At 42.5% G+C, this 72,089-nt stretch overlaps 2 protein-coding genes across 2 annotated transcripts; both read left to right on the forward strand.

The window, feature by feature from the left end:
- The first annotated feature begins 8,518 nt into the window (after positions 1-8,518).
- LOC106597451 (myosin heavy chain, fast skeletal muscle) lies at positions 8,519-30,666 on the forward strand. Its single transcript, XM_045714455.1, has 41 exons — positions 8,519-8,623; positions 9,069-9,111; positions 9,239-9,466; positions 9,827-9,970; positions 10,207-10,363; positions 10,569-10,596; positions 10,868-10,976; positions 11,086-11,178; positions 12,056-12,116; positions 12,262-12,360; positions 12,707-12,810; positions 13,211-13,349; positions 16,184-16,302; positions 16,464-16,613; positions 16,707-16,877; positions 17,558-17,861; positions 19,080-19,144; positions 19,238-19,325; positions 19,442-19,559; positions 19,732-19,855; positions 20,651-20,787; positions 21,199-21,454; positions 21,651-21,893; positions 22,248-22,424; positions 22,518-22,663; positions 22,819-22,909; positions 23,181-23,570; positions 23,690-23,816; positions 24,447-24,565; positions 24,719-24,915; positions 25,038-25,221; positions 25,353-25,518; positions 26,292-26,416; positions 26,730-27,038; positions 27,234-27,437; positions 27,545-27,670; positions 27,819-27,989; positions 28,282-28,386; positions 28,482-28,577; positions 30,104-30,235; positions 30,551-30,666. Exons 3-41 carry the CDS (start codon positions 9,251-9,253, stop codon positions 30,569-30,571), a joined length of 5,811 nt encoding a protein of 1,936 aa, XP_045570411.1. The 5' UTR covers positions 8,519-8,623; positions 9,069-9,111; positions 9,239-9,250; the 3' UTR covers positions 30,572-30,666.
- A 21,433-nt stretch (positions 30,667-52,099) lies between these two features.
- Positions 52,100-63,920, forward strand: inhbab (inhibin subunit beta Ab). Its single transcript, XM_014188642.2, has 2 exons — positions 52,100-53,203; positions 62,395-63,920. Exons 1-2 carry the CDS (start codon positions 52,684-52,686, stop codon positions 63,228-63,230), a joined length of 1,356 nt encoding a protein of 451 aa, XP_014044117.1. The 5' UTR covers positions 52,100-52,683; the 3' UTR covers positions 63,231-63,920.
- The last annotated feature ends 8,169 nt before the right edge of the window (positions 63,921-72,089 follow it).

A 72,089-nucleotide genomic window follows, 5' to 3' on the forward strand; every position in this document is an offset into this window, starting at 1 on the left:
CCGCCCACCAGTCCGGAGCAGCCAGAGCCGCCCGCCAGTCCGGAGCCGCCAGAGACGCCCGCCTGTCCGGAGCCGCCAGAGACGCCCGCCTGTCCGGAGCCGCCAGAGCCGCCCGCCTGTCCGGAGCCGCCAGAGCCGCCCGCCTGTCCGGAGCCGCCAGAGCCGCCCGCCTGTCCGGAGCCGCCAGAGCCGCCCGCCAGTCCGGAGCCGCCAGAGCCGCCCGCCTGTCCGGAGCCGCCAGAGCCGCCCGCCTGTCCGGAGCCGCCAGAGCCGCCCGCCTGTCTGGAGCAGTCAGAGGTGCCCGCCAGCCCAGTGAGTCCTGTGCCTACGCCTAGGGCCAGGCCTCCTTCATATCTCCCCAGCCTGGTGAATCCTGGGTCAGTGCCACCGGAGCCGCCAGGGACGCCCGCCAGCCGGGCGTAGCCATCGCTGCCCGCCAGCCGGGCGCAACCAGGGTCGCCCGCCAGCCAGGCGCAACCATCACCGCCCACCAGCCGGGCGCAACCAGGGTCGCCCGCCAGCCGGGCGAAGCCATCACTGCCCGCCAGCCGGGCGTAGTCAGGGTCGCCCACCAGACCTTCGGCGCGGCCAGGTGCGCCACCTAAGAGGGCGACGCCAAGGGTCGAGCAGAGGCCACGTCCCGCACCTGAGCCGCCGCCGTAAGAAGGCCCACCCGGACCCTCCCCTTCAGAGTCAGGTTTTGCGGCCGGAGTCCGCACCTTTGGGGGGGGTACTGTAACGCCCTGGCCATAGAGAGGGGTTTTTTGTTCTTTATTTTGGTTAGGCCAGGTTGTTACATTGGGTGGGCATTCTATGTTCCTTTCTCTATGTTTTTGTATTTCTTTGTTTTGGGCCGTGTGTGGCTCCCAATCAGGCACAGCTGAAGCTCGTTGTTGCTGATTGGGAGTCACACATAAGGAGCATGTTTTTCCTTTGGGTTTTGTGGGTAATTGTTTCTGTTAGTGTTTGCACCTGACAGGACTGTTTGGCTGTCAGTTTTCTCGTTTTGTATAGTGTTCTCTCTGCTATTAAATATTCTATGATGAACACTAACTCCGCTGCACCTTGGTCCACTCTCTCTCACGACAGCCCTTACACTGAGCTTTCTTATATCTCCCTAGATATAGGACAGACACTTCTTCACTGTCTTTTTTTCAATTTATGAATATTATTCAATGCATTTCTCTGGGCTATAGTAGTAAAGGACAAATGCAAATATGTATTTTTTTTATTCCTAAATGGTTCCTAAAATTCTGAATCAAATAGCTAAATTATTCATGGCATGACCATCGTAAAACAATTCCATATGTTATCTTAGTAGAATCAAACCTACATTGCAAGCTCCATGCTCTACCAACCATCTGAGCTACAGAGGACGTACGCTATTATAGTATTTTACATACACGTTATAATACATTATTATAGACATTATATATGCAATACCTGTCGAAAGTTTGGACACACCTACTCATTCAAGGGTTTTTCTTTATTCTTTACTATTTTCTACATTGTAGAATGGTGAATACATCAGAACTATGAAATAACACATAAGAAATCATGTAGTAACCAAAAAGAAGTGTTAAACAAATTCTTCAAAGTAGCCAACCTTTGTCTTGATTTCTGAATTACCCTAGAGGCACCAACTCCACCAACTTTTAGGACTTTTGGAGATCATTCCACATGAGAAGCGCAAAAAAAACTAACATCAGATTTACCTGGCACGGTGGAGATTGAAGGGATTTATCTCCAGGGTTAGCCATCCCTGAGTCCAGGTCTGGTAATTTACCTGTCTGAAGGTTAATAATGAGGTAAGGTATGGCGTACGTTTATGCAAGAGGGCTTCAAAGACAAAAAGAGCGCAATGCATCGATCTACGCGACTTAAAGGAGGGCCAGCCTACTTGCTGATACGAAAGGCAATGATGTTTACTGGACCTATCATCTGTAATAAACTGCGTCCAATGGCTTCAATACAGTGGCATCTTCATTCATATAGACTACATTGCCATAGACAATAACGGGAATGAATGTGGACTAGAGTATTTGTTTTCTGCTATAAAGGCAGGTGCTGATCCCATAGAAGAGGCCTATTTGAATGAGTAATGTCCAGTGGTGAAAAAATAACCCAATTGTCAAACTTGAGTAAAAGTAAAGATACCTTAATAGAAAATGACTCAAGTAAAAGTGAAAGTCACCCAGTAAAATACTACTTGAGTAAAACTCTAAAAGTATTTGGTTATCAATATACTTAAGTATCAAAAGTACTTAAGTACTTTACACCACTGGTCATTTCTTAACTGAGTTGGAAGTTGTCCCTGAGTGCTTGGTGTGTTCAGTAATAGTTTTATAGCCTTGACCTCTATGGCAGCTGTTGTTTCTGTTGGACACTGAGGATACCAGTTTGACTGAAGATGTGATGAAAGGATCTATTTTGTCCTGAAATCCACCCCACGAACAGAGCCATATTCTGAGGGACTGACTGTAATTAACTGTCAAAACTGTGATAATAACTGTCAACGTAATTCAACGACCGTCTTAATAATGTTGTATGGAATAGATCGTGAAGATGAAGTGAGGTTCATTTGTTGGATCGGAATCAGATTTGCTGCATTCATTAGTCTGGCATCTCTGTAAGTTTGTCCTAGTGTAGTGGCTATAATAATGTGGGATATAATTCTCTACACTCTTAGAAAAAGGTTTACAAAACACTTAATCAGCTGTCCCCATAGGATAACCCTTTTTGATTCCAGGTATAAACCTTTTTGGTTCCAGGTAGAACTCTTTTGGGTTCCATGTGGAACCCTCTCCGGAAAGGCTTCTACATGGAACCCAATTAGGGCTCTACCTGCAACCAAAAATAGTTCTTAGGATAGGATAGCCATATAACCTTTTTCTAAGAGCAATGTTTCTCACACAAACATTGCAAAGTGAGGTGAACTAAAACAACAACTTTCAAACACCATGTGTTATTTTAACTGTAACTGTCTGCTTGGCCTTGAAGCCAACCTTTCCTGCCTCACTGGATTCTATGTTTAGCTGTCCCATAAATGTCTGAAGTCTCCGCTATGTATGCGGCATGGTAGACATAGTGGAGATCTGAGATCAGACGATATTGATGTAATACTTGCTGACAAAGATCTACAGGCTGGGCTCATTGCAACTTGAAGCCCCTGGTATAAGTGTAACATTACTGAATACATGAAATGCTTTTATCTTGGTCATGAACAGGTGTAGACTAATTGACAGCTTAGGACAATAAGGTTTTTTCTGAATTTTTTTGTAATAGCCTTGTTCTGGTCAATGTTCTTAACCTATATAGTTTAAATACCCAAATAAAACACCATTTAAACCAATCACGGTTCCGAACTTTAAAGCCAATTATCTCAGAATCGTATTTTTTTGCAGATAAAACCTTATAGTCCCAAGCTGTCATAATGTTATCTTTATAGAAGTAAGCGCTGACAGCATAATTCCACTGTGTCTAGTTTTGATGAACGCTATAATAAATGTATTATCATTTTATAATTTATAGTCTGAGGACAGTGGAAGGCAAGTTGATAAATACATTTGTTGGGATAATTGAGAGTAACATTTAGGTTCTGTCACTGACTCACAGACGGCCAAGAGGAGAGGTTCTGTCTTTGAATCACAGATGGCCAGGAGAAGAGGTTCTGTCTCTGTCTCACAGATGGCCAGGAGGAGAGGTTCTGTCTTTGAATCACAGACGGCCAAGAGGAGAGGTTCTGTCTTTGAATCACAGATGGCCAGGAGAAGAGGTTCTGTCTCTGTCTCACAGATGGCCAGGAGGAGAGGTTCTGTCTTTGAATCACAGACGGCCAGGAGAAGAGGTTCTGTCTCTGTCTCACAGATGGCCAGGAGGAGAGGTTCTGTCTCTGACTCACAGACGGCCAGGAGGAGAGGTTCTGTCTTTGAATCACAGATGGCCAGGAGAAGAGATTCTGTCACTAACTCACAGACGGCCAGGAGGAGAGATTCTGTCACTGACTCACAGACGGCCAGGAGGAGAGATTCTGTCTCTGACTCACAGACGGTTTTGTACCAGTTTGCTCTGTCAGTGTCCGAGATTTCTTTCAGGCACCCCTAGGTGAAATAATTAAGTTGGAACATCAGTCGTCATCAGCAGAACTAACACTGCTTTGTCCTGTCATGTTATGCTACCTGAATGCTGAGTACTGGCGGCAGCAGGTGAACCTCTGTTCAGCATAGATGCTGGCAACCAATGACAAGACACTGGAACTCATCATGGCTCTGGTTCCTATGTCAGTGCTGCGGGCTAGCAATGAGCTGTGGCCTGCCCAATTCTGCATTGGCACTGCTACAACTTCTCAATCCGTCCCGGCTTCACCCTCAAGATCGTGGGCCCATGATCCTCTGCTGCTATAATGTTACATTTGATTGATTATGAGATTGTGGAAACTACATGAGTTCCTGCAGTGTTGCTATGTGATCATGATTGTGTCAGCCCTGTGTCCCAGTAGCTATGTTGCATAGGTAGAAATAGCCTCATATACCAAGATGACAGCTCATCCTGCCTCAGCTTAGCCACCCGATGATGCAGCTAATATGGCAGGTGGTTCGGCTAGGTTCATCGCATGCGTGTTCATACTACTTACGGTTGCCAAGTTAGATAGGAAGAATATTCCCATGTAGCAAGATGACGGCTCATCTTGCCTCATCAAGGGCGGTGTCGTCGTATTAGAAATACGTAAGGCTGCATTAGCTGATGCTACATATAGTTAGCATTCACACGTAGACCTAGTGCTCAGTCATGTAATATAATTAACTTAGCTGGTCTATTGTAGAGCTCCTAAAGGGCGATGAGTTTAGGATGACTTTAGCTGGTCTGTAGTATACAGTCTTCTAATGGTAGGATGACTTTAGCTGGTCTGTAGTATACAGTCTTCTAATGGTAGGATGATTTTAGCTGGTCTATAGTAGACAGTCTTCTAATGGTAGGATGATTTTAGCTGGTCTGTAGTATACAGTCTTGTGATGGCAGTGGTGTATAGTACTTAAGTTAAAATACTGTAAAATTAGACTTAATTAGTTGTTGGGGTATCTGCACTTTACTTTACTATTCATATTTTTGACAAGTGTGTGAATTGGACCATCTTCTGTCCTGCTAAGCATTCAAAATGTAACGAGTAATTTTGGATGTCAGGGAAAATGTATGGAGTAAAAAGTACATAATTTTCTTTAGGAATGTAGTGAAGTAAAAGTCAAAGTTGTCAAAAATATAAATAGTAAAGTAAAGTACAAATACCCCCCCAAAAATACTTAAGTAGTACTTTAAAGTACTTTACACCATTGCACTTGTCAAGAGGACATCTCTGGTCATCCCTACTGCCTCTGATCTGGCGGATAACTAAACACAAATGCTTCGTTTGTAAATGATGTCTCAGTGTTGGAGTGTGCCCCTGGTGATCTGTAACTTTAAAAAAAAATTGTGCCAACTGGTTTGTTTATTATAAGTAATTAGAAATGATTCATACTTGTACTTTTACTTTTGATACTTTAATACATTTTTGTAATTACATTTACTTTTGAAACAAAATACTTTTAGAGCTTAACTCAAGTAGTATTTTACTGGGTGACTTTCACTTTTACTTGAGTCATTTTCTATTAAGGTATCTTTACTTTTACTCAAGTTTGACAATTGGGTTATTTTTCCACCACTGGACATTACTCATTCAAATCGGCCTCTTCTATGGGATCAGCACCTGCCTTTATAGCAGAAAACAAATACTCTAGTCCACATTCATTCCCGTTATTGTCTATGGCAATGTAGTCTATATGAATGAAGATGCCACTGTATTGAAGCCATTGGACGCAGTTTATTACAGATGATAGGTCCAGTAAACATCATTGCCTTTCGTATCAGCAAGTAGGCTGGCCCTCCTTTAAGTCGCGTAGATTGATGCATTGCGCTCTTTTTTGTCTTTGAAGCCCTCTTTTATAAACGTCCGCCATACCTTACCTCATTATTAACCTTCAGACAGGTAAATTACCAGACCTGGACCCATGGATGGCTAACCCTGGAGATAAATCCCTTCAATCTCCACCGTGCCAGGTAAATCTAATGTTAGTTTTTTTGCGCCTCTCATGTGGAATGATCTCCAAAAGTCCTTAAAGTTGGTGGAGTTGGTGCCTCTAGGGTAATTCAGAAATCAAGACAAAGTTTGGCTACTTTGAAGAATTCGTTTAACACTTTTTTGGTGTTATTTCATAGTTTTGATATCTTCACTATTAGTTCTACAATGTAGAAAATAGTACAAATAAAGAAAAACCCTTGAATGAGTAGGTGTGTCCAAACTGTTTTTCTGCAACGGTTCTGGACAGCTGCAAGGTGGACAGACTTTTGTTCCACAGCAGCTCTATCACAGCTGATTCAGCGAATCAACTCCTTATAGTCTTGATTCAAATCAATCAGGTGTGTCATCTCTATCACAGCTGATTCAGCTAATCAACTCCTCATAGTCTTGATTCAAACCAATCAGGTGTGTCAGCTATCACAGCTGATTCAGCGAATCAACTCCTCAATAGTCCTGATTCAAACCAATCAGGTGTTCTCTCTACCAGCTTTCACTCCTCCTCTAGTCCTGATTCAAACCAATCAGGCCTTCCCTGTAGCTCAGTTGGTAGAGCATGGTGTTTGCAATGCCAGGGTTGTGGGTTCGATTCCCATGGGGGGCCAGCACAGGGGGATTTTTTTTTTTTTTAAGTATAAAATGTATGCATTCACTACTGTAAGTTGCTCTGGATAAGAGTGTCTGCTAAATGACTAAAATGTAAAATGTTAGTGAAAAACGCCTGTGCACACTGCCAGCAGCTCTCCAGGCCTGGTCTTGGTCCACTGCATTCATCTACAGCTCACCTTTACCCCTTCCTGTCCATGTACTGTTTTTACACTGCTCACCCCATTATGAGAATCCTCAGCTTTGGCCTTTGTTACCGAGTGTACAGGTGTGCTGTAATTTCCCCCGTAATGGTTAAGTTGAGGACTTGGTAAACTGATTCTAAGGAAAACTTATATACCCGACTGTGGATCTAAGAGAAAAATGTCCCGCGGATACAATGACAAATGTCAAATATCATGTAAGATATCTACACACCTGCCCATTAAAATACCTTTAATGTCATTTTAATGTCATGAACTCCGTTTTAATAATCTGCATTGTAAGAAGACTCTCTCTATCCACAAACGTGTCTCGAAAATATGTTGTGGCAGCTGTTTGGAAGAGTTGGCCGATACTCAATCACTTGAAAGGCTTTAAACAATACGCCTTGACTGCAGAGATGATAATAGCATAGCCTAAGAAATTAAAAGATTGTTTGCCTTGCCTACTCAACATGTCTCCTGCAGCGCCCCCTATGATGTTTCCAACAGTGACTTTATTAATACATGACATTGTCACATTGTTGCTAATAAGTTGGGAGAACGTTGTGACATTTTCATTTTGCTAGTGGGGGGGATGGAATGAGACGCTGGATCTGAAATAAACAGAATGCCACATTAATTCATCTGAACCAATTGGAAATAAATAACTTTTACACAACAATTGATTGCAGATATTTGACAGAAAATATTCACTGGATATTAAAAGCTGTGAAGTGATTGACTTGGGAAAAAGAAGTGTTGATTTGATACTAAGAACCTATGTCTCTTAACAACTACAAATCACAGCAGTATATACCATCTTAAGGATACATCTCACATGTAATCTCCATTTTGGAGAAACAAATTGTAAGGCTCAGGTGTAGAGGGTGTGAAGTCAGGCGTAGGAAGCAGAGAGTACAGGGTAGTGCTTTAATGTCACACACAGCGAACATAAGCCACCTCACGGAGATACAGGGTGCACACAAAAACAAATGCCCCAAACACTGGGGACTGAAAATAGTCAGAGGAAACCCACGACTGAAACAGCTCAAACATGAGCGTCTACAGAAGCAATACACAAAACAATCCCGCACACAGAGCAGGCGGGCCTGCTGGCTAAAATAACCTGGCTAATCAGCCCAAACCCAAAACAGGTGCAAACAATAAACAGAAAGGGGGAAAAAGGGAATCAGTGGCAGCTAGTAGGCCGGTGACGACGAAAAGATTGGTTGAATTTCATGTCAATAAGGTGTTATGCCATTGGCCAAACTTGCAGATAGCGGGAGATCGCAAATGTCATTTTTCCCAGTCAGATTTTTACATGGAAGCAGTAGGTCAAGTTCTAAACTAAATCATTGCATTTTATTTAAGTAAATTACAGTGTGTACATGTTTAGTATGTACAGCAGCTCAAGGTCAGCCACAGAGCTCTACTCTAGTAGCAAGTTAGATGGACATGTCATTTGTAGACATTCCTGCTGTAGGCAACCTGATCCTCCTTAAGGTCTCAAAATAGTCTAGAACAATCAATGGTAAAATAATAAGGAGTGTGGTGCTTCTCGAAGTGGGTGGGGCTAGAGAGACACAGGCACACGGAGGTCTCTCATCCAATCCATTTCCTTTTCCAGAGTTGTCCATAATTAACTTTTGCTTGGTTGTCCCTTCCAACCAGATATAAGGAGGCTGAGGCCCCAGTATCCATGAGTCAGATACCTTCTTCCTCTGTGGTAAGACTCCTTAGATTTTTACATTTGTCTCAAATTTGCGCTCAGCATCTGAGGCGGTAGCTAAATGCACTGTTTGAGTTCATAATTTAATGTATTGTAAGGCTTTACAATATGCAATCAATTGGCATTGATTTAAAATGAAATTTGTAACATTTTACTTTAAATGTGTTTTGCTTCAAATCTGTCACTTTCATTCAAGGTCAATAGTGCTGCACCTGCATTTCTTGCAGGTGGTGGTCTAGAATGTAATTGGATTGTCAGGGCTACTTGACAGAATGCACAGTAAAGTAGAAAAATTAAAGTTACCAGTTGCACATGTAGTTGAATAGGACATGGCTGAAATGATGGAGTTGAATGATGCCATTCAAAATGTTTCTTGCCCTTCAGGGGCTAAATTACAAGGTTTCAGACTTGTGTGTATTCACAACACGCTAATGTTTCACAGGATCCTGCAAGACGTACAAATTAAACAGTAGGAGGGGAAAAAGGTGAGACATGGTTTGTTTTCACATAAAAAGTGCTGAAAATAATTCTGTGTGAGACACCACTCACTCTCTTGACTGTGGAGGAAGCACCACAGAGTAATTCATGTTTCTTGTTTCATTGCTTTCCTAGTGATCCGTCACCATGAGTACGGACGCAGAGATGCAAATCTACGGCAAGGCTGCCTTGTACCTTCGTAAACCCGAGAGGGAGAGGATGGAGGCACAAGCCTCACCCTTTGATTCAAAGAACGCCTGCTATGTGACAGACGTCAAGGAGCTGTACCTTAAGGGTTTGATCACTGGCAGGACAGAGGGAAAGTGTACTGTCAAAGTCACAAATGCTGACGGCACTAAAGTGGTAAGTCTGATCTGAAAAGTATTGAAGTAAAAAAAATTATCCAAATTATCAATAATATGCCAAAAGATAATATTAAATCAATAACAATAATAGATTTATGAGCATTTCTTTGTTCTTTTTTAAGCAGAATATAACCCTCAAACGAAACACTTTTATTGCTGATATTTCAAAATGGTGTGGAATTATAGATAATGACAACTCAAGAATCTCCATTTATTTGTCAGTGGGTGATAACAAAGTACTTGGATTAAATTTTGGTATGCATTTAAAAAAAAAGATTTAACTTGTATTTAATGAGCAAAAAGCATTGAGTCATGACCAGTTTGATATGTGTGAAATCTAGATTTCTGACTGTTTCAGGATAAAGAGTTCAAAGAAGCAGACATCTACCAGATGAACCCCCCTAAGTACGACAAGATTGAGGACATGGCCATGATGACCTACCTGAATGAAGCCTCTGTGTTGTATAACCTCAAAGAGCGTTATGCAGCATGGATGATCTATGTAAGAAACCTGCATAAACATACACACATACTGTAAATTAACATAAGAAATTCCCACATGCATGAACATGAGAAATACACACATACAGTACTACACATAAATGAACAGTAGAAACCAAAACATACCATTACAGTAGACCCACATTAGTATACCATAGTACACCCACATCCTCACATAAATCCAGGTAAAAGTCAAACTGACATTGCTAATCGCCCAATTGGATCCCTTTCATCCAGACCTACTCTGGGCTCTTCTGTGCCACGGTGAACCCCTACAAGTGGCTCCCTGTGTACGACGAAGAGGTTGTCAACGCCTACAGAGGGAAGAAGAGGATGGAGGCTCCACCCCATATCTTCTCCGTCTCTGACAACGCCTTCCAGTTCATGATGATTGGTACGAGCTCTCATGGAGAAATGGATGGATGGATGGGATCTGCTGTCTTCTAGTCTAAGTTAGAACAGTTTGCTGGGAATCTCTCATTTCACTATCCTTGAATGGAAAATATTCCAAAATGAAATTCATGATGATGCTTATGAATACAATGATGTACTCCTAATGTTGATTTGATTATAATAAGCAACATGTTTTTTGTTTCCAGATAAGGAGAACCAGTCCGTCCTGATTACGTAAGTTGTTTTCTATCATTTCACTTGAGAAAATGTTTCTATTCTAATATATTGGGAGACTTGGGTGTTATAAAATACATGACATTATGAACGGATTAGGCTATGCGTAGTAATGACGGTGTTATAAAATACATGATATTATGAATGGATTAGGCTATGCATAACAATGACTCGATGAGTTGGAATATTTGTGTATTTTCAACGATATTTCTTAGCGAAAGCCAATCTGTCACTCAAACATGTGACCATCTTTCTCTGTTATATAAACCAGTGGAGAATCCGGTGCAGGAAAGACTGTCAACACCAAGCGTGTCATCCAGTACTTCGCCACCATTGCAGTTTCTGGTGTCAAGAAGGAAGCGGACCCCAGCAAAATGAAGGTAACACATTTCAGTTTGGTGTTCTGTGTAAACTTTCTTTCAAGTGGTGAATCCTGTTTTAAGTAAAGTGTTTGCTAGTTTCTGAGCAACTTGTGTTTGTCTCAATCAGGGGTCTCTTGAGGATCAGATCATTGCAGCTAACCCTCTGCTGGAGTCTTACGGTAATGCCAAGACAGTGAGGAACGACAACTCGTCTCGCTTTGTAAGTATGAAGAATTTACTGTGGAAGTGACCTTCAATTGGAAAAAATATTTTAGTAGTTCCCTATAGGTGCCATAATACCCATAAAACCTAGCAGTCAAACAGGGAAATGCAACCAATTGTTTTTCCACCATTTATTTCTCCCATTGGGGATTTTAGAAACAGTTAAAATAATGGCTGTGTTCTGTGTAGGCTTACCCTGGTGTGATGTTTTTATAACCATGTAAATCAGAATAGGTGACTTTTATCAATATATGTCTCCATCTACTCTCAGATTTCAAAATGCTAATTAGCATCAAAGTAGACATCATGAACAACTACAAATCCCTGCAAGCTCCTGCTGGTCATCTCTAGCTGACACCTTTGCTAACAGCTATTTTGTCAATTTTGTAAATTTAAAACTTACACAAGACAGAATGTAGCCAGTTTATTCATTACTAAATTTAGCTGACATTAGATAGTTTATCCAGAGATTCTGACCTTTGCCTAAATTAGGCAGTCTCGTCCAGATCATCATGGCATTTGTAGTTCTTTATGATAGCCACATTAGCAGCTAATTAGCAAATTTATTTCGCTAAAAGTCACCTTGTCTTAGATTTACACGGTTATCAAAACTACACACTAGGGTAAGCCTACACAAAACACAGTGCTTGTTTTAAGTGTTTCTAAAATCCACTATTGGGAAATGAATGGTGTAAAAACGCTTGGAACCATTTCCCTATTTGACCGCTAGGTTTTATGGGTATTATGAATCATACTGTGGTGCTCTATAGTTTCATCAATAGATGTCCAATAAACTAACTTTTTAAGGGGTTTATCAAAGTAAAATGCTAGATTTATTTAGTTGACCTATTTCTATCCGCCATGCTCTACTACAGGGTAAATTCATCAGGATTCACTTCCAAGGAGGAAAACTGGCTAAAGCTGACATTGAGACCTGTGAGTTGGTTTTCCTTGTTTCTCAATGCTTTCCTTAAATCAAACAGAATATTTGTTGGAGATTGAATCATCAAATGTAATGTTATCTTATGTTCTCTCTCTCTCTTTTTCTCCCTCTCTCTGTCTCTCTCTCTCTCTCTTTCAGACCTGCTGGAGAAGTCCAGAGTGGCCTTCCAGCTGCCCGCTGAGCGAGGCTACCATATCTTCTACCAGATGATGACCAACCACAAACCTGAGCTAGTTGGTAAGGCAAAGTACAGGTTTAGGTGAAATTATTCACACCTCCATCTGTGGAACTTATTAAAATGTTTCCTAGTCCACACTGTTAATGTTATTACAATGAGTACATCCAAGTTAACAAGGCATCTAAACATGGGTCAGGTCGTTCAATGTCTTTCATGGGAAAGATCAAGTACTGCAATGTGATGCACTAGTCCAGGAGCCTCAGTCCCCCTCTTTTGCTGCTATAGACTATATAGTGCATTTATCATTGAGACCATCTATTGAGAAAAGGAGGGAGAGATACTGTAAAGGTAGGACAGCAGAATTCTCAGAGATTTAACTGACAAGCTATTCTCCGTTGTCCACAGAAATGACGCTCATCACCACCAACCCTTACGACTTCCCCATGATCAGCCAGGGTCAGATCAGTGTGGCCAGCATTGACGACAAGGTCGAGCTGGATGCCACCGATGTGAGTGATACAAAGTGTGAACCAAACTGTAGATATGGAATGGGTAGGACCACAATACACACTGAATGCATTGCGCAAATCCAGCTTGATAGCAGCTGGGCACCTTGTGCTAGTTAGGCATGTGCTTCAAGGCCCTCTTCATGCCTTCACACTTCACCTTGAGGCACATACCTGTAAGACTTCCACAAGAGACTGCTTCTAAGTGCCATGTGGAACTGTGTAAAACTCATGTTGTGTTGTCATATACTAGTGTGTTGGCCAAGAGTAATCATGTGGAACAGAGAAGCCAGTTAATTCTAACCATCCCATTTGTTCTGGACTGAACACAGAACGGTAGTGTACTGTAACTGAGTAAACTACCGTTCAGTTCTTCACTGTTGTACTTCCTCTTTAATACCAGGATGCAATTACAATCCTGGGCTTCTCTAACGATGAGAAAATGGCCATCTACAAGCTGACAGGAGCTGTAATGCACCATGGCAACTTGAAATTCAAGCAGAAGCAACGTGAGGAGCAGGCCGAGTCAGATGGAACAGAGGGTGAGTCCCACTCGTAAGACGTAAGATATGGAAAGCATTAGTCCCTTTCCCAGTCCCCAACATAGAAATACAACACGTAAGAAGTTAACTCCACGGCAACGGAATTGTGTTGAGATTTTCATTTAAAATGTATGACAAACAAAAATCATACATTTTACAGTTTAACCACCCATTAAACTCTATGTACAATGAACACTTTTAAGAATTTACACTGAACATCAAACAAAAACACATTTACAGGAAGAACTGTGCAGATGCAAAGTTTGGTAACAAGAATTTTGGTAAAATCTGCCACAGTTTTTCTGTGCCCACTTTTTCCAAATACACTCTTAAATATCTGCTCTGAATTAAGATTCAACGATGTCTGCAAATAGCACTGCTGGGTGATTTGAAAAGTCATAGTAAATTAAATAATATAATAATCCTCTTAGCAAAAACATTTAATAATACTCTTAGCAACAACAAAAAAATCTTTAATTTACAATATTTAGAAACTCTGAGAATAGAAAGGTTCAGTACTTTTGTGACGCATCACAGCCCAGTTAAAAATATATGGCGAATAGAAATCAAAACTGGATGGTGTTCAGAGATCGATGGGAGGGAAGCTAAAGGATGGGACTAAAAACAAACAAAAGATAAGTATTGTAAAATATCCATGAAATGTATATAGTATGTATAAGCTGGAATAAGAAGCCTGAGTGTTGTTGTCCATTAGTTTACTCCAATTAGGGGAGAGGTGGTAGGGTTAGGGGAAAATAAAGACTTTGGACATCACATTAGAGCTCAGTAGAGCACAGCACAATATAGTTCAGTACAACAGAGTTCGGTACAGTACAGCAAAGTAGAGCATAGTTCAATACAATACAGTACAGTATAGAGTACTCAACTTGTGTGTTCAACTTTGTACTGTACTGAACTCTACTGTATCGTACTATACACTACTGTACTGTACTATACTGCACTGAACTATAGACTACTGTTCTATAGTATACTGTACTATACTCAACAATACACTACTGTACTATACTGAACTATACACAACTATACTGTACTACACACTACTGTACTATACTATACTATACTATACTATACTGTACTATACTATACTATACACCACTGTACTGTACTATACACCACTGTACTGTACTATACTGTACTTTACTGTACTATACTATACCTAACTATACACATATTACTGTGCTATACTATACTGAACTATACACTACTGTACTGTACACTACTTTACTGTACTATACACTACTTTACTGTACTATACTGAACTATACACTACTGTACTGAACTATACACTACTGTACTATACACTACTGTACTGTACTATACACTACTGTACTGTACTATACCATACTATGCTATACACAACTGTACCATACTATACTATACCATACTATACCATACTATACACAACTGTACCATACCATACTATACCATACTATATTGTACTATAATATACCATACTATACTATACACTACTGTACTATACTATACTGTACTACACTATTCTATGCTATACACCACTGTACTATACTGTACTATAGTATACTGTACTATACTGTACTGTGCTATACAATACGATACTATACTATACTGTACTATACTATACTGTACTATACCATACACAACTATACTATACTGCACTATACTATACTGTGCTGTGCAATACTACACTATACTATACTAAACTGTACTATACACTACTATACTGTACCACACTATACTATACTATGCTGTACTGTACTGTACTGTACTTTACTTTACTTTACTTTACTTTACTTTACTGAACTGTGCTATACTATACACAAAACAAGAAACAATCTCCCACAACACTACACCAAACAATTACCCATATATAGGACTCTCAATCAGAGGCAACGAGAAAGCACCTGCCTCCAATTGAGAGTCCAACCCCCCATTAACCTACACATAGAAATACCACAAACCAGAAAGAACATAGAGATACAAAACATAGACCAAAACCCGGAAATAATAAATCAAACACCCTACTACAAAAAATCACCACCCCGAACCACAAACAAAATACCCTCTGTCACGTCCTGACCAAACTACAATAACAAATAACCCTTATACTGGTCAGGAACTGACAGCTATACTATACTGAACTGTACAATCTTGTGAACCGAACTGTGTTTTATGACTACTATGATTTCCCATTGTAGCCAATTCAATTACATTCAAGAAATTCTGTTACCGATTAATAATTCATAAACAAAATTGATATGAGTAAAAACACTAACTAATTGGCAGGTCTACCATTACTTGTTAATTCTGTAAAGTTTCATTGTTCTCCCTCCTCATGAGGTAACAGAATTTTAAAGCACAAGGCAATGTTTTTTAAACTTACAGAAGGCAGAAACATTTTTCCAAAACAAAAACTGTTGATATTAGTTGTATTTCTAATACCTTTTAAGACTTTTTCTGCTAGCTGTTTTATAAGACCCCTTGTCCATCTGTTTGACCAGAAATCAAAGCATTTGTTTGATCCTCATTTTCAAGATGGCAAATGGTAAAACATATATATATTCCTTAATTTCTTGAAAAATATAGACTCTTAGCTTTCATTTGACACCCAATTTGACATGCTCCTATGAACTTCCCATGTTGGTGCTCATTGGTCCTTTTACAGGGAAATGAACAAGACCGACAGTGCCACATGAAAGTCAGGCAGGATATACATTTTGGAGATGAAATTCCAACCTCCAGGAATTATTTGAATAATGGATGTGGGTGAAAATGAAAACTTAACCTATAAAAGACATCAGAATCAAGTGATCTGTTCTCGTTGGTTTTCTCTCCAGTGGCTGATAAAATCGGCTACCTGCTGGGCCTGAACTCAGCTGAGTTGTTGAAGGCTCTGTGCTACCCCAGAGTGAAGGTCGGCAACGAGTACGTGACCAAGGGACAGACTGTGTCTCAGGTAAAGCAGTTAAACAAACAGCATCAAACATTTTCTGACCACCTGAATTATTTTGGGGACAATTGCATTTGCTTTTTAAAAGTAGTCATGTTGTTTTTCCCAACCTTATCACTGGAAATGTTCAATATCTCATGTATTAATTTGAGGTATTATTATTGAAGGTTTATAATGCAGTCATGGCTTTGGCCAAGTCCATCTATGAGAGGATGTTCTTGTGGATGGTCCTCCGTATCAACGAGATGTTGGACACCAAGAATCCAAGGCAGTTCTATATCGGTGTGCTTGATATTGCTGGATTTGAGATCTTTGATGTGAGTATGAGACCCGAACAAGACATTTAGTTGTGATTGAGAAGGATTACAGCCTTGTATGATAAAATGATCCCTTTTGAAATTCATCACCAGTACAACAGCATGGAGCAGCTGTGCATCAACTTCACCAATGAGAAACTGCAACAGTTTTTCAACCACACCATGTTCGTCTTGGAACAAGAGGAGTACAAGAAGGAGGGAATCGTCTGGGAATTCATTGACTTCGGCATGGACTTGGCTGCCTGCATTGAGCTTATTGAGAAGGTAAGTTGTCTGTAAGGATTATAATGGGATGCAACAGCAAAGTTCATAGGGAGCGCATTGAGAGATATTAGCATAATGGTACAATTTAACTGTTGAGAACTCAATATGTTTCCTATTATGTCCCCCTAAAATAATATAATCCTATAAAATGATGCTTGCTAATGGAATAAATGTGATCCTAAATGTAAATGTTTTTACATCATATATGCACAGTCACTTTAACTATACATTCATCTACATATGTACACACTACCTCAATTGGCCCCACCAACCAGTGTTCCCGCACATTGGTTAACCGGGATATCTGCATTGTGTCCGGCCATCCACCACCTGCCAACCCCTCTTTACGCTACTGCTACTCTCTGTTCATCATATATGCATAGTCACTTTACCATATCTACATTTACATACTACCTCAATCATCCTGACTAACCGGTGTCTGTATGTAGCCTCGCTACTTTTATAGCCTTGCTACTGTATATAGCCTGTCTTTTTACTGTTGTTTTCATTTCTTTACTTACCTATTGTTCACCTAATACCTTTTTTGCACTATTGGTTATAGCCTGTAAGTAAGCATTTCACTGTAAGGTCTACACCTGTTGTATTCGGCGCACGTGACAAAAAAAACTTTGATTTGATTTGAAATATCACTCATTTGATATACATCTCTTTTTGTAAAGCCATTGGGAATCTTCTCCATCCTTGAGGAGGAGTGCATGTTCCCCAAGGCTTCAGACACTACCTTCAAGAACAAGCTGAACGATCAGCATCTTGGCAAAACCAAGGCATATGAAAAACCCAAGCCTGCCAAAGGCAAGGCAGAAGCCCACTTCTCCCTGGTGCACTATGCCGGTACTGTGGACTACAACATCACTGGCTGGCTGGAGAAGAACAAGGATCCCCTGAATGACTCAGTTATTCAGATGTACGGGAAGTCCTCAGTCAAACTGTTGGCTGCCCTGTATCCTGCTGCCCCACCTGAGGGTAAGACTAGCATCAAGTCAAAATATTAAATTAAGCGATAGTTACTACTCAGACCCACATTGTCTTTAAAGCAGTGGCCACCAACCTTTTCAGAGTCAAGATCACTTTCTGAGTCAAAATGCAAGCCAAGATCTACTGCTGAGAATTTTTTTAACATGACTTAGAAAACACAAGCCTATGCAACATTCACCAATTAAAAACAGTTCTGTAGCAATGAGGTTTGTTCAGTAGGCTATAGGCCCAATATATTATCACTGTATATAGGTTATACTTGAGTTGCCCTGCCAATGTGATTCTTCTCAGACCATTTTGAAATGATATATATATATATATATATATAAAGAAATAGGTCTATGATCACACTGGTAATAGAGCATTTGTTGTATTACTTGTGATCCACAGCTGAGTGAGCATAATAGTTTCCTTTTTTTACTGGACTGACGGCCTGCATCTGATAGTCAGTCTGAGGGGAGGGAGGGAGCAGCGGCGAGGCTGCCTCTCCCCCGACTCATTTTCCCTCCGCTCTCCCTCCCTCCGCTGAGAAAACGGGACACAGTCTTCCAGCTGATGGTGAAACTCAAGTCGCACTGCATTATTTCTGCCTCATGCACCAATTCATGTTGTTACTGCTGTGACCAGAGAAAGTGAAATATTCCTCGATATTAAAAAAGGACACAAGCCACTAATAACAACAACACAAGCGTATCAGAACACTTTGCTCTACTCATTCATTACAGCTGCAGTGCTGGTTGTAGCATGAGTGGAAGTAGGGAGAACGCGCATTTTATGTCTCATAAAAGTGTTGAACAAAGTGTTGAACAACAACTTAAACATGAACTAACTCATTAAAACAGTATCTCTGCTGTATTCGTTGAGTCTCTTTCTAGTCATGGTTACATCTCAAAATAGTTTCTTTTTACAGTCTATGGCGCGAGAAAACTGCACATGCATGGCGATCTGAGCTATCTGATTGGCCAACAGTAGGCCTATACGCACAGTTGATTTGCTCTCAGTCTTCAGACATGAAACGGTTTAAAATCCCGATCGACCTGTTGGTGACCAATGCTTTAAATTCTTTGAATGTATCACAATTTATCAGGGTTATTTACTGGGATAATTTATTCATTCAGTAGGTGTTATCTTACACAATCTCATTGGCAGTATTTGGATTTGATTCTCTCATTTCTAATGATCTTTTACTTATCCACATTTGAACAGATACAACCAAGAAAGGAGGCAAGAAGAAGGGTGGTTCCATGCAGACTGTGTCCTCCCAGTTCAGGGTGAGCTATTGAAATGTCTATATTCAGTCCTTCAAAAGCTGCATTGATTATCATAAATTATTTCTGAGAAAATGATTTGTAACCCTCTTACAGGAGAACTTACAAAAGCTGATGACCAACTTGAGGAGCACTCATCCTCACTTTGTACGCTGCCTGATCCCCAACGAGTCAAAGACTCCAGGTACAAGAAATATTGACTTGAATATGACATCTTATCTATACACTATGAGTAACCTTAACAAGCCCAATCCTTTAATCTGTTAATAGGTATTAAAGAGACTTGGTTTGTTTTTCCAGGTCTGATGGAGAACTTCCTGGTTATCCACCAGCTCAGGTGTAATGGTGTTCTGGAGGGGATCAGGATCTGCAGAAAGGGCTTCCCCAGCAGAATCATCTATGCTGACTTCAAGCAGAGGTACACGCACGCAAACACAACACACAACACACACACACACACACACACACACACACACTCACACACACATAAAGCTCCACAGGTTTTCCCAGCATCAGAATAGGCTTAGCTTTTATGTTATATAACTGACCTATTACAACTTGACATGTGTTAAAAATGGCTCCTAATTCAGGTACAAAGTACTGAACGCCAGTGTCATCCCTGAGGGCCAGTTCATGGACAACAAGAAGGCTTCTGAGAAGCTGCTTGGGTCCATTGATATAAATCACGACGATTACAAGTTTGGACACACCAAGGTCAGTCAAATACCCCCCAGCAAAAGCTGACATCGAAACACAACTTCAATGATAATTTAAACATGAACCATTCAACATGAACCATTCAACATCTTTCCAGTTGGTTTTTCCACCCTTTCATTCTTTCTTCTTCATTTAAAGGGTCAATCTGCAGTTGCATATTGAATGATACATTGATGATATGTACCCATTGATTCTGGAAGAATGTAACTTATAAAAGCCTCATGAGCTTAATTCAACTGTAGAATCCAAAGTACAAGCTTGTTTTACTCCAATGTTTGTAAATGTAGACTAATTGTATATAGCCTCAAAACATGGTTATAACTATCATTTAATAGCATGGATGGTCAGTCCTTGCATCAATAGCTCTGTCTATGAATTTGAGAGTGATTACATTTCTCCAGCCCCATCCTTCTTTTTTTAACTGAAATAGGGGCAGGGAGTACACTTTGTTATTGCTTCAACTGCTGATTTTAAACTAATAAAAAAGGTGGCTAAAACATTTAACAATTGTTTTCTTCAAATTCATACAAGTATAGAAACTCAACGCATTATCATGTGCATTGTGTTAGAGTGGTATGGCTTCAGTTATCTGTATCTGTGTACATTATTCATCTACAACTCCACAATAACTTACAACTTTTAAACAAGCTATCTCATGGTTTGTTTGTAAAAATTGCAATGTTTATGTTGGTCAAATCAATCTAGAGGTGTTGTTCCCCTGTTTTGATCCAACCCTTTCTATCTGTCACCATCTGACTGTGGTTCCAATGGCCATGTTTACCTGTGTCTCAGGTGTTCTTCAAAGCCGGTCTGCTGGGTATCCTGGAGGAGATGAGAGATGAGAAGCTGGCCGTTCTGGTCGGCATGGTCCAGGCTCTCAGCCGTGGATTCCTCATGAGAAAAGAGTTTACTAAGATGATGGAGAGGAGGTGAGGAAGAGTAGACATCTTGGTAAAGCTTTCTGTGAACCACCTGTATGTAATGCATTATGATTACATACTGTATATACTGTGAGTTGATCGGAATGAGAAAGTAGGTCTTATAATGCTCTATTAGTGCTGTAGTTTGGGATTCGGCAATGCTATTCAGTTTTCATTTGTATAGGTGATATTTACCCATTCATTCTTAAATAACATCAAATGCCTCCTGATTTAAGCATGACCTGTCAGTCCTTGCATCTAGAACTCTGTCTATGAATTTAAGAGTTTTTCCATTTCCTTAGCCCCGTTCCTCAGCTGGAAACACAAAGTGTTGGTGGGGGGGGGGGTTGTTCTTCGAATCCCAGAATGTAGCTTTAAGCATGTCACTCACCATGTCACTCTATCCTCTCTGTCGACCAGAGATGCCATCTTCACCATCCAGTACAACATCCGTTCATTCATGAATGTGAAAACCTGGCCATGGATGAAGGTGTACTTCAAGATCAAGCCCCTGCTGAAGAGCGCTGAAACTGAGAAGGAGCTGGCCAACATGAAGGAGAACTTCGACAAGATGAAAACAGACCTGGCCAAGGCTCTTGCCAAGAAGAAGGAGTTGGAGGAGAAGATGGTGTCCATTCTGCAAGAGAAGAACGACCTGGCACTCCAAGTTGCATCTGTGAGTGAGAAATGATCCCCATAAGATCACATTTATCTACACATGAATACACAAACGAGCACACATTTTTTTTATTCTCCATGCTACATATATTTCATGAATTTTTATTGATTTGTTTTGACCTTTTTGACTAAATCAAATCTTTATTTTGATAAACAAAGTGAGGAGGCTTATTTTTCTCCTGTTCTGAAACCAGGAATCAGAGAATCTGAACGATGCTGAGGAAAGGTGTGAGGGGCTCATCAAGAGCAAGATCCAGCTGGAGGCCAAGCTCAAAGAGACGACAGAGAGGCTGGAGGACGAGGAGGAGATGAATGCTGAGTTGACTGCCAAGAAGAGGAAGCTGGAGGATGAGTGTTCTGAGCTGAAGAAGGACATTGATGACCTGGAGCTCACCCTGGCCAAAGTGGAGAAGGAGAAGCACGCCACTGAAAACAAGGTCTTGTGTCTTACCATAGACAGTCTAACCAAACAATAACCCAAACCATAATCAACTCAAAACATAACTCAACAGAAATGGAATTCCAGATGTATTGTGGGTGGCGGAAAAATGAAGACACAAAATAGTGGAATAGTGGTACTCCCAACATTCATTGTATTTTTAGCTGCCCCTCGTTTATAACGTCCATTCAGTACACTGGCATGGAGTACACTGCCACCTAGTGTTGAATCTATAGAACAGTAGTTATTGACACATTTCTAATCTGAATTAAATTAATGCAATACATCTGAAACTAAATCTCCCCTTTATGGTGAAGTGACCAAAGACAAATTTTCTTGTGGCCGTCTTCAGGTGAAAAACCTGACAGAAGAGATGGCATCTATGGATGAGAGTGTTGCCAAGCTGACCAAGGAGAAGAAAGCCCTCCAAGAGGCCCACCAGCAGACACTGGATGACCTGCAGGCAGAGGAGGACAAAGTCAACACTCTGACCAAGTCCAAGGCCAAGCTGGAACAGCAAGTGGACGATGTGAGTGGAGTTACACATTTTGGCCATGATAGTATGTAAAATGTTATTATCTTCTGTTTAGATTTGAAAAATACATGTGTTTTTATCTTGTAGCTTGAGGGTTCTCTGGAGCAAGAGAAGAAGGTCCGTATGGACCTTGAGAGAGCAAAGAGAAAGCTGGAGGGAGATCTAAAACTGGCCCAGGAATCCATAATGGACCTGGAGAATGACAAGCAGCAGTCTGATGAGAAACTCAAGAAGTAAACAAACACAACGAGCCATATTGACAATAATGGTTGTTCTTGACTAATTATTGTAATTATGAATTAGCATTTACATACGATTCGTATGATACTCTCTCTTTACTCTATCGAACTGAAACCAACTTTGCAATCGCCGTGTTTGTGTTTCTTAGGAAGGAGTTTGAGACATCCCAGCTCCTCAGTAAAATTGAGGATGAGCAGTCTCTGGGAGCTCAGCTGCAGAAGAAGATTAAGGAACTCCAGGTACAGTACAGGACCTAAGCTCCAGTGCAGGAAAGGACACACCTGAAATATTTCCTAAAACAACATTCTGGTAGCACACATTTTTTGCTGGTGGGTCAGTAGATTGGAAGATGCGGTTTCTTACAGTTGTGGTTTTGGTTCCCGCATGGGAGGCTATCTATTGAATATATTAGTGTAACTGGTTTTGTATGAACACATTTAAAAAACATTATACTATTATTGTTTTATGTATTGTAGTATTCATCAACCGTGCTCCTGTCCCCTGTTCTAGGCCCGTATTGAGGAGCTGGAGGAGGAAATTGAAGCTGAGCGTGCTGCCAGGGCTAAGGTTGAGAAGCAGAGGGCCGATCTCTCCAGGGAACTTGAGGAGATCAGCGAGAGGCTGGAGGAGGCCGGAGGCGCCACTGCTGCTCAGATTGAGATGAATAAGAAGCGTGAGGCTGAGTTCCAGAAGCTGCGTCGTGATCTTGAAGAGTCCACCCTGCAGCATGAGTCCACAGCCGCCGCTCTGCGCAAGAAGCAGGCCGACAGTGTGGCTGAGCTCGGGGAGCAGATCGACAACCTGCAGCGCGTCAAGCAGAAGCTGGAGAAGGAGAAGAGTGAGTACAAGATGGAGATTGATGACCTCTCCAGCAACATGGAGTCCGTCGCCAAGGCAAAGGTGAGTAGTGATGTTTTGATCAACCAGTGTTGAGGAGGGTCAACTACATTACCATTCAAGTGAACTGAAGTTGACAGGAGTCCCATAGATAAAGTAATGATGGAACGTTTCACTAACAGGGCAATCTGGAGAAGATGTGCCGTACTCTTGAGGACCAGCTGAGCGAGATCAAGACTAAGAATGATGAGAATGTTCGCCAGATCAACGACATCAGTGGACAGAGGGCCAGACTCCTGACAGAAAATGGTACCATCATCAACAATGAACAAGAAACCAATTCTTTCTTCAGTAAAACACAATAACATGTATTGGGGGCAGTATCCACGTACACCAGTCATCATAGTTTCTACTGTTCTGACTTAAACTTTAATGGTCTCACTTTAGATCCCTGGTTACATTATCAGAAAACAATATTTTATTCAGATTACTAATACTTTTGAAAAACTAGATGATTACTTATTTGATTACTTTTAAAATCAGAAATGATGTTTGGCAAAAAATACATTGACATTTTGTTTTCTCGCAAGTTTGTTAGTTTCACCTGAGCGAGTCTGACCTCTTGTCAGGGACCACTATGATGACACACCAAATGGGTTTGATGGATGCTTTGTCTGCTTCTCATGCCTCTTATGTGGAAAGTAATCCAAAAGTAACGTAAAGTAATCAGATTACATTACTGAGTTTGGGTAATCCAAAAGTTACATCACTGATTACAATTTGACAGGTAACTAGTAACTGTAATGGATTACATTTAGAAAGTAACCTGCCAAACCCCCGACTATTCAACACCTAACACTGCCCTACGTAACCTAGAAATACATTTTCAATCTTAGAGAACAGAGACCCTGTTAACAAGATGTCGCTCTGTCCCTGCAGGTGAGTTTGGCCGCCAGCTGGAGGAGAAGGAATCCTTGGTGTCTCAGCTGACCAGAGGCAAACAGGCCTTCACCCAGCAGGTTGAGGAGCTGAAGAGGCAGATTGAAGAGGAGGTCAAGGTAAAGGAATTTTGAAATCCCAATGTGGCCCTCGAGACAAAATGATTGCTCACCCCTGATATAGACGGTGACTAGGCCACCCTCAGAGACTTCTACTGTCATTTGTTTTACTATCTCTCTTAGTCTATATATTTCTCTCTTTGTCTCGAAAAGGCTAAAAACGCACTGGCTCACAGTGTCCAGTCTGCCCGCCATGACTGTGACCTCCTGAGAGAGCAGTTTGAGGAAGAGCAGGAGGCCAAGGCAGAGCTGCAACGCGGCATGTCCAAGGCGAACAGTGAGGTGGCTCAGTGGAGGACTAAGTATGAAACTGATGCCATCCAGCGTACAGAAGAGCTGGAGGAGTCCAAGTGAGTCGCACGGAACAGCAAAACTCAAATATAGGGTGTGGATAGTGAGTGGTAGGGGGTCTCTAAAAAAATGTTACGTCGATATGTATTGTGATGTTTGTAAACCCTCTGTCGTCCAACAGGAAGAAACTGGCCCAGCGTCTGCAGGAGGCTGAGGAGACCATTGAGGCGACCAACTCAAAGTGCGCCTCCCTGGAGAAGACCAAGCAGAGGCTGCAAGGAGAGGTGGAGGACCTCATGATTGACGTTGAGAGAGCCAACGCAATGGCCGCCAACCTCGACAAAAAGCAGAGGAACTTTGACAAGGTGAAAATTAATAATCCTCAACCTAGAGTTATTTTCTGTCTGCTATATGATCAAATGAAGCAAAATTGTAGCATATTTCTGATTCAAAACTCTTCATCAAGACCTAATGAAAATCCCATTTATTTCCCTAGGTTCTGGCAGAGTGGAAGCAGAAGTATGAGGAGGGCCAGGCTGAACTGGAAGGAGCTCAGAAGGAGGTTCGCTCTATGAGCACTGAACTCTTCAAGATGAAGAACTCCTACGAGGAGGCTCTGGATCATCTGGAGACTCTGAAGAGAGAGAACAAGAACCTGCAACGTGAGCATTTGACAGCAGTTCTATTGGGCTCATGTTTGACTAGTGTAATCATCAACATTTCAATTTTTTTCAACTTATAATCAGTATTCCTTTGAACAACCCAAAGAAGTGGGGGCATTTAGATTTGCAAGAACCTATGAAGTGCTGATTAATTCATGAATCAAATCAAATTGTATTTGTCACATGCTTTGTAAACAACAGGTGCTTACGGCCCTTCCCAACAATGCAGCGAGATTTTTTTTTAATAATAGAGAAATAATAACACAAGGAATATATACACAATGATTAACGATAACTTGGCTATGTACACAAGATACCAGTACCGAGTCGATGTGCAGGGGTACGAGGTAATTGAGGTAGATATGTGCATATAGTTAGGCATAAAGTGACTAGGCAGCAGCAGAGACAAACAGTAACATCAACACATGTGGTGATTTAGTGCAAAGAGAAACAGATAGTTAGATAACCAATAGCTACCCAGACTAACTATTTAGCAGTCTTATGGCTTGGAAGCTGTTTGGGGTCCTGTCTGTTCCAGACTTGATGCATCAGTACTGCTTGCCGTGCGGTAGCAGAGAGAACAGTCTATGATTTGGGTGGCCGGAGTCTTTGACAATTTTTAGGGCCTTCCCTGACGCCGGCTGGTATAGAGGTCCTGGATGGCAGGGAGCTCGGCCCCAGTAATTATTATGATTCAATGTCAACTTCAAAGCATTGGCAAAACCCACTGAAAATCTCCCAAGTCTAAACTGCTCCTGTGTTTGCATGTGCAGAGGAGATCGGTGACCTAACTGAGCAGATCGGAGAGACTGGCAAGAGCATCCATGAGCTGGAAAAGGCCAAGAAGACTGTGGAGACAGAGAAGTCTGAGATCCAGACAGCTCTGGAGGAGGCTGAGGTACAAACTACAGCTGTTTAATGGGAAAAGCAGTGTTAATTTGATCATTTGGATCCCCATGAGCTTTTGCAGAAGCATCAGCTTCTCTTCCTGGGGTCCACAAAAAACACAAAACACAACAAGTAACAAACACTGATAGACAAGGACAGTCAAACAAATGTAAAATACGATATACAAACAATACAACTAAAGTGGTACACTAGCCAATGTCAGCTCTATTGGTGTTTATTGTAGTCATATATATTTAATTCCTTGTGTTATATGCATCCAAATATATTGAACACAATTCGCCTGACTGCTTCTCTTTGTCCAGGGAACACTGGAGCACGAGGAATCCAAGATTCTGCGAGTGCAGCTGGAGCTGAACCAGATCAAAGGTGAGGTGGACAGGAAGCTGGCTGAGAAGGACGAGGAAATGGAGCAGATCAAGAGGAACAGCCAGAGGATGGTTGACTCCATGCAGAGCACCCTGGACTCTGAGGTCAGGAGCAGGAATGATGCCCTAAGGGTGAAGAAGAAGATGGAGGGAGACCTGAATGAGATGGAGGTCCAGCTGAGCCACTCCAACAGGCAGGCCTCTGAGGCCCAGAAACAGCTGAGGAACGTCCAGGGACAGCTCAAGGTAAAGGGACTGAGGAGAGATTTGTTTGTGAATCTTTAGAAAAGAATAGAACAGAGGAATTGAATAGAGTTGACACAATATAGTGTAGAAAGGCAGAGATATTGGGGAAATTCTTAACAATTAACATTTCTTTCACTGACCCTATCACCTCTACTTCCACAAGTCCTAATGAACCCATGTCATTGTGAACCCCAGGATGCCCAATTGCACCTTGATGATGCTGTCCGCGCCGCAGATGATATGAAGGAGCAGGCAGCCATGGTGGAGCGCAGGAACGGCCTGATGGTGGCTGAAATCGAGGAGCTGAGAGTTGCTCTGGAGCAGACAGAGAGAGGCCGCAAAGTGGCTGAGACTGAGCTGGTAGACGCCAGCGAGCGTGTTGGACTGCTGCACTCCCAGGTATGGGTCGATAGCCATTTCTAATGAAACTCAACCAAGCATACCGTTTCTGCCTTGTCACTTGAAAGTTCTCATGAGAGTCAAGAAAATGGTTTTGTCTCCTCCAGAACACCAGCCTTCTGAACTCCAAGAAGAAGCTGGAGTCTGACCTGGTGCAGGTGCAGGGAGAGGTGGACGACATTGTCCAGGAGGCCAGGAATGCAGAGGAGAAGGCTAAAAAGGCCATCACTGACGTGAGTCGTTATAATCTATTAAATTGTATTCACTTGATTTGTATCCAAAGGCCAATGGTAGCTGGGATGGTTTACCACAACAAAGATCTCAGAGGGACGTTATGATTGGTGCCAATTGGTGCTTAATTTAAACAAACTACGATTTCAGGCGGCCATGATGGCCGAGGAGCTGAAGAAGGAGCAGGACACCAGCTCTCACCTGGAGAGGATGAAGAAGAACCTGGAGGTCACAGTCAAGGACCTGCAGCACCGTCTGGATGAGGCTGAGAATCTGGCCATGAAGGGAGGCAAGAAGCAGCTCCAGAAACTGGAGTCCAGGGTGAGTTAACAGCAGGGTGGATTAGGGTGGATTGAAAGATTGATTGCTGGAAATGTATTTAATCATACAAATACACAGGAGCATTGTGTAATGACTTTCTCTCAATAACCCACATAGGTAATGAAAAGCTGTTTTTATCATTGCAGATCCCTTCAATTAAAATATTGTGAAAGTACATAGGAACAGACAACATTTGTGCCTCCTTGACTGGGTAGAAGAATATACCTCTGTTGTACTAATATTTGTTAAGTCTGATTTCACCAACTCAAACAAACGCCTTTCTTCCACAAAGGTGCGTGAGCTCGAGACTGATGTGGAGGCTGAGCAGAGAAGAGGTGTAGATGCGTTCAAGGGAGTCCGCAAGTATGAGCGCAGAGTCAAGGAGCTCACCTACCAGGTAAGAGAAAATGCCTTCCTCCCATACTTGACACTAACACGGAAAGGTTTGTGTATAAAACTGTGGGGCATTGATTCTTTGATCTTGTCCCACAGACTGAGGAGGATAAGAAGAACGTTGTCAGACTTCAGGACCTGGTAGATAAGCTGCAGATGAAAGTCAAGGCCTACAAGAGGCAGGCTGAGGAAGCGGTGAGTCACATACTTTGTCAGCATATATTGGCAAACAAATGTTTTCCCTTGTAGACATTACAAAACTTAATGTCCATACAGTTTAGTTTAGGCTTCAACCAATGCCTCGCAAAGAGGAGCACTGTTTGGTAGATAGGTTAAAAAAATGGCAAAGGAATTAACATGTTACGGGTATGCTTTTCAACGGCAAGTACTGGGGAGTTTTTCAGGATGAAAAAAAACAGAATGGAGTAAATCACAGGCAAAATCCTAGAGAAAAACCAGATTCAGTCTGCTTTTCACCAGACACTGGGAGACAAATTAACCTTTCAGCTAGACAATAACCTAAAACACAAGGACATATCTACACTGGAGTTTCTTACCAAGAAGACAGTGAATGTTCCGGAGTGGACTAGTAAAGAAACTAAAGGAAATGAGGAACGGTGATATCAGGTGTCGCTAGTTGTTCATGGCCCGAAATCCACACTGTGAATGGGAAGATTTCCATCCCATGCGCCATCCACATCTTTCGGTGTAGGCGGAACGGGAGTGGGGGATAATCTCCACCTTTGAATTGTAGAGTAAAACAGAAACGCCAAAGCAAAGCTTCTGCTTACAGCCATATTGATCGCTAAAATAGGCTACAAAAGCAAAACAAAAAACGAGTCTATCGTTCCGGACCTGTACAGGCTGTCGGTTGATACACACAACTAAAAAACGTTTTTAACAGCCTATAAATTAAGATAAAATAGCTTACAGACAAATACTCGCACCAAACACATTCTTTAAACAGACACACTCATCCAGAGCAATTAGTGTTAGGTGCCTTGCTCAAGTGAACACTGACAGACTTTCACCTAGTCGTCTGGGGGGTTTCAAACCAGAAACCTTTCGATTACTGGCCCTACGCTCTTAACCGCTTGGTTATCTGTGGCTCAGTATTAACTGTGGGTAGCTAACGAGAAGGATTTTGACTTACATCTGCTTGAAAAATGATGGCGAGACTTAAAAATGTCTGTCTAGCAATGATCAACATCCAAATCGACAGATCTTGAAGAATTATGAAAATATTGCACAATCCAGAGATTTACCCATAAAGACACAGCTAAAGGTGTTTATAACATGTATTGACCTTGGCGGGTGAATACCTATCTAGTCCTGATATAGTGTTTTATTTTTTTATTAATACAAATGTTTTTGTTTTTATTGTTCATCTACTTTCATATTATAGAGTATGTTTTGTTGAATTTATTTTTATTTAAATCCATTTTAAACTCAATTTGTAACACAATAAAATGTGAAGAAGTCCAAGGGGTGTGAATACTTATGATAGACACTGAATGCCCCTGGAAGCAGTGGTTTGATCCCCCTTTTCACCACTCATTCTCTCTTCTGTATCATCAATTTCCCTATATACATCGCTATCCTAAATCTGTCAATAAAAAATAACTTTAAAATACCTTAAGAAAAAATAATATTCATTTTCTACCTGAAGCTTCAAACTTTGAATGCTGATTTTACACTCTCCTTCTCTTTTCCTCGCCCAGGAGGAACAAGCCAACAGCCACATGTCTAAGTTCAGGAAGGTTCAGCATGAGCTGGAGGAGGCTGAGGAGCGTGCTGACATCGCTGAGTCTCAAGTCAACAAGCTCAGAGCCAAGACCCGCGACACTGGAAAGGTACAGAGCTGCTACTAAACCTACACCTGACTCATGTTCAGATATGGCCACATCAACACCACCTATGATTCAGTCCTCACAGAGGTCAATAGCAAACTTCTACACTCACTAAAATGTATTTAAGGTCTCTAATAAGCACATTTCAGGTAGGGTAAAAATAGTTTGAATTCATCTAAGTTGGTACTTCAAAATTGAAAATCAAAGCTCAGCACTGAGCCTTGAATGCTTGATCCATTACATTATTTCTAACTGTACATATATTCATATATTTAGCATGTTCATTATTAATACTCATCCATTATTTTCTTCTTACAGGGCAAAGAAGTTGCTGAATAAAAGAGACCAGTCTTACATCATTTTCCTGTGTTGCATAAAATATGATTTTCATGGTGAAATGTTTAACTTTGATTAAAAACCTGTCGGCCTACATACTCTCTTTGTGACTGTGTACTCATTACTCAGCTAACAGCTGTTTCATATCATACAAATATTGTACTTTAATTTAAGGCGCGATCTGGGGTTCCAACAACAACAAAGCGGTCTATGTGTAGCTATGGCAGAATTCGTTGTTTAGATATTATCAAATAGACCAGCTAATATCATCCTACCATTACACAGTGGTGGAAAAAGTACCCAATTGTCATACTTGAGTAAAAGTAATGATACCTTAATAGAAAATGACTCAAGTAAAAGTGAAAGTCACCCAGTAAAATACTCCTTGAATAAAAGTCTAAAAGTATTTGCTTTTAAATATAATTAAGTATCAAAAGTAAATGTATGAGTAATTTCTAATTACTTATAAACCATTTTTTACATTTTTTTTATTTACGAATCGGCAGGGGCAGACTCCAACACACAGACATCATTTATCAAACGAAGCGTTTGTGTTTAGTGAGTCCGCCAGATCAGAGGCAGTAGAGATGACCAGGGATGTTCTCTTGATAAGTGTGTGAATTGGACCTTGTTCCTGTCCTGCTACGCATTCAAAATGTAACAAGTACTTTTGGGTGTCAGAGAAAGTGTATTGAGTAAAATGTACATCATTTTCTTTAGGAATGTAGTGAAGTAAAAGTAAAAGTAGTCAAAAATATTGATAGTAAAGTAAAGTACAGATACCCCAAAAAACTACTTAAGTAGTACTTTAAAGTATTTGTACTTAAGTACTTTACACCACTGGTCATTTCTTAACTGAGTTGGAAGTTGTCCCTGAGTGCTTGGTGTGTTCAGTAATAGTTTTATAGCCTTGACCTCTATGGCAGCTGTTGTTTCTGTTGGACACTGAGGATACCAGTTTGACTGAAGATGTGATGAAAGGATCTATTTGGTCCTGAAATCCACCCCACGAACAGAGCCATATTCTGAGGGACTGACTGTAATTAACTGTCAAAACTGTCATAATAACTGTCAACATAACAAGAAATGCTATCTATAAAAAAAAAGAACTTCCTCTCAACTTTTGAATCATTTTCTTACCTCATAGTTACAAGTTGAACACTCCGATAGCTGAATCTGAAACTGATGTATAATGCATCATAATGCGGTTATCACGCCTCCTAAGGTCTTATTGTCATCTCATAATGAGCCTGATTAGTGCTTTAAAAAAATACATTATAAAGGCTCATATATGCTTATAACAAATAATAATGCATTATACCTGTCAGTCTTACCACCTACACTTCCAATTGACGTGGAAATGACATCATCCACATTAGACCGTCATTCTTACGTCCCTGAATCAGGATCTTCTCTGATCTTCTTAGATCCCACAAGATAATTATTTGTGGAGTTTACAGGTGTGTTTAAGAACAATGGTTCTCACACAAACAATGTAAACTGAGGTGAAGTATAAAACAACAACCTTCAAACACTACGGCTGTGTTATTTTAACTACAACTGTCTGCTTGGCCTTGAAGCCAACCTTTCCTGCCTCACTGGAATCTATGTTTAGCTGTCTCATAAATGTCTGAAGTCTCCTCTGTGTGCGGCATGATAGACATAGCGGAGATCTGAGATCAGATGATTAAAATAGCAAAAGCGTCAGTTTCCTCCTCACAAACTTTAAAGGTTAGCAGCTAAAAAAATAAGAGGGGACATAATAAAACGTAACTCATGGATGTGGCCGCCGATCACTGGTCCATTGAAATGACATTCAGAATGTATCAGAGACCACTAGTGACTCTGGTCTCTATGAGTCACTCTTGTGGTGAAAACTATCTATACCAATAAAAAAATACAGAATGTACTCAAACATTTTTTTGAAAATGTGCATGAGATTTGATGTTTTATACCTCAAGAGTAGGTTAAGTTCACATCCCAGGCCATCTGCTGTTCAGATCAAGCTATATGCCTCAGTCCACATTTAGTTTAAAGCACCATATAATTTCCTGGTTTTATCTGTTGCTAATCTGTTCCATTCATTTGGAGTTGAGGCAAACACATTGCTGCAAATCCAAGTAATACATAATAATTAATTAATAATATATGCCATGAAGCAGACACTTTTATCCAAAGCGTCTTACAGTCATGCGTGCATACATTTTACATGCGGGTGGTGCGGGGAATCAAACCCACTATCCTGACATTGCAAGTAGCACGCTATACACTCTTAGAAAAAAAAGTGCTATCTAGAACCTAAAAGAATTCTTCGGCTGTCCCCATAGAAGAATCCTTTGAGGAACCCTTTTTGGATCCAGGTAGAACCCTATTGGGTTCCATGTAGAACTCTTTTTCCCCAGAGTGTTCTACATGGAACCCAAAATAATTGTATCTGGAACACAAAAGGGTTCTCCTATGACCTATGGGGACAGCCGAAAAACCCTTTTGGAATCCTATTTTTCTTAGCTACAGTTGGCTGCAATTCTACTCATTTTGGGAAGGAGAGAACTTTTTTACAGCTAATTTCCTCCAATTTTGCCATAGGGGAATGGCAAATGTTTGCCGTTTTTAATATGATAACTGATGATCAATGGGCCTCACCCCGGTCTGTAATTCGACGATGCTTACTACAAGTTTATGTAACCTTCTTCAAACACCATGGCTGTTATATTAACTGTAACTGTCTGCTTGGCCTTGAAGCCAACCTTTCCTGCCTCACTGGATTCTATGTTTAGCTGTCCCATAAATGTCTGAAGTCTCCGCTATGTATGCGGCATGGTAGACATAGTGGAGATCTGAGATCAGACGATATTGATTTAATCCTTGCTGACAAAGATCTACAGGCTGGGCTCATTGCAACTTCAAGCCCCTGGTATAAGTGTAACATTACTGAATACATGAAATGCTTTTATCTTGGCCTTAAACAGGTGTAGACTAATTGACAGCTTAGGATAATAAGGTTATTTCTGTGTTATTGACATAGCCTTGTTCTGTTCAATGGTCTCTACCTATATAGAAGTCTAAATACCCAAATTCATTCAAACCTCTTCGATGTAAAGTCCCCTGTTTAGGGGACCTCCGTGGTTCTGGCACCGGTTATGACAGATATTTTTGCTTATAAATAGATCTGTGGACACCGTAGATTGAAATCGCTTACATTGAGCGGGAACCCTGATTCTCACAAACACAGGAGTATGTCTCATCTGCCTGTATGAAGCAGGATGTGAAATCTGACACCATGTCACGACTTCTACCGAAGGTGGCTCCTCTCCCTGTTCGGGCGGCGCTCGGCGATCGTCGTCGCCGGTCTACTAGCTGCCATCGATCCCTTTTCCTTTTCGTTTGGTTTTGTCTGTCTTGTGTTTCACCTGTGTCTAGTTTAGGTTCATTAGTGGGGTATTTAATCTCGCCCTACCAGTGTGGTTTCGTGCGGGATTGTTTATGTACCTGTCGTTGGTTTGGGTTGCGTTTTATTTCGTTCTGTTAGACAGGTGTATTTTCTGGACTGTGTTCCGGATTATTTTAGTGGGCTGCTGTTGTGGTCCTGTGCCTGTTCTATGGATGGACTCTTTAATTAAACGCCTTCTCTATATTATTCCTCTACTACGCCTGACTTCACACCCACCTCTCCTAGGGAGCTTTTGACACACCACTTAAAGCTGGGATGTACCTTTTGACATTTCATTTGCTCTTCCGACTGTCCATCAACTCCTGGCTGAACCCTATGTCACAGCCACATATGCCTGTAATCCTTACATCCTAGCGCAGTAGGAGAGAGTGGTTTAATCACGGTAGCACATTCAGAGATGGATTTATAGCCAGTAATCTATTTTGGCTGTATTATATTTTATTATTTAAAGACTATAGAGACTACAAAGAAATACATTGTGAAACATTTGTGTGTGACATGGCAGGGGCATTAATTCGCAGCATTTAAACAACAGTTGATTGTATTAAATAATTATAGTCTATAAATTGAACATACAGTCTGTGTCTTAGAATTGAATACAAATTAAATGAAAAAAAATGCCTTATTAGGCTCCATCTACAGCTCCTTTGAATTGATTTGTAGAAACATGAATTTGGAGTCTGTGGCTTCAGGCTCATGCGATGCTGCCTGGAGAGTAGGCCAGCAGCAGAAAATACCCTCTCAGTGCTTGCAGAGCCACTGGGGATGCGAAACACCCTTCGGGCCACTCTTGTCAGGTTAGGCAGGGATGAGCTTTCCCTATCAAAATGGAAAGCTCATTGAAAAGAGGTAATATGCCAGGCCTATTGGGCCAAAATCAACGACAGCCTATTGTATAGATAATATGAAAATTAACAAAACTTTTAAGAGATCAGATTTTTTAGTTTATTAATACAATGACACACTTAGCTAGCTACTCAACTCGTTGCTTTCTGTTAGCATGTGCACCTAATACACCGTCATGCTTTTGAGATACCTGTCTTTTCAGATTCCACACTGATTCTTTAGTTGTGGACATCCCTGCACTTCTTCTCTTGGTCTTGGTTCTCCTCATCTTTATAAGTCACCTTGATTTTTCACCTGTGTGTGTGTGTGTTATTAGATTCCTTTATGAAAAATATTTAGCATACTAGATGACTGTAGCTAAAGCAAGGGGGCTATTAGCAGTACACAAGTGGACTACAAATGCATGCTGGGCCGGGCATGCCCTGAGCTCGTGAAGTTAGCTCTAATGGAGCAAAATTGGAGTGGGCGAGAAGGCCAAAGCTCCAGCCTTTGGGAAACTCGCTCCACGCTCTAGTCTAATTGGGTAAGCTCCTCTCACATACTCCGGTCCAAAGAAACTGGTGTTATTGTTATTAATGTTATCATTATAGGAGCTCGCTTCAAGGGAACGCTGACGGCATAATATGTCTAATTTTGAAAAAAATGCGCTAATAAAAATAATCCAAATTTTATCATTTACAATCTGAGGACAGTGGAAAGCAAGTAAATACATATATTTGATGGGATAATTGAGAGTAACATTTATTGTAATTTCACAAACCAATATGCTGCACTGGTCATGCTGTTCCCGAAAGAGTGTACCACGCAGGCACATTCTCTCTCACACAGACAGGCACACACACTGGTAGACCAAGAATGTAAAGTACTAGCGGAAGCCCTGGCAGCATGCCGACTACTGCAGTGATTCTCTTACTACACGCTAACAGGTTCTGTTACTGACTCACAGACGGCCAGGAGGAGAGATTCTGTCTCTGACTCACAGACGGCCAGGAGAAGAGGTTCTGTCTCTCAATCACAGATGGCCAGAAGGAGAGGTTCTGTCACTGACTCACAAACATCCAGGAGGAGAGGTTCTGTCACTAACTCACAAACATCCAGGAGGAGAGGTTCTGTCACTAACTCACAAACATCCAGGAGGAGAGGTTCTGTCACTAACTCACAAACATCCAGGAGAGATTCTGTTACTGACTCACAGACAGCCAGGAGGAGGAGAGGTTGACTCACAGACAGCCAGGAGGAGAGATTGTCACCGACTCACAGACGGTTCTATACTAGTTTGTTCTGTCAGTGTCTGAGATCTCTTTCTGGCTCCCCAGTAATCATTCTTAAATGGAAGAAGTTTGGAACTACCAAGATGGCGGAGGAAGGCCTTTGTCAGGGAGGTGACCAGGAACCCAATGGTCACTCTGGCAGAGCTCTAGAGTTCCTCTGTGGAGATGGGAGAACCTTCCAGAAGGACAGTCATCATTGCAGCACTTCACCATTGCAGCACTTTATGGTTGAGTGGCCAGACGGAAGCCGCTATTCATTAAAAGGCATATGACAGCCGCTTGGAGTTTGCCAAAAAAACACCTAAAGACTCTTAGACCATGAGAAACAATATTCTCTGATCTAATGAAACCAAGATTGAACTCTTTGGACTGAATGCCAAGCGGCACGTCTGGAGGAAACCTGGCACCATCCCTACAGTGAAGCATGGTGATGGCAGCATCATGCTGTGGGGATGTTTTACAGCAGCAGAGACTAGCAGACTAGTCAGGATCGAGGGTAAGATGAACGGATCAAAGTACAGAGAGAGATCCTTGATGAAAACCTGCTCCAGAGCGCTCAGGACCTGAAACTGGGGGCGAAGGTTCACCTTCCAACAGGACAACGACACTAAGCACACAGCCAAGACAACGCAGGAGTGGCTTTGGGACAAGTCTCTGATTGTCCATGACTGGCTCAGCCAGAGCCCGGCCCTGAACCTGATCGAACATCTCTGGAGAGACCTTAAAATAGCTGTGCAGCGACGCTCCCCATCCAACCTGACAGAGTTTGAGTTTGAGATCATTTGCAGAGAAGAATGGGAGAAACTACCCAAATATAGTTGTGCCAAGCTTGTAGCATCATACCAAAGAAGACTCAATGCTGTCATCACTGCCAAAGGTGCTTCAACAAAGTACTGAGTAAAGGGTCTGAAAACTTATATACATCTAATGTTACAGTTGTTTTCCTTTTTATAATTTAGCAAACATTTCTAAAAAACAGTTTTTTCTTGTCCTTTTGTAATGTCATTATGGGGTATTGTGATGTCATTATGGGGTATTGTGATGTCATTATGGGGTACTATGTGTAGATTGCTCAGGAAAAAAACAATTTAATCCATTTTAGAATAAGGCTGTAACGTAACAAACTGTGGAAAAAGTCAAGGGGTCTAAAAACTTTCCGGAGGCATTGTTTATATACAGTACCAGCCAAAAGTGTGGACACACCTTTCTTTATTTTTACTATTTTCTACATTGTAAAATAATAGTGAAGACATCAAAACTATAAAATAACACGTGGAATCATGTAGTAACTAAAAAAGTGTTAAACAAATTAAAATATATTTTATATTTGAGATTCTTCAAAGTAGCCACCCTTTGCCTTCATGACAGCATTGCACACTCTTGGCATTATCTCAACCAGCTTCACCTGGAATGCTTTCCCAACAGTCTTGAAGGAGTTCCCACATATGCTGAGCACTTGTTGGCTGCTTTTCCTTCACTCTGCAGTCCAACTCATCCCAAACCATCTCAATTTGGTTGAGGTTGGGGGATTGTGGAGGCCAGGTCATCTGATGCAGCACTCCATCACTCTCCATCTTGGCCAAATAGCCCTTACACACCCTGGAGGTGTGTTGGGTCATTGTCCTGTTGAAAAACAAATGATAGTCCCACTAAGAGCAAACCAGATGGGATGGCGTATCGCTGCAAAATGCTGTGGTAGCCATACTGGTTAAGAGTGCCTTGAATTCTAAATAAGTGTCACCAGCAAAGAACCACCACACCATCACACCTCCTCCTCCATGCTTCACGGTGGGAACTACAAATGCGGAGATCATCCGTTCACCTACCCTGCGTCTCACAAAGACATGGCGGTGGGAACCAAAAATCGCAAAATTGGACTCATCAGAGCAAAGGACAGATTTTCACCGGTCTAATGTACATTGTTAGAGCTGTTAGAACTGTTAGAGCTCAAGATCATGTATGGAAAAATGTAGGCCAGTGGAGATTATTGTAGTCTTATTCCCATGTTCCGCTCCTTGATTGGTGGAGAGGTGGTAATTTATGAACTGTTTGTTAAAGCAATGCTGTAGGCTTCTCCGATTTCTCTCCAGGATCTCTTTCAGGCACCTGCAGTAACCTGTTCAGTGGCAGTCAAAAAAAGGCCCCTTGCATAGCCTCGTCTAGCCTGGGCATTTAGTGCCCTCTATTGGAGAATAGTTATTCTACTTGTTTAGAGATGTGCTATAAATAGCAAGGTCCATTATTTTGGGAGATTTGTGGTAAATAGCAAGACCCATGAGATGGCATGCAACGAAAAACATCTTCAAACATTTTGCAATGGAAAACATTTTTTATTTCTTATTGGATCAAAGTATTCCCTCCCTCTTTCAGTCTGTTTTACTCTTTTTGGTGCCTACTGAACACAAGATACTAGAAGGGATGCTGGACATCCCTTCTAGATCAGAGGGGTGTACTTCAAAGCTGGTCAGTTCTGTGTTCCACTCGGTCAGTTCTGTGTTCCACTCGGTCAGTTCTGTGTTCTGGATAACTGTTGACACGAAGGTGACCTTTTAGCCAGATACATTTCTATGGCAACAAATGCTGCAGCTCTAACCTCCTGATTGAAGTGTTTGAGCCGTGAGTTGTGGACCAATCAAATTAGATTCCCTCATCATCCCCTTCTCCAGACCATATTTGAGGAAGATGTCTGATTAAAGATTTTATTAATCAAATGTTATTTTGTGTTAAAACAGTAATAGTCACAGCACACATTTAGTAATGACAGGATGCATTTGCAAACTTCAAATGCAGTAATCCCACTCTGGAACTTTAATATGCCCGTAGAGTATATTATGTTCAACAATATATTGAAAAATAAGCAAAATCCCCCCCAAAAACATATTTTTAATATTCATGTTTATATTTTTCAATATTCAAAACTTTACGTAAGAAAATTGTTCTTGAAATCAAAATACTACTCATATTACAGAGCAAAGGCTAAAGCTTCATATTAAACCAATATTTGCTTTGTTGCACCTACAGATTGAACATTTGGAGTCTTAAAGGAAGTCTGTAAGGCCAAAATGTCCTAAATATGCCAACTTTTATTAATTATTTCTCTATCATGATTCTAGATACAAATGTCAAATATATGTCAACAATCCTTTCATTCTATTGGATTAAAGTTCTTGAAAATCCCCCCACCCCCCAAAAAAAATCATGGTATTTTAAAATGTTTGGGTCCTTTTTCGTGAGGAATCACCTTAGTAAATCAAGTTGATGCATGAATTGGAGAAACATCCTCTGTGTTTCAAAAGGTGATGGAATTAAATGTTGGTATGTCCACTACGCTCGATGTTGTCTTCTGGTTACAGCTACATGTCAATGAAGTCCTGATAACACAAACGCCTAGCAACCCAACGGTTGCATGTTCAAATCACATTGTGGACAACTTTAGCTAATGAACAACTTTGCTACTACTTTTCAGCTACTTTGCAACTAATTTTCATGTTAGCTAACACTTCCCGAAACCTAACCTTAACCCTTATTGCCTAACCATAAACCCTAACCCCTTAGCCTAGCTTAACATTAGACACAACAAATTGGAATTTGTAAACATATCATATGTATTGCAAATTCGTAACATATTGAACTAATTTCATTTGTAACATACTCTCCCTTGTATATTTATTTGGACAGTGAAGCTAAAACTTTTAATTTGGCTCTATAATAGTCCAGCATTTTGGATTTGAGATGAAATGTCTCATATGAGGAGACAGTACAGAATGTCAGCTTTTATTTTATGGTATTTTCATACAAATCTGTTTTACCATTTAGAAATGAAGGAACTTTATGTACTGTATCTAGTCCCCCCATTTGAAGGTGTCATAAGTATTTGGACAAATTTACTTATAGTGTATTAAAGTAGCCAAAAGTGTGGTATTTGGTCCCATATACCTAGCATCCCATATTCCTAGCACGCGCTGACTACATCAATATTGTGACTACAAACTTGTTGGATGCATTTGCAGCTTGTTTTGGTTGTATTTCAAATTATTTTGTGCCCAATAGAAATTAAATGGTAAATAATGTATTGTGTCATTTTGGAGTCACTTTTAATTGTAAATAAGAATGAAATATATTTCCGTACATTAATGTGGATGCTGCCATGATTAATAAGGATAATCATGAATGAATCGTGAATAATGATGAGTGAGAAAGTTACAGAGGGACAAAGATCATACCAACAAAACATGCTAACGTTTCACTATTACCAATAACAGGGGAGGTTAGCATTTTTTTGGGGGGGGGTATATTTATGCCTGTGTAACTGTCTCACTCGTCATTATTCACAATTCATTCATGATTATCCGTAATCATGGTAGCATCCACATTAACGTAGAGGTATTATTTGTATTTTACATTGTCCTTTTCAGCACAGTTCCAGCATCTATCATGGATGTGTAAGCAGGCCAGCACAGCACAGCTCATGCTTGGTTCGTCTCAGCTCTGTGAAAATGGTACTGGAGTCATGTCAAAGGGAAAGGCAATATTCTACCAGTGGTTTAAATTAGCTGAAGTTTGTAGTGGCTCTTGAAAGAAAATCAAACCATGGATAACAGTTTAAACTGGCATATAGACCACTTTGCGGATGAGCACCCATCTGTCATTAAGTTGTAAAACACTGAACTTCCCCTTTAAGAGGAGCAGAGGGAGTTAAAGACCCATTTACATATATGTAGATTAATTGAGAAAAGCAGAGGGTTTCCTCTAGTTTGCTGACTCATTTGTCTGTGTAAAAGGCGGGTTTAAAGTCTGTGTATCGACACAACTTGTCGTTGTCATTATGGAAAAAGTATAAACAAAAAAATGACAGGCTGCAAGAAATCAGCAGCCTGGTGGTCCAAATAGCTGTATTTTAATGCCAATAAACCCATCCGTTAAAACATTTTAGTATAGTTATGTCAATCTAGCAAACTAGGCAACTAAAAACAACTTTCTAAACAATGTCTGGTTGGTTTCTAGCTAGCTAGCTAATAATGACCAGAGCATACAGTAGCTGGCAATGTCTTAATGTTTGCGAATTTCTTTTCATTATTACAGGAAGATAAATCCCAACAATATCATTATTTATTTATTATTATTAACAAGGTAATGGCGAGCTAACTACACAAAATAGCTTACGGTTGTGAGTCTCAGCGAAGGTCTACAGACATTCTACCGGAGTATAAATTAAATGTAGTTTTGACCGGTGACATTTGTCACATTCTAATTGTCTACAGACATGTCGTCAGACCAAGCAAGTATTAACCAGCCTTAAAGCAGTAATACACAAAGCAAAATAAACATTTCCACTTTTGATGAATAAATTCTTCCTCTTACCAGTCTTCTGATATTTTTTTTGCATCGTACCCATAGTTCATATAGCAGTGGACAGGAAGTCAAAAAGTCAAATCAAAAGGAGATAAACACAAAGGCTCATCCTTAGTCAGGTTCAGGTAGGTAGGCCTATGATGTCAGAGCATTACATCATCAACATGCGTCAAAGTTCCAACAGATCAGTGTGTAATGGAACCCACTCAAGCTGTAGATAGCTATAAAGCCAGCTTGCTTGAAAAACACGTGGTGGTATTGCAGAGGTGTGGTAAAACATGAGTCAGCTTGGTGGTTTGAAACAGAGCTAATTAAATACTAGGTGGATTTTTTTTAACTCTTCTTTTTAAAGCTGCTTTCACACAATATATACGCCACTCATGTCTTGTTCATATGATGTCTCAGAATGTGTGTTGTGGGGAAGGTTCTTTGAGGACTGTCTCAGTGGTCCTGAAGGAAGTATGGGCTCCTGAATTGCAGGTGATGGTCATTGGTTGGCCCTTGAAGGATATACTATTATGTAGGCTGCATAAGGGGGACACCTAGTCAGTTGTACAACTGAATGCCTTCAACTGAAATGTGTCTTCTGCATTTAACCCAACCCCTCTGAATCAGAGAGGTGTGGGGGGTGCCTTAATCCACAGTCTTTGCAGATTTACCATTCAGTTTTTTGTATACCGACAGTTAATGGTTAATAACAATAACAAATGAATAACCCATATATAGCCAACTGGCCCAACACTCTAATGAATAACCCATATATAGCCAACTGGCCCAACACTCTAATGAATAACCCATATATAGCCAACTGGCCCAACACTCTAATGAATAACCCATATATAGCCAACAGGCCCAACACTAATGAATAACCCATATATAGCCAACTAGCCCAACACTCTAATGAATAACCCATATATAGCCAACTGGCCCAACACTCTAATGAATAACCCATATATAGCCAACAGGCCCAACACTCTAATGAATAACCCATATATAGCCAACTAGCCCAACACTCTAATGAATAACCCATATATAGCCAACTGGCCCAACACTCTAATGAATAACCCATATATAGCCAACTGGCCCAACACTCTAATGAATAACCCATATATAGCCAACTGAAATACCACATTCATAAACAGTGCATTTAAGTCAATATTTGCAAGTTGATATTTTTATTATGTCTTATGGTTGACATTACCCTGACTTGACCCTCAAATATCTTGCTCTGCTCAAGGGGTCTCCTCAAGGGGTCTCCTCAACAGGTCTCCTCAACGGTCAAAACTGGGCAAGACTGGTTGAAATGACATCATGACGTAATGTCAACCAGACTGGTTCTGCTGATGTCATTTCAACCAATTTTGCTAGTTGCTAGTTTCAGAGAGCTCCAACCTGGATGGGGCTGAGAGCTGTGTCGGACTCCGCGGTTTTCGGACAAGGCGGACAGTCATACGAGCGAGGCGGCACAGTGACTGCATTCATACGGGCTACACAAAGGCTATGATCCTCTTCTACAAAGGCCGGCAATCCCTGGAGAATGTCATCGTGTTCTACTGTACACAGAGCTGAAACTCTCTGAACAAGGAATCGGGGCAGCACACTCTAGAACCCAGTGATTCTAAACCAGGGGGCCTAGGACTGAACCCTGGGGGGCCTCAGTGAGCTTTCAAGGGAAGGGGTTCCTGAAAAAGCAGGGGGAAAGTGGGTCTCAGAATGGGAAAGGTTGAGAGCTTTAGCCTAAAGTAGGCCTGTAGATGTCAAGTCACGTGTCACTGTTTCTTATGGACAATTCAATATTGAACAAACACAAGTGGGAAAATTCAGTTATTGTGCTTGAATTTCACAGGAAAGTCTCAGATGTAAGACCGGTAAAAGCAGAAATGTACTTGGAAATTGTAGCAAAAACGGTTGTGTCGAGGACACCGAACTCACAACAACCAGCAACCAGAGATTTCAACCAAGACTGAAAAGCAATAAGAGAGAAGCTGTAAGGGTGTGAAATGGATGTATATTTTAGTAATTTAGCAGACATTCTCACCCAGAGTAATCAGGAGGGCTAAAGTAGGTCAGCCAATGTGCTTCAGATCATGTGCCTTCTTTGGTCTCTCTCTCTCTCTCTCTCACACACACATAAATACTATACATTATATTTCAATAGCAGACAGTGATGATAGGTTGGTTGCTCCATGAGGGAAATATATTCTGCACATAGCGGGTGGGATCAGATCCTGTTCACATCTGGAGCAGAGCTTTACACTCACATACGGTATACAGATGTAAGATCTTCATTTGTGTAACGACTGTCGTAGAGAGCGGACCAAAGCGCAGCAAAAGGGAATGTGAATTATTATGTGGATTGTAATTAATATACATTTTTTGTGTTGCTAAATGTTTCATAAGTGAAAATCAAGTCTGAAATTTCAAAGTCGAAATTACAATTTCAGAAGTTTTTTTAAACCTCAAATACGCTACAAGTTTTTAATTTGCTGCATTGCAGGAAAGTTCTCCTGCAACAGGGTGATCAAATTAAGATCCTACATCTGTAGGTCGACAAACACACTTTCCTTCTCTTTCTTTCACAGAGAAGGTTTCTCGCACCCAAGGATATTCTCTCCATCCATTGTCTAGAGACGCCAATGTTTTTAACTCCAACAAACCGTCTGGAAGAGTTCTTCATTCAGTCGCCGACTTTTCGTTTTGCACATGACAGAAACACAGGCCGCTCTCCAGCACGTCCATTTACTCGTACAGCTAGCCTGCTGCTTGATGTCCTGCAACCATCGAGGCTCTTGTAAGATGAGTGTTGAAGACCTTTTTCCCCTCTCTCTCTCAGGGTAGGAAACCCATCTATCTCATCTTGAAGTTGGATATTCAAACTGACCTGGGTTCAAATATGATTTGAAATTGATTCAAATCAGCTGGGCTTGTTTGGCATAACTGAATTAATAGAATAGTGGCAAAATGCAAACCCCTCACATTAGGCACACAAAGCCTTACCTCCCTAATCTTCTACATTTGCACAAACTGTACATACATCTTTCTATTGGGTTATTGACTGTACGTTTGTTTATGTGTAACTCTGTGTTGTTGTTTGTGTTGCACTGCTTTTCTTTATCTTGGCCAGGTCACAGTTGTAAATGAGAACTTGTTCTCAACTAGCCTACCTGGTTAAATAAAGGTGAAATATATATATATTTTTTAAAAAGCAGGTTAAAAGTATTTGAACCAATGCTGCGCTAGGCTTTGGTCCGCGTGGACTGTTTTACAACGTAGTGTAGCTATAAACTAGCGCCTCCTGCTGAGCTCTGCTGTCTTTCATAGTGACAAAGCACTTGAGTGAACCGTGTCCATCACGTAGCACATCACCGCCAACAATCAACAAAGTTGTCTAGATTGGTCTGTTTAGATCTTTACGGACATTTTGGTACCATTAACGACAGGATGAATGGGCCCAGGGTGCATTTCAACAGTCTAAAAACGGCTTCCTCTCCAAGTCTCCTTTCCATTAGTAGTTGTCAATGGTCTGATCGGAATATAACAAGACAAAGGAAAACACATTTCCATTATAGTGGAGCCATCGGCCATCTTGCTTTTACCTGTCCCGCTGCGTGTTTTCAGCTCGGTGAAGAGGACAGACGGGAGAGGAGCAAAGGAAACCACTTGAGACTATAAAGACGCACCCTGTCCTCTCCTCTTATTGGTGTGAGGTAGTGAAGGGTCTGATGTCTCAGGACGGTAAGTTGGTGGTTGGAGATATCCCTCCAGTGGTGTGGGGGCTGTGCTTTGGCAAAGTGGGTGGAGTTATATCCTGCCTGTTTAGCCCTGTCTGGGGGTTTCATCGGATGGGTCCACAGTGTCTCCTGACCCCTCCTGTCTCAGCCTCCAGTATTTATGCTGCAGTAGTTTATGTGTCAGGGGGCTAGGGTCAGTCTGTTACATCTGGAGTATTTCTCTTGTCTTATCCGGTGTCCTGTGTGAATTTAAATATGCTCTCTCTAATTCTCTCTTTCTCTCTCTCGGAGGACCTGAGCCCAAGGACCATGCCTCAGGACTACCTGGCATGATGACTCCTTGCTGTCCCCAGTCCACCTGGCCGTGCTGCTGCTCCAGTTTCAACTGTTCTGCCTGCGGCTATGGAACCCTGATCTGTTCACCGGACGTGCTACCTGTCCCAGACCTGCTGTCCCAGACCTGCTGGAACCCTGACCTGTTCACCGGACGTGCTACCTGTCCCAGACCTGCTGTCCCAGACCTGCTGGAACCCTGACCTGTTCACCGGACATGCTACCTGTTCCAGACCTGCTGTTTTCAACTCTCTAGAGACAGCAGGAGCGGTAGAGATACTCTCAAAGATCGGCTATGAAAAAGCCAACTGACACTTACTCTTGAGTTGCTGACTTGTTGCACCCTCGACAACTACTATGATTATTATTATTTGACCATGCTGGTCATTTATGAACATTTGAACATCTTGGCCATGTGCTGTTATAATCTCCACCCGGCACAGCCAGAAGAGGACTGGCCACCCCTCATAGCCTGGTTCCTCTCTAGGTTTCTTCCTAGGTTTTGGCCTTTCTAGGGAGTTTTTCCTAGCCACCGTGCTTCTACACCTGCATTGCTTGATGTTTGGGGTTTTAGGCTGGGTTTCTGTACAGCACTTTGTGATATCAGCTGATGTAAGAAGGGCTATATAAATACATTTGATTTGATCTGATGTCCTCTCCTCTTATTGGTGTGATGTAGTGAAGGGTCTGATGTCCTCTCCTCTTATTGGTGTGAGGTAGTGAAGGGTCTGATGTCCTCTCCTCTTATTGGTGTGAGGTAGTGAAGGGTCTGATGTCCTCTCCTCTTATTGGTGTGAGGTAGTGAAGGGTCTGATGTCCTCTCCTCTTATTGGTGTGAGGTAGTGAAGGGTCTGATGTCCTCTCCTCTTATTGGTGTGAGGTAGTGAAGGGTCTGATGTCCTCTCCTCTTATTGGTGTGAGGTAGTGAAGGGTCTGATGTCCTCTCCTCTTATTGGTGTGAGGTAGTGAAGGGTCTGATGTCCTCCTCTTATTGGTGTGAGGTAGTGAAGGATCTGATGTCCTCTCCTCTTATTGGTGTGAGGTAGTGAAGGGTCAGTTCAAGTGAATATACACCGATGTCCGCTCCAGTGAGTTCATTACCTTCCAGCTTTACTCTGTTCTGGAGCATTTTCTTCTGTTTTGGTAAGAGATCCTTGGACCTGTGTCTTATTTGTCACCGTATAACCCTTGACAGTGGTACGATTCTTAACATCAACCACCCATGATGGTTATGTAACAGCAACAATCACCAGCTGTATCTTTCCACAGTGGATAGACATAGAGGAAAACACACCGTTCTCCTGTAGAGTGCTTTAGGTATCACGTTACACCAAACCAATTCATTGTTATAATACAGACAGAGGTGAAAAGCTGTTCATCATGTTACACGGAGGAGAAAAGACAGCTAGGGACAAAACGTGGGAGAGAAAAAAAAGCTTGGGGTGAAAGAGAGGGCACAGGAGGTAAAGACGGAGAGATGAATAAAGTGGAGGAGAAAGGGAAAGAAAGAAATAAAGAAAGAAGGAAGGAAGGAAAGAAATGAGCATTGATTAAACAGAATACAACTACTAAGAAATATAACAGCAAAGAGAGAAAAGTCATGTCAGCTTACAGAGAATGATTTAAGAGAACACAGCAAAATAATAGAGATATGAAATCAGGGTTGGGGTCAATTCCATTCCATTTTAGTCATGTTCAGGAAGTAAACAAAAATATTTTCCTTCATGAAAAGCATTAAGGGTAATTGACCTCAAACCTGGACATCTGTTCATATTCCTCTGAGATTTATACCATTACATTTAGACGTAGTTCAGTATATACAGTAGTTAGATGTGATCCCGTTCTAGTAGAATAGACCTGATGTGGTTTATTACAGATCAGATATTCAGTAAGACTGACGTTAATATACAGTAGTTAGCTGTGGGAGAGATGCTGCCCGGAAGTTACTCCAGCTTGGGCTGGACACCCTCAGTGTGGCAGACTATGCGGTGGAGTTCCGCACACTAGAAGCAGAGGGTACCTGGAACACAGAAGCGCTGTTCGACATGTTCCTGCACGGATTATCAGAGGAGGTAAAGGATGAGCTGGCAGCCCGAGAACGACCGACTGATCTCAACTCACTCATCGCTTTAACCATCCGGATCGATGGTCGGCTACGGGAAAATAGGAGGGAGAAGAGATCCGATTGCAGTCCCAATCACTCAGGGAGCCCACCTTGCATCTGATGAACTCCGGAAATCCCCTGCGTCTACGTCCCCGAGAGGATCCGAGCTTACTCGAGTCCCTCCAAGAGCATCCAGAGACTGCTGATTCACCTCTTCCCGAGCCGATGCAGCTCGGCAGGGCTGGGCTGTCTCCAGCCAAACACGTACGCAGACTTGAGACCCAGAGTCGCCTGTATTGCGGTACTGCCGGTCATTATGTGTCTACCCTTCCCTTCAGGAAACCTAGCTCATTCGTTGGCGTGAGTACTCTGGTGGGTCTTAAAGATAATTTTTTATCTCCCCTTACTCGCCCCCCTTCTCCATGCCATTCTGTGCTGGGGCAACAAGTCCAAGTCTCTCCAGGTACTCATCGACTCGGGGGCCGATGTGAGTCTCATGGATGTTACCCTGGCGTCTGAGTTGGGTATCCCCACTCAACCTCTCTCCATTCCCATGGGTGTTTAAGCGCTGGACGGGCGCTCTATAGGCCGGGTCACCCACCAGACCACCCCTGTCCAACCTACGAGTGTCGGGGAACCACAGCGTGATGATCTAATTCCTGCTGGTTGAGTCTCCACAGGTTCCCGTGGCATTGGGATTATCTTGGCTCCAGCAATACAATCCCTCCATTGACTGGGCTACTGGTGCCATCGTGGGCTGGAGCCCGTCCTGCCACACTCATTGCCTGAAGTCAGCTCTGCCTGCCCCGGGACGTCTTCCCGGGGGCTTGGAAATTGCCCCGTACCTCTCTACCAGCTCCGCAGAGTACCAGGACTTCCGGGATGGGTTCAGTAAGGCCCGGGCCACTTTGCTTCCACAGCACCGACTGGTATCCAAGAAGGTCAGGCCTGAGGCGCTGGCACACCGCTATAGTGCCGCGGCTACAACCCCGGAAACTGAGACCTTTTCCCCCCGCTCCAAGATCATTAGCCCCTCTGCTGTTTGTCCTCTGTTGCCCCATGCCCTCCGTATTGTTCCTACCTTTTCTGTGTCTAGAGTTAAAGCCATGTCTGACTGCCCCTTCTCTCCTGTTTCCAGGCCCACCCCTCTCCCCCGTCTCATTAACGGCCGACCGGCGTACATGGTGAGATGTCTCCTGAAGGTTCGAACTCGGGGCAGGGGATTCCAGTACCTGGTTGACTGGGAGGGTTATGGCCCGGAGGAGAGGTGCTGGGTCTCCGCTTGGGATATCCTGGACCCAGGACTCATCTCTGAGTTCCAGCGCCGGCACCCCGCTCAACCAGGTATGTGCCCAGGTAGGACGCCAGGTGCTGGGACCCCTGCCTGTCCTGACTCCGAGTCCGCCTGCCTGACCACTCTGCCTGCCCCTGACCCTGCATGCCTGCCGTCCTGTACCTTTGCCCCCTACTCTGGATTACCGACCTCTATCTGACTGTCACGTCCTGACCATAGTAAGATGTTATTTTTGATGGTAGAGTTGGTCAGGGCGTGACAGGGGGTGTTTTGTGTTTTTCTATGTTTTCTATTTCTATGTTCTTACTGTGGGGAGCGAGTGACAGGGCAAGCACCGTGTTATGCGGTGATGCGCACTGTGTCGTCAGGGCGCACTCACAGGCCGGTGCGATCGCCCGTGCCTTGCAGTCGTCAAGCTGGGTTGAGCATCCAGCAAAGACGGGTTGTGCCAGCCATAAGCTCCAGACCTTCAGTGCACCTCCACGGCCCAGTATACCCTCCGCACTCGCCCTGAGGTGCGTGTCAGCAGCCCGGTGCCACCTGTACCGGTCCCACGCATCAGGCCTCCAGTGCGCCTCCACAGCCCAATACGTCCTGTGCCTCCTCCCCGCACTCAACTTGAGGTGTGTGTTACCAGTCTGGCGCCACCTATGCCAGTCCCATACATCAGACCTCCAGTGCGCATGCGCATCCCCAGTCAGGAACCTCCAGCGACTGCCTGCAGCCCGGAACCTCCAGCGACGGCATGCAGCCCGGAACCTCCAGCGACGGCATGCAGCCCGGAACCTCCAGCGGCGGCCTGCAGCCCAGAACCTCCAGCAATGATCTACAGCCCAGTTCTTTCGACGACAATCCACGGTCCGGTGGTAATAAAGCAGAAGGATCAGCGGGTGGAGCGGGGATTACGCCCCGAACCGGAGCCGCCTCCTCTGCTGGAGGTAAAGGTTATGTGGACTGCATTTGAGCCACCATAAACAGGAGTTGCCCACCCTACCCTCCCTTTTTGTTTTTGTTTGTTTTTGTTTAAGTTGCATTCGGAGTCTGCAACTTTGGGGGGGGGGGGGTACTGTCACGTCCTGACCATAGTAAGATGTTATTTTCTATGGTAGAGTAGGTCAGGGCATGACAGGGGGTGTTTTGTGTTTTTCTATGTTTTCTATTTCTATGTTCTTAGGTTCTACTTTTTGTATTTCTATGTTGGCTTGTTTCGGATGATCTCCAATTGGAGGCAGCTGGTCCTCATTGTCTCTAATTGGAGATCATATTTAAGTAGGGGTTTTTCTTCCTGGGTTTTGTGGGTGATTATATTTTGAGTAGTGTTTGTTTCTCTCTGCGTCACGGTTTGTTGTTTTATCATATTCAGTTATTTGAGTATTGCAAAGTTTCACGGATTTAATAAAATGTGGAACTACAACCACGCTGCACTTTGGTCCGCTCCTTTCGACAGCCGTGACACTGACCTGACCCTGGGCCTGCCTGCCGTCCTGTACCTTGGCCCCACTACTCTGGATTATTGGCCCCTGCCTGCCTTGACCTGTTGTTTGCCTTCCCCTGTTGGTACAATAAACATTGTTACTTCAACACAGTCTGCACATGGGTCTTACCTGAAACCTTATAGCTACAGTTTTTTTATTTTTTATTTTTTTACCTAGCTTTTGTAAACAGGTATTTCGTTTTGAACGGTTTGTGCTAGAGACTGCATTTTAAAGGTCCAACCACTGACACCATGCTTCGTTTGTTTCTATGGCAGAGGCTGTGATATAGCTAAATCCCAGAGCCATGTATTAAGAAATAAATTACTCTGGCTAAGCCTAATCAGACTTGCCTATACGAATGGTTTTCACAGTAGTTCACAGACAAAGTCAAATGAAAAAAATGTTTGTGAAGGGCGCCACTCGAATGATACAAATGTAACAACAAATCCATAACACTGGACTTGTCAGAACACCACAGATGTAACCATGTGACATGTTTACTATTTTATCTGACCGTCACTAGTCCTCCAGAGTCAACAGTCCAATGTGCATTCCAACAGGTCACGTTTATCAGCGACGTTTATCCCTCAAGGAAACCACTGCCCAAGAAACCGACTCTAGGTTGAAGAGAAATTCCCTAGAGAATTTATCAAACATGTAATCAGTGGTGTGATGACACTTGGCATGCTTTAACACACGATGATGTCATGCTGATTCATGAGTACAGCTTATTGTATCCCTGTGTGTGTGTGTGTGTGTGTGTGTGTGTGTGTGTGTGTGTGTGTGTGTGTGTGTGTGTGTGTGTGTGTGTCTGTGTGTGGTATGAATGGATCAGGGAGACACAGTGATTCTTCCTCCTCCTCCATGGTGACGCACAAGATGGGGAGTAGAGAGGGAGGAAGTAGTGAAATATACAGTAGTAATAGGGGGGTTAGAGAGGTAGGAAGTAGTGAAATATACAGTAGTAATAGGGGGGTTAGAGAGGGAGGAAGTAGTGAAATATACAGTAGTAATGGGTGGGGGGGTAGAGAGGGAGGAAGTAGTGAAATATACAGTAGTAATGGGGGGGTTAGAGAGGGAGGAAGTAGTGAAATATACAGTAGTAATGGGGGGTTAGAGAGGGAGGAAGTAGTGAAATATACAGTAGTAATGGGGGGGTTAGAGAGGGAGGAAGTAGTGAAATATACAGTAGTAATGGGGGGGTTAGAGAGGGAGGAAGTAGTGAAATATACAGTAGTAATGGGGGGTAGAGAGGGAGGAAGTAGTGAAATATACAGTAGTAATGGGGGGTTAGAGAGGGAGGAAGTAGTGAAATATACAGTAGTAATGGGTGGGGAGGTAGAGAGGGAGGAAGTAGTGAAATATACAGTAGTAATGGGGGGGTTAGAGAGGGAGGAAGTAGTGAAATATACAGTAGTAATGGGGGGGTGGTAGAGAGGGAGGAAGTAGTGAAATATACAGTAGTTATAGGGGGTTAGAGAGGTAGGAAGTAGTGAAACATACAGTAGTAATGGGGGGGTGGTAGAGAGGGAGGAAGTAGTGAAATATACAGTAGTAATGGGGGGGTGGTAGAGAGGGAGGGATAAAAAAAAGAGAGAGTTCAGAGTGAAAAAGAAAGAAAGAAAGAAAGAAAGAAAGAGCGAGAGAGCGAGGGAGCACTCTAACCCTGCCCCCTTTTACAAAGCCATTCAACTCCGACATAGTGAGGCTTCTCCAGTGCTGTGTACATCAGCAGGAAAGGACACCATCACTACTGCAGCTCAACACACTGCTCTATCTCCCAGTCACTTTGTTCAAGGACTAAAGTAGCGTGGACACTGTCTACCAAACACGAGACTGGAAAGTGTGGACAAGAGACTTTACTAACTGGACAAAAGAAGAGGAATGGTTTTACAAAGCTGAGAGGAGACACCTGCTTTCCTGGATTTGATAGGAGAAGTGGTTTACAAGGACTGCAGCAAAGACCTGGTTTATGAGGACCAAGTAAAGAACCTGGTCTCAAAACCTCCGTCTCTATTTTCCAACATCCAACTTTTTGAAGCTATAGTACCGCTCTCAAAGAAGGATTGTACTTTTCTCAAACTTGTTCTTTCAGAGAAACCCCTTCAACAGAGGTAAGGTGAAGAGAGTTGTCCGGTGTGCTGCTTCTCATTCGTCACCCCTTGCCGCAGTCCTCTCATCACCTTCTCCAAGGAGTGTGTGTGTGTGTGAGTGTGTGTGTGTGTGTTCTGTGAGTTGTCTGCTCTTTGTGGCACAGGATGCCATCGTTAGCCGCGTTGGCTGGGGTGTTGGCGTTGCTTCTCCCTGGGCTGCAGACAGGATGTGGCTCCCCTACTGTAGCGGGATCACTTGCGGAGGTGGATGGGGCTACACGGGGACAGGAGCAGGGGCTGGTGGAGGAGATCCAGGTGACCCCCTGTCCTTCCTGTGTGCTGGCCCAGATGAGGAGGGACTACCTGGGCTCGGACCCGGGTTATGTCCCGGCCCCTCCTGGATCTGAGTCAGCATCTGAATCGGCTTTGGCCCAGACTTCGGCGCAGATGGACATGGTGGAAGCGGTGAAGCAGCACATCCTCGACATGCTCCATCTCAGCGCGAGGCCCAACGTCACTCACCCGGTACCGCGCGCCGCCCTGCTCAACGCCATCAAGAAACTACACGTTGGCCGTGTGGGGAAGGACGGCAGCGTGGAGATCCAGGAGGAGGGGCCGGGGGGCGGCGAGGGGGCGGCGCCCCCACTCGAGCCGCCTTCCGAGATCATCACCTTTGCCGAGCCAGGTGTGTATAGCGTTAAAGTGTATTACTAGGTACTAAGAAATGACATGGTAAAATGTTAATTATACAGTAATAACATTAATTACTTTCTTGATTTGTTTTGGTTGATTTAAACAAACACCACTCTGTAATGGTAAGGTACAATGTAGTTATTACCCCTGTTGAATGGTTTGAAAAAAGAACCAGAAATGACCCACTGTTTTCTCTTCATTAAATACCGGAAGTAAACAAAGGTTCCCAAGGGGTTCTTCGGCTGAAACATAAAGCAATTTATGTTGCTAGCCCATAGGAGAACCATTTTTTTGTTCCAGGTAGAACCCTTTTTTTGGGGTTCATGTAGAACCCTCTGTGGAAAGGGTTCTACATGGAATCCAAAAGGGTTCTACTTAGAAGGAAAAGTGTTCTACCTGAAACCAAAAATGGTTCTTCAAAGGGTTCCCCTATGAGAACAGCCGAAGATCCCTTTTAGGTTCTAAATAGCAGCTTTTTGTCTAAGCGTGTAGTGTAAGGTAACGTGCTGCCTGAAACCCACGCTGCCTGTAACCCACGCTACCTGTAACCCACGCTGCCTGTAACCCACGCTACCTAAAACCCACGCTACCTGTAACCCACGCTACCTGTAACCCACGCTGCCTGTAACCCACGCTACCTAAAACCCACGCTGCCTGAAACCCACGCTGCCTGTAACCCACGCTACCTGTAACCCACGCTACCTGTAACCCACGCTGCCTGTAACCCACGCTACCTAAAACCCACGCTGCCTGAAACCCACGCTGCCTGAAACCCACGCTACCTAAAACCCACGCTGCCTGAAACCCACGCTGCCTGAAACCCACGCTACCTAAAACCCACGCTGCCTGTAACCCACGCTACCTAAAACCCACGCTGCCTGAAACCCACGCTGCCTGAAACCCACGCTACCTAAAACCCACGCTGCCTGAAACCCACGCTGCCTGAAACCCACGCTACCTAAAACCCACGCTGCCTGTAACCCACGCTACCTAAAACCCACGCTACCTAAAACCCACGCTGCCTGTAACCCACGCTACCTAAAACCCACGGTGCCTGAAACCCACGCTGCCTGAAACCCACACTACCTGAAACCCACGCTGCCTGAAACCCACGCTACCTGTAACCCACGCTACCTGTAACCCACGCTGCCTGAAACCCACGCTGCCTGTAACCCACGCTACCTGTAACCCACGCTGCCTGTAACCCACGCTGCCTGTAACCCACGCTGCCTGTAACCCACGCTGCCTGTAACCCACGCTGCCTGTAACCCACGCTACCTGTAACCCACGCTGCCTGTAACCCACGCTGCCTGAAACCCACGCTACCTGCGTGTGTGAAATGTGTGGGCTGCCTAGGTCTGGGTCTGGAAACGTTTTAAAGTTGACAAGTGTCTGTGGTGCTTATGGCTTTCTCTTGAGGATTCGTTCGAACTTGTAGTCAACAAGGCTTAGATTAAACTATTGACATCCCTTTTCAGTTTGTTAGTTTGGGGGTTATGTGTATCCTCAGCTAGCACGAGTTCCCCACGCTTCAGCGAATGTCGACTGCAGCTTTTACTAGATGATTTCAGTGTGTACCAGTGAGACATTACAAACGCAGCTGTTGGAGGCCCACATTCAATATATGTTTGGGAGGTTGTCATTGAAAATAAATAATTTGTTATTAGCTGGTTTGCCAGGTCAAATAGAGGTTAAATGAAAGGTTGGTATGAGATTAAGAACAAGGAATTGTAAATTATGTGACATGCCAATTGTGTGTATGGACTATAGACTACATGAATATGGCTATAGACTAAATTAATATGGACTATAGACTAAATTAAAATGGACTGTAGACTAAATGAATATGGACTATAGACTAAATGAATATGGACTAAAGACTAAATGAATATGGCTATAGACTAAATGAATACGGCTATAGACTAAATTAATATGGACTATAGACTAAATGAATATGGACTATAGACTAAATGAATACGGCGATAGACTAAATTAAAATGGACTGTAGACTCAATTAAAATGGACTATAGACTAAATTAATATGGACTATAGACAAAATTAATATGGACTATAGACAAAATTAATATGGACTATAGACTAAATTAAAATGGACTGTAAACTAAATTAAAATGGACTATAGACTAAATTAATATGGACTATAGACTAAATTAAAATGGACTACAGACTAAATTAATATGGACTATAGACTAAATTAATATGGCTATAGACTAAATTAAAATGGACTATAGACTAAATTAATATGGACTATAGACTAAATGAATATGGACTATAGACTAAATTAATATGGACTATAGACTAAATTAATATGGACTATAGACTAAATGAATCAGCCTTAGCTACTGTCGCCTCACAAAAAAGTACATTTTATTTTTCAGTTGGTTCAAAATGGAGGAAACCCTAGTCTGGTTGCTGTCTCTGTTCAGCTGTTACATTACAGGAGCAAATTACAGGAGTGGCAAGGAATGGAACGTTAGCTAAAGACACAGACTAGGGAAACCCCATACTACTGTATATTTATAGTGAGGTTGACGTTCTAGAATGAAAGCACCAAATGGGTTAGGAAGTAGGAAGTTAGAGAGGGAGATGGGCACACATTAGAGAGGTACTGTATGATGCCAGTAGAGAGGAACACACAGAGAGGAATGATGACAGGTCTGGGATTCGTATGTGTGGGGGAATGTGCGCTCCGGAGTTGGCAGCTCTACACTCTTAGAAAAAAAGGGTTCCAAAAGGGTTCTTCGGCTGTCCCCATGGAACCCTTTTTGGTTCCAGGTAGAACCCTTTTTGGTTCCAGGTAGAACCTTTTTAGGTTCCAGGTAGAACCCTTTTTAGGTTCCATGTAGAACCCTCTGTGAAAAGGGTTCTACCTAGAACCAAAATAATTCTACCTGGAACCAAAAAAGGGTTCTACCTAGAACCAAAATAATTCTACCTGGAACCAAAAAGGGTTCTACCTATAACTAAAATAATTCTACCTGGAACCAAAAAGGGTTCCTCCTAGAACTAAAATAATTCTACCTGGAACCAAAAGGGTTCTACCTAGAACTAAAATAATTCTACCTGGAACCAAAAAGGGTTCTACCTAGAACTAAAATAATTCTACCTGGAACCAAAAAGGGTTCTACCTAGAACTAAAATCATTCTACCTGGAACCAAAAAGGGTTTCTGCAAAGGGATGTCTTATGGGGACAATCCTGCTGTAATAGAAATGCTGTGTTGTGGATATTAAGAACAGGGCACAGAAGGAACTTTTCAGACCTTAAATGTTATCATCAGACTGGGAGAGAGAGAGAGAGCGAGAGAAAGAGAGAGTGCCAGAGAGAGAGAGAGCGAGAGAAAGAGAGAGAGCCAGAGAGAGAGAGAGAGCCAGAGAGAAAGAGAGAGCCAGAGAGAGCCAGAGAGAGAGAGAGAGAGACAGACAGAGAGAGAGCCAGAGAGAGAGAGAGAGACAGAGAGAGAGAGAGAGAGAGAGAGAAAGCGAGAGAGCCAGAGAGAGAGAGAGCCAGAGAGAAAGAGAGAGCCAGAGAGAAAGAGAGAGCCAGAGAGAGCCAGAGAGAGAGAGAGAGAGAGAGAGACAGAGGGAGAGAGAGAGAGACAGAGAGACAAAGAGAGAGAGAAGGACTGTATCCTCCGACAAGTAGCAGAGACACATGTTCCCCAGCTGTGTCTCTCTCTCTCTCTCTCTCTCTCTCTCTCTCTCTCTCTCTCTCTCTCTCTCTCTCTCTCTCTCTCTCTCAAGCACTTTGTATCAACACAGAAAACTGCACTGTACAACTATACCCTAATGTCTGTAGGTTCAGAGAGTAGGAAGTGAAAGTAGACCAAGTTGTTGGATTTCAGGCCTCCGTTTTCATCCTTTTACAACAGCGGGTCATCAACAGGCACCATCCAGAAGGTTGGTGAGTAAAACCCGTACATTTAGATAACCGTTTTCTGTGTGATGGTCCGCACTTAAAAATATGTTGAATAAAACTTACATAATTGTTTTTAAATGATTATTATTATCACTGCATCAGGGATAGCTTTATACAGACGCTTCGGCTTTGCAGCCTTCTTGCTTCAGATACACTACATGACCCAAAAGTATGTGGACACCTGCTCGTCGAACATCTCATTCCAATATCATGGGCATTAATATGTAGTTGGTCCCCCCCTTTCCACTCTTCTGGGAAGGCTTTCCACTAGATGTTGGAACATTGCTGCTATAACAGCCTCCACTCTTCTGGGAAGGCTTTCCACTAGTTGTTGGAACATTGCTGTGAGGACTTTCAGCCACAAGAGCATGAGTGAGGTCGTGCACTGATGTTGGGCGATTAGGACTGGCTCGCAGTCGGCGTTCCAATTCATTCACAATGGTGTTCGATGGGGTTGAGGTCATGGCTCTGTGCAGGCCAGTCAAGTTCTTCCACACCGATCTCGACAAACCAGTTCTGTATGGACCTCGCTCTGTGCACGGGGGCATTGTCATGCTGAAACAGGAAAGGGCCTTCTCCAATCATATTCTACAAAGTTTGAAGCACAGAATTGTCTAGAATGTCATTGTATGCTGTAGCGTTAAGATTTCCCTTAAGGGAAAAGGGCCTAGCTAAAAACCATGACAAACAGCCCCAGACCATTATTCCTCTTACACCAAACTTTACAGTTGGCACTATGCATCGGGGCAGGTAGCATTGTCCTGGCATCCGCCAAGCCCAGATTCATCCGTCGGACTGCCAGATGGTGAAGTGTGATTCATCACTCCAGAGAAGGCGTTTCCACTGCTCCACAGTCCAATGGCGGCGAGCTTTACACCACTCCAGCCGACTCTTGGCATTGCGCATGGTGATCTTAGGCTTGTGTGCGGCTGCTCGGCCATGGAAACCCATTTCATGAAGCTCCTGATGAACAGTTCTTGTGCTGACGTTGCTTCCAGAGACAGTTTGGAACTCTGTAGTGAGTGTTGCAACTGAGGAACAGATGATATTTCAGTGCTACGCCCTTCAGCACTGGCCGGTCCCGTTCTGTGAGCTTGTGTGGTCTACCACTTCGCGGCTGAGACGTTGTTGCTCCACTTCACAATAACAGCACTTACAGTTGACAGGGGCAGCTCTAGCAGGGCAGAACATTTACGAACTGAATTGTTTGAAAGGTGGCATTCTATGACGGTGCCACGTTGAAAGTCATTTAGCTCTTCAGAAAGGCCATTCTACTGCCAATGTTTGTCTATGAAGATCGCATTACCGTGTGTTCGATTTAATACACCTGTCAACAACGGGTGTGGCTGAAATAGCCTAATCCACTCATTTCAATGGGTGTCCACATACTTTTGTATATATATATATATATATATATATATATATATATATATATATATATATATATATATATAATATATTCTTTCCAACACTAGATATGAACGTGGTTGATGTACACTATATATATATATATAGTGTACATCAACCACGTTCATATCTAGTGTTGGAAAGAATTGTCATATTCAGGTATGAAGTGGGTGAGTCAGAGATGATATCAGACAAAGATGCAAAAACAGGAACAGGAAAGGTTTAATATAATGCATTGGAACAGCAACATGTATCCATGTTCCACAACATGCTGTCATACGCTGCACGCCAACCCAATGAGGGGGGTGCTCCGATTCTGGAGGCTTTCCTGATTGCGGGTCGGCCATTGTATACTGCAGAGCGATGCAACAAGCGTGTAACAAGCACATTCTTCCCTGGCTTGTTTGCTTACATAAATGTGCATAATGGCTTGGCACTATAAATAACCACCCTTTTGAATGAACCTTCGATTAAAGAAAGGGCCATCAATGAGTTGGCGGAATTGGGGGGGGGTGTTAACGATTGTGTGTGTGTGGGGGGGGCATGGAGGCGAGTCGGAGGGCTCCTGGCCGTGTATAATCACTTCATTCATCCAAATATGAGCCCCAATAATTACTTTAGGCTGTGTGGAAGCTATATGTGGAGATGGGGTTGGATGGAGAGGTCTTTGAAAGAGCCTGAGCAAAGTGAGAGAAGGATATGGAAAGGGAGAGATATGGGAGGAAGGTGGGAAAGTAAAAAAGAAGAGAGAGAGGACTAGAGAGGGAAAGAACAGAGAGAGAGAGGACTAGAGAGGGAAAGAACAGAGAGAGAGAGGACTAGAGAGGGAAAGAACAGAGAGAGAGGACTGGAGAGGGAAAGAACAGAGAGTGAGGACTAGAGAGGGAAAGAACAGAGAGAGAGAGGACTAGAGAGGGAAAGAACAGAGAGAGAGGACTAGAGAGGGAAAGAACAGAGAGAGAGGACTAGAGAGGGAAAGAACAGAGAGAGAGAGGACTAGAGAGGGAAAGAACAGAGAGAGAGGACTAGAGAGGGAAAGAACAGAGAGAGAGAGGACTAGAGAGGGAAAGAACAGAGAGAGAGGGACTAGAGAGGGAAAGAACAGAGAGAGAGAGGACTAGAGAGGGAAAGAACAGAGAGAGAGGACTAGAGAGGGAAAGAACAGAGAGAGAGAGGACTAGAGAGGGAAAGAACAGAGAGAGAGGACTAGAGAGGGAAAGAACAGAGAGAGAGGACTAGAGAGGGAAAGAACAGAGAGAGAGAGGACCAGAGAGGGAAAGAACAGAGAGAGAGAGGACTAGAGAGGGAAAGAACAGAGAGAGAGGACTAGAGAGGGAAAGAACAGAGAGAGAGAGGACTAGAGAGGGAAAGAACAGAGAGAGAGAGGACTAGAGAGGGAAAGAACAGAGAGAGAGGACTAGAGAGGGAAAGAACAGAGAGAGAGAGGACTAGAGAGGGAAAGAACAGAGAGAGAGAGGACCAGAGAGGGAAAGAACAGAGAGAGAGGACCAGAGGGGGAAAGAACAGAGAGAGAGAGACTAGAGAGGGAAAGAACAGAGAGAGAGGACTAGAGAGGGAAAGAACAGAGAGAGAGAGGACTAGAGAGGGAAAGAACAGAGAGAGAGAGGACTAGAGAGGGAAAGAACAGAGAGAGAGGACCAGAGAGGGAAAGAACAGAGAGAGAGAGGACCAGAGAGGGAAAGAACAGAGAGAGAGAGGACCAGAGAGGGAAAGAACAGAGAGAGAGGACCAGAGAGGGAAAGAACAGAGAGAGAGAGGACGAGAGAGGGAAAGAACAGAGAGAGAGGACTAGAGAGGGAAAGAACAGAGAGAGAGGACTGGAGAGGGAAAGAACAGAGAGAGAGGACGAGAGAGGGAAAGAACAGAGAGAGAGGACTAGAGAGGGAAAGAACAGAGAGAGAGAGGACTAGAGGGGGAAAGAACAGAGAGAGAGGACTAGAGAGGGAAAGAACAGAGAGAGAGGACCAGAGAGGGAAAGAACAGAGAGAGAGAGGACTAGAGGGGGAAAGAGCCGTACTTCTTTTTTTTTTACATCTAGCCGAATATATTTAGAAGCGCTTTTCATTGAAACTATTGTTTGTTCCCCGCTTTGTTTATTCATTCGTTCATTAGGAGGAGAAAAAATAGATAGAGGAGGAGAAGAGATTGAGAGGGTAGCGTGTGAATGAATTGTATGAATGTAATTTAGTGTTGGTGGGCTTTTCTGTACATGCATATCCATATGCGATATGAGTTGCTCCCGTTTCAATATATTGACGGTTTATGATGCCTAATTAATAACTAAAGCCCTCAAAGTACTGAATAATTCGACCAACTTTGACAGACTGTTTGATGGTTGACTGTCTTTGTTTAGTTACAGTAGGTGTCCTATTTGTTTGTGATTAAATTCAATGAGATTCCCAGGACATGTTTCTCCAAAACCGACAAAAACCACAGAGAACCTGCACGAACACTGCCAGACAGACGCACACTTTGGTAATAGATAGTGAGAAAGTTGTAAAAAAATTTTATGTAAAATAAGCGGCCGCTAGGCACACGTCACCACTCGCCAGTGTCTTGATAAACTGATTGTGGCCTGGCTGCTCAATGTGTCTGCTACAGTAACTAGGCTAGCTTTATTGAGTTGGAACTTACCTAGCGAGCTAGTGAGCCTGTAGCTTGTGCTTATTTACGATATTTTGGACAGCTGATGAGGAAGTTATTGACGTGTTATTGTTCTCAGAAATCCGTCCTGAGAGTGCAGACAGATTTTCCTGACTTTCCAGACTTGACTAGACTGCATGCATATTTTTTTTTGAAAGATAAAATACTACACCAAACACTTTAGTTAAGTGTAAAATTGTGCGACTAAGACATCTGCAAAAAAACGTCCAAATTGTAATTACAGATTTCTTAATTTATCCTAAATTAAATCAGACTATTTTAAGGAAGTGACTATTTTGAGGAAGTGGCTATGTTGTTGCTACGGTGACTCGGGGGGGGGGACAAACAATAGTCTCTGCCAGGGTACGATATGTGAAAATAACACACCCACATCAAAACCACACCCCCAAGACAACTCTCGTTTGGCTTCGGTCATGGCTGCTAGCATTTCTTAATGAGCAATGAGGGTGTGTTGGAGACGTGTGGTTTTACATGAGGGGTTCCATAAGTTGACCATTTTATTAGGTGCAACTGTGTACAATATCAGACAATAAATGTCTGGTATTCATGAGGTTGTCCTAATATGGACATCGTACACTTGTCCAATCACTGCATCTCCAGGACTCAATTCTACAGAAGTATTTATAAAGGCTTATTAATGAAAGTAACTAGGAGGTTATTGTAAAGTGTTACCCGACTCACAACAATCTGCCCGTTGCTTTCCTAACTAAACAGATGCCAGAGTGACTGGGGAAGATAAATCCGAGCCCACCTAGTCAGACACGACAGACCTTGAACAAATGCATTCTTGTACGAACAGAGTATGGATTTGGAATAGAATGGACTGTCCACGGTCAAAAGCATGTATAATATATCTCTCCTTTAGCCTATAGCTCTATTTGATACATAGAGTAAGCATTTTAATGTATTTAAAGAGGCTATAGGGCTTTTGCCTCTAGGGGTGCTCTTAAACCAAAAGAAGTCCCCTAAATGGACAGACACACAGAATTATCCAGAAATTACATTATTGGACAAAGAGGGGCACACCTCCAGTCAGCAATTACATTTCTGTACAGCCGTACAGAGCCAACAAAAAACATGCGTTACCTAACCAAAATGATTATGCACATTTGAAGCGTTGCTTTGACTAAACACCCTTTTCCCTTTTCTCCTCTAGGTGACACTACATCCGCCGTGACCTTTGACATTTCCAAGGAGGGCAGTGAGCTCTCAGTGGTGGAGCAGGCCAACGTGTGGCTCTTCCTCAAGCTGGCCAAGGGGCAAGGGCGAGGCAAGGGTAAGGTGAACATCCAGCTTCTGCAGCGCCGCCGGCAGAACACCAAAGCTCCAGGCTTTGCCTTCACCGAGACCCAGGGCGAGGAGGAGGAGGAGTTGGTGTCTGAGAAGATGGTTGACACGCGGCGCAGCGGCTGGCACACGCTCCCCGTGTCGCACAGCATCCAGTCCCTCCTTGACACCGGTGGCAGCGTCATTGATCTGCGAGTCTCCTGCCCGCAGTGCACCGAGGCGGGCGCCACACCCATCTTGGTCCCCACCGAGGGCGAGCAACCGGGACGTGAGAGGGAACAATCCCACCGGCCTTTCCTCATGGTCGTATTGCGGCCCGGCATGGAGGAACACGCTCGCCGACGCGCCAAACGCGGCCTGGAGTGCGACGGAAAGATGCGCATCTGCTGCAAGCGGCAGTTCTATGTCAACTTCAAGGACATCGGCTGGAACGACTGGATCATCGCGCCGCCGGGCTACCACGCCAACTACTGTGAGGGCGACTGCCCCAGCCACGTGGCCAGCATCACGGGCTCCTCGCTGTCCTTCCACTCCACCGTCATCAATCACTACCGAATGCGGGGCTACGCGCCCTTCCAGAACATCCAGTCGTGCTGCGTGCCCACGCGGCTACGCGCCATGTCTATGCTCTACTACAACGAGGAGCAGAAGATCATCAAGAAGGATATCCAGAACATGATCGTGGATGAGTGCGGCTGCTCGTAAGAGACAGTGAAAGAGAGCAATATAGACTCATCAATAACAAGGAGACACCATTGGGATGATGGGCCATTTATCCCTTCAAACAAAAACAATACCTTTTTTGGGGGGAGTCATGTAAAAAATTTGTTGACTGACTGATCTGTCCGTTTCGTCTGATTACCCGACGGGAAATTGTGAAGTCTCTTGTGACACTTTCAGATTAAAAAAAAAGAGATACAGAATATATTTTTGTTGAATGGAGAGCACTAGGGACTAGTCATGTGATTCCTGCTTCTCTGCACTGCAATGAACACGGAACAATTTTCCCTGAAAGAAACACTATGTAACTGATCAAGTATTACCGTGTGATCTTTTTAATGTTTCTTTACACATTATGGGTGTTTTGATTTATTTTTAATTTGTATACAAGGAAGACTTTTTTGCTAAGTTTTTCGTTGTTGTTGTTTTTTTGTTCAAATGCGCGTCTGTGTTTCAGTTGTTTGTATTGTTACTGTTGAGAGATACTTGAAAGAAATAGGTTTGACCAGCTACTGGAGCCAAACACTTTTATAATTAATAACAAGTTTTATTACTATTATTATTATTATTTCTGAACTATTTTGTATTTTTTACATAAAAAAAATAATGAATGTTGAAATTTGCACTATACCAACATTCTTGCCAGCTTGATCACATTGACGGTAAGTGGCAATACACCAGAAAGATGTAAATACATATACAGTATATATATATATATATATATATATATATATATATATATATATATATATATATATATATACACTACAGCTACAGACAGTCTCTCAAGCAAAGTAACATATGAAGAGTTTTTTTCCAAAACTGTAAAAAATTATAATAATTATAAATTAGCTTTTATAGTTGAAAGAACTTCTGAAAGAAATTGGGTTGGGTCTATCCTCATCATGGCGTGGAATTGCTCAATGATAGACATGTATTTGTTTGAAATCTATCACTTGATGGTTTGTTTCAGAGACAAATAATCATGTCGTTTAGCTAAATGTAGTACTGCTAGGTTTTACACAGTCAAATGTAACAAATAACTACTTTTATATATATATATATATATAAGAACTGTACAAATGTTACGTATGACATCAATACTTAAATAAATGAAACAATAGAAATCAGTAGAGTAATATGATATGTGTATTTAAAACTTTTAGATTTGACCTTTTAGTCATTTAGCAGATACTCTTATCCAGAGTGACTTACAATTGCATTCATCTTAAGATATCTTGGTGAGACAATCACATATCACAGTCAAATATACAGGATATGAACATTCCATTCCACCTAAACAATGGATATATATATATATATATATATTATATATATATATATATATATATATATATATATATATATATATTATATATAAACACTTAAAATATTTTAATGAAACATCTGAGAACAGTCATTTTTTTACACACACATGAAGGTACCCATAAACAATCATTTCTGATGAAAAAACACAAATGTGAAAAATTGATGGATATAAAATTTTTGGAAATAAACTCTTCATATACAGTACATACTACAGCTACGGACATAGTCTCTCAATCAAAGTAACACCAAAGATAGGAGCACCATTAGCTTTCAAGTTGAGCAGTTTACCAGAAGGACAATCTCTACTGAAGCATCTCGATTAATATTCCTAACAACTAGTGATGACAAAGACAAAAAAACACTTTGATGTAGGAACACCATGAAACTTACACTTAAAAGTCCCCCAAAAAATCTATTCCGACAGTTAAATGAATTAGATTTTTTTTCCATAATTTTTTTTCTTCAACACTTCTTTCACTGCCATTATCTTGTTCTAAATGATTGACAAATTGAAATTGGAGAGCAGTGGTGTTGTAGACATATAACATATATGATAATAAACATACTATATAACATGAAATGTCATAAATGACAAATATATAAAGATCATTGAATGTGTTTTAATTTGGTTAATTATTCTTCCATTGGCAAAAGAGAAGACTCTGAAACATTTGGACAACTTTACATACTCTTAAGTTACTGAAAATAAGGTGTTATATTGCTTTGTTGTACAAATCACAAATGTTGCTTGTGGATATGTTTTTATATAATTTATTTTGCAGCAATTTTTGCTTCATTATTAAACACAATGAGTTGTACAAGTTCTGTATTGTGTTTAATTTACAATTCCAGTAACACTTTACTTCAAGCATCCCGGTAATGGATCAATAATACATTTATAGAAACATCAGAATGCTTTCGTTTTTTAAATTGTTCTACACTAAACAAAAATATAAACGCAACAACAATTTCAAAGATTTCACTGAGTTACAGTTCATACAAGGAAATTAATAAATTGAAATAAATTCATTAGGCCCTAATCTATGGATTTCACATGACTGGGAATACAGATATGCATCTGTTGGTCACAGAAGTAAAAAATAAAAAAAATAAAGGTAGTTGCCTGGATCAGAAAACCAGTCAGTATCTGGTGTGACCACCATTTAGCCTCATGCAGCACGACACGTCTCCTTCGCATAGAGTTGATGAGGCTGTTGGTTGTGGCCTGTGGAATGTTGTCCCACTCCTCTTCAATGACTGTGCAAAGTTACTGGATATTGTTAGGAATTGGAACATTCTGTCGTACACATCGATCCAGACCATCCCAAACATGCTCAATGGGTGACATGTCTGGTGAGTATGCCATGGAAGAACGGGGACATTTTCAGTTTCCTTTAATTGTGTACAGGTCCTTGCGACATGGGGCTGTGCATTATCATGCTGAAACATGAGGTGATGGCGGTGGATGAATGGCACGACAACGGGTGTCAGGATCTCGTCACGGTATCTCTTTGCGTTCAAATTGCCATCGATAAAATGCAATTGTGTTTGTTGTCTGTAGCTTATGTCTGCCCATACCATAACCCCACCGCCACCATGGGGCACTCTGTTAACAAACGTTGACATCAGCAAACCGCTTGCCCACACGACACCATACAAGCTGTCTGCCATCTGTCCAGTACAGTTGAAACCGGGATTCATCCGTGACGAGGCCAGTAACCATCGAAGGTGAGAATTCTCCCTCTGAAGTTGGTTACGACGCTGAACTGCAGTCAGGTCAAGACCCTGGTGAAGATGATGAGCACGCAGACAGGCTTTGCTGAGAAGGTTTTTGACAGTTTTTGTTGAAATTTATCGGTTGTGCAAACCCACAGTTTCATCAGCTGTCCAGGTGGCTGGTCTCAGATGATCCCGCAGGTGAAGAAACCTGATGTGGAGATCCTACTCATAAAGCCAGGTTCCGAGACACAGATTAAGCCTAGTAAGAAGTGGTGTGTATTCATGGATACCAAGGGAAGCCAGGCCCCCCCCCCCCCCCAAGCAAATACCAAGAAAAAAAACATATAAAATAATTTATCTTTCGTCTTTCTGTGTTTCATTATTTTCCTTCAATTCTCAAGAGGTTGAATGTATCTCACCAGAGAAATCATCCAAGAAAGGGAAACAGCGCCCATCTGTCTCTGTATGTGTAGCCCATCAATCTGAGGCTGTCTGGTCAAAAATAGTATTACATTGTTGCCACCCGTAGCACTGAATGTTAGGGAAGCCAGCGAGTAGTTGGCCTCCCTTGATTAAAACATTTAAAAAATAACTGAAGGGTCCTTGTGCACAAAAAAAAAAGTTTAAAAGGCGTCACACCAATCACATGACATCATTGACAGAAAGAACTTGAACCTGCTGCATCTCATTGTGTTGTTGTTCTCCCGTGGCTAGATAGCTAGCTAAAATGTTCCCTTTTTTAAATTAGCCATGGATGGAGATAGGGATTTGGACTTGTTGTTTTACTTAGTTCTCCATACTCTGCAATGATTATGAAGGGGATTCTGATCCAACCATAAATTCATACATCGTGCCCCTGGCCTGAGAGGATGGACGTTCAACATGTAGCTAGATGTAGAAGGCTAATATTAACTAGCTGGCTCATCGTTTCCCATGAAAGGAAGGTAGGCTACCGAGCAAGTATTTTAGCCAGGTAGCCTAGGACAACAAAAACTAAAAGGGTGTACTGTATGACAGACTCATAGACTGTTTAACCAACATGAAAGAATAGGATGTCATTGCCGTTTCTCTAGGGTGAGTCAACACACACACATAAATCAGAACCATGGACAGCCACATCATATTTAGCTTACGGTGATTGAATTAAATAGTTGTAACTATTAGACTAAGCAGAGGTGATTTGACGATGTTGAAATGTTGATGTTGAAAATGGTGCTGGAATAGTGGAGGCAGGTCCTGTTTTCTTTGTGACTTGCGATGACTCTCTGGTGTTCTAAATCAATAGTTGTTTAGTAGTTCAAAAATGTAGCAAAGATTAACTTGATTGACCGTGTTGTAGGTCATGTAACTGTTTGTTTCATGCAATATGCTTTGTGGACTCCACCGGACAGATGTTGCTCTCCGGTTTTGTGATGAAACAAAGGTGTGGTTGAATTTATTCTTGTTGTCTCGGCCTTTAGGCCTATATATAACGGGGAAAAGGCATATGAACAGGTTATTGAGCAAACAACGCAATTATCACAACACAGAGGTTGTAATATGACTTTTTTTCCTGGCTTGGCTTCCCCAGTGATTTTACCCACACTCCTCTGCTGCAAGTGAAGCTACTTCAATAGAGATTCTTCATGTAGCATGCTATTTAGTCCAGGACCAATAGCACCATGCACAGCATACTGTATTCTGGTGCAGACACATTTGTAGAAAATAGAAATCATATATCGGCTGACTGCCTTTGGTTTAGGAGGAAGTGGACCAGCTGTGGAGGCTTTTCCTGTTCCTGCTGCATGTGTGAACATGGTCGGATCCTGACGCGAACTTCACAGCTTTGGTACGATGTTTGGAGAAGGGTTAGAAGGCATCTGGGTGAGACAAGGACTCTGATTGGACACTCTGAAGACACATTCGGCCCTCCTCCCTTCCTTGAAGAAGTATATACCTCGACTAACTGGTGCCCCCGCACATTGACTCTGAACCGGTAACCCCTGTACTCTATATAGCCTCCACATTGACTCTGTACCGGTAACCCCTGTACTGTATATAGCCTCCACATTGACTCTGTACCGGTAACCCCTGTACTGTATATAGCCTCCACATTGACTCTGTACCGGTAACCCCTGTACTGTATATAGCCTCCACATTGACTCTGTACCGGTAACCCCTGTACTGTACATAGCCTCGCTTGTTATTTTACTGCAGCTGTTTAATTATTTGTTGCTTTTATTTTCTATTTTTTACTTAACACTTATTTTTATTTTGTTTTCTTAAAACTTCTTAAAGCATTGTTGGTTAAGAGCTTGTATTCGGTGCATGTGACAAATAAATTTGATTTGATTTATATAGGACCAACAGTGGCTGGACTGATTCATGAAAACTAATTAGGTGCTAACGTAAGCTATAAGCTAACAAGACAACCTACTATACACGAACATTTGATGGCTGTGATAAATCATTCATGGTCTCATTTCAAGGTAAGACGGTTAAGACATTGTTAAAAATCAAAGGCTATGTCCCGTGCACTTGCATACTTCCTGTCAAGGACATGATAGAAACTCCCTCCAGCTAATGCTTACTCCAAATCCAATGCTTTTAAACCCATGATTGGGGAGAAGGGTTGAAAATGCAGACGCAATCAGTCATGGACACAAGGTAGAGATTGGAACCCCAGAGAGACACTCCCTGGCAGACAGACTGGCCCTGCCACAAGGCTAGTCGGCTGGATGCTTGTGAATGACATTGAGCCTTCGTCGCAGGGCTGTCTGACCATAAACAAGGAGAGCAGCAAACATTCCACAGCTTCAAGGACAAGAGACTCGAGTGCTCCCTGATACCCTCTGATACCCCCTTGGCCCAGTGTTGGGGTTTGGGCGGGGTAGGCCGTCATTGTTAATAAGAATTTGTTCTTAACTGACTTGCCTAGTTAAAAATAAAGGTTAAATTTAAAAAATGTAAAGTAAGGAGAAGGAGGACATGCTCCCTTATACCCCCTCGTAAGGAGGAGGAGGACATGCTCCCTGATACCCCCTCGTAAGGAGGAGGAGGACATGCTCCCTGATACCCCCTCGTAAGGAGGAGGAGGAGGACATGCTCCCTTATACCCCCTCGTAAGGAGGAGGAGGAGGACATGCTCTCTTATACCCCCTCGTAAGGAGGAGGAGGAGGACATGCTCCCTGATACCCCCTCGTAAGGAGGAGGACATGCTCCCTGATACCCCCTCGTAAGGAGGAGGAGGACATGCTCCCTGATACCCCATCGTAAGGAGGAGGAGGAGGACATGCTCCCTGATACCCCCTCGTAAGGAGGAGGAGGACATGCTCCCTGATACCCCCTCGTAAGGAGGAGGAGGAGGACATGCTCCCTTATACCCCCTCGTAAGGAGGAGGAGGAGGACATGCTCCCTGATACCCCCTCGTAAGGAGGAGGAGGAGGACATGCTCCCTGATACCCCTCGTAAGGAGGAGGAGGAGGACATGCTCCCTGATACCCCCTCGTAAGGAGGAGGAGGAGGACATGCTCCCTGATACCCCCTCGTAAGGAGGAGGAGGACATGCTCCCTGATACCCCCTCGTAAGGAGGAGGAGGAGGACATGCTCCCTGATACCTGAGGGGTTGGCGGGACTACAGTAGGTCAGTTGGATGAAAACAGGCTTTGTTGACACCAATACCTTTCAGATATAAAGAAAAGGCGGTAGAAAGTTGGTTGATCCCTGGCTTGACATATCCTGGGAGGGAATATGTCAAGCAGGAGCGGTAGAGATACTCTCAAAGATCGGCTTTGAAAAAGCCAACTGACACTTACTCTTGTGTTACTGACTTGTTGCACCCTCGACAACTACTATGATTATTATTATTTGACAATGCTGGTCATTTATGAACATTTGAACATCTAGGCCATGTGCTGTTATAATCTCCACCTGGCACAGCCAGAAGAGGACTGGCCACCCCTCATAGCCTGGTTCCTCTCTAGGTTTCTTCCTAGGTTTTGGCCTTTCTAGGGAGTTTTTCCCCTAGCCACCGTGCTTCTACACCTGCATTGCTTGCTGTTTGGGGTTTTAGGCTGGGTTTCTGTACAGCACTTTGAGATATCAGCTGATGTAAGAAGGGATATATAAATAAATTTGATTTGATTTGAATGATGCTTAGGCTGAGTTGTAATAATTCATTAATTAAATGTTGAGGGAAATCAGATTAATGCCCTGAGGGTTGGTTTTAAAGTGGTGATTCACTGCCATTTCTGGATTTCTTATTCTATATGCTCTGTGCACATGCTAGCTTGTTTAACTTCCTGATTGGTTTCTGCCGGTGCAGCTGTTCCCGCGTCAACACACAAACGCTAAATACCCCTCAATTTTGTCGTATTTATTAAATGACTTTATCTGGTGAGAAAACTCAACAACAAAAAATGAAAAGATTTGTTTCCACGTAGCATAGCAACAAGCTGATGTTAGCCGCATGCCCCTATCACTAAAGTTAGCTGAAGTTTGTAATTGCTGTTTAAAGATTGAACCTGCATTAGGGGAAACAGGGCCACTGTTTGCCCCAGCACCTTTGTTTTTGTTTTGTTGATGAAAACAGAGGAGAATAGCATTTAGCAGCATGGTTTCTGCTTAACTATATCACTCGTGAAATGATGTCAGAGGGGAAAAACAGTGTTTGTTGTTTTGGCAGTAACTTCTTTGTTGTTGTTAAAACCCAAAAGGACATGTCAGTTTCACCAATTAAAGGTTTCCAGTTTTAAAGAAAACCAAACCATGGATTGTAGTTTCTCCTTGCCCATAGACTATTTTCAGGGAGAGAAACTTTCGAACATTAGAGGCTAGAATCTATCAGATCTGTGCTAGCTTACACCCGCATAGCGTTTGATTTGGCGATGCAAGAACTGTGTTAGAGCTGTCAAATCCACAAGCAGCTCCTTGTGCATTATCTTATCGCAGACACTACCATTGGATGCAATGAAACCACCCGACATTATAATCCCATGCAGCATCGTTAGAAATTCAAACACTCGAATGCGTGACGTTCTATTGTGTACACCTCCATTAGACGGACACGCTATAAATCTCCCCCATTCAAATAAACATGACTGATACGATATAAATCCCCCCATTCAAATAAACATGACTGATACGATATAAATCCCCCCCATTCAAATAAACATGACTGATATGATATAAATCCCCCCATTCAAATAAACATGACTGATACGCTATAAATCCCCCATTCAAATAAACATGACTGATACGCTATAAATCCCCCATTCAAATAAACATGACTGATACGATATAAATCCCTCCATTCAAATAAACATGACTGATACGATATAAATCCCCCCATTCAAATAAACATGACTGATACTCTATAAATCTCCCCCATTCAAATAAACATGCATTGGCCTATCTTTCTATCGCCGCTTTCTTAATTATTAAAGTGGCTAGAGATTTGAGTCAGTATGTTGGCAGCAGCCACTCAATGTTAGTGTTGGCTGTTGAACAGTCTGATGGCCTTGAGATAGAAGCTGTTTTTCAGTCTCTTGGTCCCAGCTTTGATGCACCTGTACTGACCTCGCCTTCGGGATGATAACGGGGTGAACAGGCAGTGGCTCGGGTGGTTGTTGTCCTTCATGATCTTTTTGGCCTTTCCAGTGACATCAGGTGCTGTACAACCACATAGGACAGTCATTGCAAGTGAAGCTTTCCTAAATAAAGCAGTTAAGAGTCTTTTTTTAAAACTTTATCTTGGCAAGTCAGTTAAGAAGAAATTCTTATTTAAAATGACAACCTAGGAACAGAACAACATAT

The sequence above is a fragment of the Salmo salar genome, chromosome ssa03, assembly GCF_905237065.1.
Source record: "Salmo salar chromosome ssa03, Ssal_v3.1, whole genome shotgun sequence".
NCBI classification, from domain to species: Eukaryota; Metazoa; Chordata; class Actinopteri; order Salmoniformes; family Salmonidae; genus Salmo; species Salmo salar.

Coding starts and splice junctions, on each gene's coding strand:
- LOC106597451 (XM_045714455.1), top strand. CDS start 9,251: ATGAGTACGGACGCAGAGATGCAAATCTACGGCAAGGCTGCCTTGTAC. Junction 10,364..10,568: donor CTTCCAGTTCATGATGATTG/GTACGAGCTCTC, acceptor TTTTGTTTCCAG/ATAAGGAGAACCAGTCCGTC. Junction 12,811..13,210: donor TCGAGCTGGATGCCACCGAT/GTGAGTGATACA, acceptor CTTTAATACCAG/GATGCAATTACAATCCTGGG.
- inhbab (XM_014188642.2), top strand. CDS start 52,684: ATGCCATCGTTAGCCGCGTTGGCTGGGGTGTTGGCGTTGCTTCTCCCT. Junction 53,204..62,394: donor CATCACCTTTGCCGAGCCAG/GTGTGTATAGCG, acceptor TTTCTCCTCTAG/GTGACACTACATCCGCCGTG.